The sequence below is a fragment of the Lampetra fluviatilis genome, chromosome 24 (genome assembly GCF_964198595.1).
Source record: "Lampetra fluviatilis chromosome 24, kcLamFluv1.1, whole genome shotgun sequence".
Taxonomy (NCBI): Eukaryota; Metazoa; Chordata; class Hyperoartia; order Petromyzontiformes; family Petromyzontidae; genus Lampetra; species Lampetra fluviatilis.
In genome coordinates, this window is record NC_136298.1 from 4025322 (window position 1) to 4097410 (window position 72089).

The 72089-nt window shown below is 50.0% G+C and overlaps 1 protein-coding gene across 1 annotated transcript; it reads left to right on the forward strand.

Moving 5' to 3' along the window:
• Positions 1-2545: 2545 nt before the first annotated feature.
• TRABD2B (TraB domain containing 2B) lies at positions 2546-40097 on the forward strand. The gene is made up of 8 exons (XM_078867849.1): positions 2546-2639; positions 13256-13522; positions 15578-15913; positions 24125-24265; positions 26018-26204; positions 28996-29086; positions 39173-39370; positions 39777-40097. Exons 1-8 carry the CDS (start codon positions 2547-2549, stop codon positions 39988-39990), a joined length of 1527 nt encoding a protein of 508 aa, XP_078723975.1. The 5' UTR covers position 2546; the 3' UTR covers positions 39991-40097.
• The last annotated feature ends 31992 nt before the right edge of the window (positions 40098-72089 follow it).

The window sequence follows — 72089 nt, forward strand, 5'->3', positions numbered from 1 at the left end:
GAAATAATAACAAGTGTTACTTTTATTCCTCGTCGGGTCTTTCCTGTTTCAGCAGCTCTCTCACTGTATTTTTTTTTACCTGAAGACGAATGTTGGTGTTGCGGGTCGATACGTCGTGATTTTTTTTTATTATTTTTCTATCTACGTGACTTTTCTGAAAGACCCAAAGAGTATGAATTCCTGCAGTCACGAAATCTTTAAGTCAAGAGCAACTTTTATTTCTATGAAGCGTTAAATTCGAACGTGGCGTTGGCACTATTGCATCACGGAATCGATGTTGTGAGCTCAACGCAGCGATTGCTCCAACGGTAAAGAAAGAACGAAAACAAAAAAACTCACATGACATCTTATACAACACGAAGCGTATCAATCGGATAACCCCCCCCACCCACCCCCTTGACCATTTAACCTGCGTACGCTGGGTCTGTCTGGAGGTAAAAGACAAATAAAAGCCCTCTGATGTGGCACATGCATTTAGTTGGGGTGTTGACGTCTCGGTGATGAGACAGCGTGGAAATTTGTGTGCGGAATATGTGGATAGCGTGGGTTACGCGTGTATGTGCGTGCACGTGTGTGTGTGTGTAGGTAGGGAGCGGTAGTGTCAACTCACCCTCAACTGAGTAACTGGTGCGGTGTGTAAACATCGCCACTGGGGCGACAAAGCCGAACGGGCGTGGTGCTGGCCACCCACCCCCTCGTGTACCGTTCCGGCCTTTAGGTGCTCGCTAACACTTGCCCCAACAATCTGTCAAGGCTATACGGGGGATCTTTGTCTTTTGTCTTGTGGGGAGCGCTAGTGTAGTGGCTAGCGCGCTTGTGCTACGCAACTGGCGACCCGGGACCGATTCCCGCTCACGGCCAACACCAGTGACGATCATTGAACCGGTCCTGGGTCTCCCCTAAGTCGACTCAGCCTCCAATGAGTACCTGGTGTGGTGTGTAAACATCACCACTAGGGAGACAAAGGCGGCCGGGCGTGGACAGTTGCCACCCACGCCCTCGTGTGCTGTGCCGGCCTTCATAGGTGCTCGCAAACAGCACTTTTCCCAAAAGCATGTTAAAGGCCATCCGGGTGATCTTCGTCTTTGTTTTGTGTCCGTCATCGCTACCAGCACCTGACCTAGCAGTCTGTTTGCACGCTATACGTGGGGAACCTTTGTCAGTCTGGTCTTTGTGCCCGCGTGTTAGAACCCAGCGGCCCGACTTGAATTCCCAGCCAGGGCTAGTATCGGTGGTGAGTAACATTTACAATTGTCTCCCCTATATTTACTCAGCTGTAAAACTGGTACCTGGAACGATGGTGTGGACATCAGCACTGATGACGGGAGCCCCACCACCCCTGCAACTGTCCGTAAAATCGAGCCTTAATAGGTGCTCGCTAACAGCAATTGGCGCGCCCACAGTTCCTATGGCATTATGGGAGATCTTTGTATGGTGCATGTGTTTGTGAGCACTGCAACAGTATTGTGTACCAAAGGGTGTTTGGATGAGTCTGTTCGTGTGTGTGCGCGTTTGAGTGTGTCTGTGTGTGTGTGTGTCTGCCCATGTGCAGGTATTTTCGGACAAAGGCGGCCGGGCGTGGTGCTGGCCACCCAGCCCCTCGTGTGCCGTGCCGGCCTTCGTAGGTGCTGCTCGCTAACAGCACTTGCCTCAAAAAGGCTGTTAGGGCTATGCGGGGGATATTTGTTTTTGTGTTTGCAGATGTGTTTAGGTCTATGTGTGTGCGTATGGGTGTGCATCTGTTGTGTATATGTATCTGGGTTTGTATGTTGGCAGTAATAGAAAGGCGGTCACTGCACCGCGCGCTTTCATACGCGCTTCTGCGGCCGTCTGGAACGCTCTTCCTTCCGATATTAGAACGCCACTGGAGCGATGCACTTTCAAGTAATTTTCGATTGAAAACTCATTTCTTTAGAACAGATTTGTATACTTAGTCTGTTGTCCTTCCCCCCCCCCCGCACATCCGAAGAGCGCGGTTGGATACGTACGGTGCGAAAGAAGTTCAGCATACGTGCGTATGCAAGGGTATGTATCTGGGTGCGCGCGTGTGTGTGCATGCGTACATGCGTGTCTGGTGTCAATGTGGGTGTCTGTATGTTGCCTTGCGCGCGCGCGTGCCCGTGCGTGCACGTGTGCGCGTGCACGTGTGTCCGTGCGTGCACGTGTGTGCATGGGTTGGGGGCGTGTCTGTGGAGTATGTGACCCAACACACACACACGGCTGTTTAACCAGACCGGCAGCAACTTCACACAGCGCTCACTCGCATCACACGCACGGTCCCCCCACCCCACGATAAACCTCCCCAGTGCGGGCCCCCACCACCACCACCACCGACTCCCCCGATTCCTACATTTTCTCAAAAATGCCACAGCGGGGAATCCAACTGGTGCGAGCAGCAGAATTGAGGCGCGGCGAGCGACAGCAGGAGGCTTCGCGGTGACTTCATAGCATCGTCGTGGTCGTCTTCGTCGCCGGTCAACAACAACAACGACGACAACGTCGTCACCATCACCGTCGTCACAAACGCGGCGAGCTCGTGGGCGAAGATGCGCCACGGGTTTGTCACCGTGGTCGCGGCGCTGTCTGTCCTCGCCGGAGGAAACGGGCACGACGATGTTCGCTGCCCACTGCCAAAGAAAGTAAGCGCCCAACGTTCTCCAGACCCCCCCCTCCTCCTCGATTTAATTTCCTCGTGTTTATCTTGTTTGTTATTCGTGTCGGGCCAGCTGCCTGGTCACCGCATGAGTGTGCCGTTCGTGGTTTTGTGTGTGTGCGGTGTTTTTGTGTGTGTTGTGTGCCGCTGGTTAAAATATAAATAAGTGAATGATACGTGCTGAAAGTTTTGAGCTCTGCGCTGGACGGTTTGGAAGACAGAGATGCAGGAAGATTCACAGAGACTCGTGGAGATACATCGAGACACGCACGGATACATAGACACGTAGAGATACCGTACATAGCGACTCATAGAGATGCACAGAGACTCAGAGATACATAGACATACATAGAAATACGTAGAGACCCGCGAAGACACGCAGATACATCAAAGACAAGCAACAGTAGTGCGATTGTATCCTTGCAACCCGAGCTATGGACCACACAATAAACCCATAGAGACATTGTACATAGAGACTCATGTAGATATATAGGGACAGATAGAGATACATAGACATACATAGAGATACGTAGAGACCCACGAAGACACGCAGATACATCGAAGACAAGCAACAGTAGTGCGATAGTAGCCTTGCAACCCGAGCTATGGACCACACAATAAACCCATAGAGACACTGTGCATAGAGACTCATGTAGATATATAGGGACAGATAGAGATACATAGACATACATAGAGATACGTAGAGACCCACGAAGACACGCAGATACATCGAAGACAAGCCACAGTAGTGCGATTTAAATCATGCAACTCTAAACTAAGGACCATATTAGTAAACCCCCCTGTAGTCTGCGCTCCTTCAAAGGAGGAGGAACAGCAACACGAACTCTCTCTTCTCTCTCTCCCCGCTGAAGCCCTCTCGACGTGGCCAGTGGCGGCAGCAGATCTTGACTTTGCGCATTTAGCCGCTGAACATGTTTGCTGCTGCTGCTGTTGCCACCATCGCCACTGGCGAGTATTGAACAGCTGCTTTTGTTTGGCTGTGTGGAGCCTCTGGCATTTACAACCGAATGTCCAAAGAAGAAGAATACAAAAAATGGGAGAGAGAACAAATGTCACGGTCTGCTGTCATTCAGGCAACTCGCAGTGGAACACTTGTTTTCTTAAACGGCCCGTCCCGTTATTGCGAATTCCCTTCAACTCGTTCTCGGAACGTTTGCCGGCAGTCCCCGACTTACGAACACCGAGCCGCGTTCGTAAGTCGAAGGGTTAGCAAGTCGGAACAGAACAATGAATTGTATTTAAATTCCCATGCGGTCATTGTTATGAATGTTCAACAAAAAGGGAAGCATTGTTCAACTCATGAATAAGATTTATTGTACATTTGCATGTAACACCGTACTTAAATGCTGTATATAGTAAATACAACATAAAATAAAGTAACACAAATAGAAAAACACACTTTATTTTCACTTACCTTGAGTCCTGATGCTGGTTTGCTATTTGGAAGGGGCGCAACGAGTAACCACAATTGCACAGACACACAAACACTCATTAACACTCACTCACACAAACACTCACACACATTAACACTCACTCACACAAGCACTCACGCACACACACAAACACTCACACAGACACTCACTCACACAAACACACACAAACACACATTAACACTCACTCACACAAAAACTCACTCACTCACACACACAAACACTCACACACATTAACACTCACTCACACAAACACTCACGCACACACACAAACACTCACACAGACACTCACTCACACAAACACTCACACAGACACTCACTCACACAAACACTCACACAAACACACATTAACACTCACTCATACAAACACTCACACAAACACTCACGCACACACACAAACACTCACACAGACACTCACTCACACAAACACTCACATAGACACTAACTCACACAAACACTCACGCACACACATAAACACTCACGCACATACACAAACACTCACACACAAACACTCTCACACACACACAAACACTCTCACACACACACACACAAACACTCACACACACACACACTCACTGACTCACACAAACACACACACTCACTGACTCACACAAACACACACACACACACAAACACTCACACACACACACAAACACACATTAACACTCACTCATACAAACACTCACTCACGCACACACAAACACTCACGCACACACACAAACACTCAAACAGACACTCACTCACACAAACACTCACATAGACACTAACTCACACAAACACTCACGCACACACATAAACACTCACGCACATACACAAACACTCACACACAAACACTCTCACACACACACAAACACTATCACACACACACACAAACACTCACACACACACACACTCACTGACTCACACAAACACACACACACACACTCACTGACTCACACAAACACACACACACACACAAACACTCACACACACACACAAACACACATTGACACTCACTCATACAAACACTCACTCACGCACACACACAAACACTCACGCACACACACAAACACTCACACAGACACTCACTCACACAAACACTCACATAGACACTAACTCACACAAACACTCACATAGACACTAACTCACACAAACACTCACGCACACACATAAACACTCACGCACATACACAAACACTCACACACAAACACTCTCACACACACACAAACACTATCACACACACACACACACAAACACTCACACACACACACACTCACTGACTCACACAAACACACACACACACACTCACTGACTCACACAAACACACACACACACAAACACTCACACACACACACAAACACACATTGACACTCACTCATACAAACACTCACTCACGCACACACACAAACACTCACGCACACACACAAACACTCACACAGACACTCACTCACACAAACACTCACATAGACACTAACTCACACAAACACTCACATAGACACTAACTCACACAAACACTCACGCACACACATAAACACTCACGCACATACACAAACACTCACACACAAACACTCTCACACACACACAAACACTATCACACACACACACAAACACTCACACACACACACACTCACTGACTCACACAAACACACACACACACACTCACTGACTCACACAAACACACACACACACAAACACTCACACACACACAAACACACATTGACACTCACTCATACAAACACTCACTCACGCACACACACAAACACTCACGCACACACACAAACACTCACACAGACACTCACTCACACAAACACTCACATAGACACTAACTCACACAAACACTCACGCACACACATAAACACTCACGCACATACACAAACACTCACACACAAACACTCTCACACACACAAACACTCTCACACACACACACAAACACTCACACACACACACACTCACTGACTCACACAAACACACACACACACACTCACTGACTCACACAAACACACACACACACAAACACTCACACACACAAACACTCACTGACTCACACAAACACTCACACACACTCACTGACTCACACAAACACTCACACACAAAACACTCACATACAAACACTCACTGACACACACAAACACTCACTGACTCACACAAACACTCACTGACTCACACAAACACTCACACATACACACAAACACTCACTGACTCACACAAACACTCACTGACACACACAAACACTCACTGACTCACACAAACACTCACACATACACACACACACTCACTGACTCACACAAACACTCACTGACTCACACAAACACTCACACACACAAACACTCACAAACACTCACTCATACACACTCACTCCCAGCACGAAGCTGCCTCATTAACAATTCGCGGAGGATCGCCCAGCTGAACACAACAGTGCACGTGCAGTGTCATCGATTCAGAGAGAGACAGAGCTTCTAGGAGGCACCTTCTTCATGAACAACTTTCACGGTCTTGTCCACACTCTCTCCACAGCAGCTCAGCGCAGCCTGGACACAGCACCAGCCGTCTAACACTGACGGCGCTGACTGAGATAGCCAACTATACGATCTATCGTAGCGCAATATCTAAATATATCTAGCAAATATAAAGATTGGTCGGCAGAACGATGGATTAGAGACAGGCGCGTAGACATACACCTGATCTGGCTCGCCGGTGACGGCATCACATTCATGCCGCTATTCAAGACCCAAGCAGGAGGAGTTCTCCACAACTCTGGCACTCCGCCTGATGAAGCTGGTTGTCATTACTGGCGAAACGTCCTGCTCGCAGTGTAAATGTTGTGGCTTTGCTCTCCGACACACCGGTGTGCTGTACTAGTAACGAATTGGCTACGTTATGTTCACGTGACAAACCTTAGTAATTGGCCGTGTCGGGTGGTGGCGGGTTTAACGGCACATTTATATTTACGCGATCTAAACACAAAAAAAGTCTGTTATGGGGGGGGGGGGGGGGAAATCCCTCAAATGTTCAAGAGGCGCAATGCGAAACGGTGGTCCTCAATCAATAACTTGGCGAAGAGGTCTTTGAAGACCCCTGCCCGAGAGTGATCCGGGCACGTTCGTTCCATCACGTGACCAACGTTGCCAGTTGTTCTGCGTCGGGTGGAGGAGGGTTGTGACGACACGCTGGATCAACCAGAGCTTCCTTCAATTGAATCCCTGAAGAAGTTCCCGGGACGTGGAGTGAAGCGTCCGGCATCGCGCCCAGCAAGGCGACAACAACGACGACAACAACAAAGACAACAACAACAAAGACAACAACAACAATGTTTTCTCTCTTCTCACCTTTACGGTTGTTCTACATTCACCACTACGCTCACCACTACGCTCACCACCACACTCACCACTACGGTGGCTCTACACTCACCACTACACTCACCACTACACTCACCACTACTCACCACTACACTCACCACCACTACACTCACCACTACACTCACCACTAAGATCGCTCTACACTCACCACTACGGTCACTCTACGCTCATCTCATGGGGGCCTGAGCGAGCGCGTCACTTGGCCCGGAGAGGTTTGGGAGCGGTGGCGGCGACGAGGGAAAGACGCTCGCGAGCGAAAGGAGGTTGTAAAGAGGAGGTTGTAAAGAGGAGGTTGTAAAGAGGAGGTTGTAAAGAGGAGGTTGTGGTCGTCGCGGGGTCGTGGTGCGCGCGGGGTCGCCCACCGGGTCCCGTCGTGCGCCAGGGCTGTGCCGTTGCGATGAATCCGGGAGAGCGCCCGACTTGTTGCACAGAACGAGACGCGGGGGGGCAGATTGCCGGACGCTGGCGGGGCTGTTGGCGTCAAGGGGGGTGATGGGGTGGTTCACGATCCTTCGAGCAGCTAAACAAAGCTCTAAACCATTTATTTTTATTTTACCAGCTGAGGCCCACTTGGCTGTGTAGATCTTTTTTAGCAGAGGCGACCTGGTCACAAACGATAGCCCGACGAAGTGGACATTTCTAGCAGCCGCACAATCAAAACGCGTGCTGTTGATTCTAAATGTGGAGGCGGAAAGGCGAAGTTAAAAACAAAACCGGAGGACCCGGAGAAAAATCCACGCGACCACTGGGAGAGACAGAGAGAGAGACACACACAGCAGGCGTCAGAGTTCGTGAGATCGAACCCACGACCTCCTGCATAATGGGCAGAGGTCGCAAACGGGTTTTGATTCCTTACCCGTACCCGCCCGCACCAGGGTCGCAAACGGGTACCCGTACCCTACCCGATACCCGGCTACCCGTACCCGGCCGGGTATCGGGTAGGGTACGGGTATCGGGTACCAGATTGCGACCTCTGGGATGAAGCCATGTTGCAGGCGCGGGTGGGTTGATTCTAGGAACTTGAATTGTGAGAAGAGACAAGACGTTGGGAAATGAGTGACAAACGGTGACTCACCAGTGACTCACGGCCTACCCGTACCCGTACCCGGCCGCACCAGGGTCGCAAACGGGTACCCGTACCAGGCCGGGTACGGGTAGCCGGGTATCGGGTAGGGTACGGGTATCGGGTACCCGGTTGCGACCTCTGATAACGGGCGAGAGAGATAACATCTGGGGCGCCCCAGTTGATGGAGGAGCGCCACCGTAGCTGTGATCGCGAGAGAACTTGCACGTAGCGGGGGGGTGGGGCTTCTCGGGAGAAGAAAGCGATGGAACGAATCAAACGAGAGTCGTGGGACGATTGTGAAGAAGAATCCTCTCAGAGCCAGCCCAGACAAGACCAGGTCAGTTTGAATCGTTTAAACTCCGCGGATAAACTCAGAGCGATGTTTGTTTTTTACTGAAACCAGATCGGCCGGGTTCAGAGTTCATCGTGCTAACCGCTTTCCACATGCACACACAAAGATCCCCCGTATAGCCTGAACAGACTGTTGGGGCAAGTGCTGTTAGCGAGCGCCTATGAAGGCCGGCACGGCACTCGAGGAGGAATGAGTGGCCAAATTGTCACGCCCGACCGCCTTTGTCTCCCCGGTGCCGACGTTTTGCACCTGGTACCCATTTGAGGCTGCGTCGACCTAGCACCCTTGTCTGTCGCGAGCGGTGATCGATCTCGGGGGGAGGGGATGGCCCTAACTACACCCCCCCCCCCCGCACAGGCAACACACAGCGTGATTGTGATTATCTGTGCACGGGACAAACTTCTCTCCACAAGCTCACACCACCCTCGCTCGCTCCGCCTGTGCCTCGCGTCGCATCTCCCGTCTCACTCTCCATTCGCGGCGGCATGTGGATGGGCTATAACTGTAGAACCGCGTAACGCAGACGCGCGCAGATGGTGTTCGTGGCAGGGGGCACCGACTCAACAGGTGTTGTGTGGATGCTTCTACTGCAGGCGTAGGAGGCAGCGGTGGCGGGAGCGGATGTCGGTTACTCCGAGCGTTTCCTTTAGGAAAGTGTAGACGTTTCGCTGCTCGAACCGGCGCGGTGACGGCGATGCGCTCTCTCTTGAAGGGCCCCACAGTCGACTGTGAACGAAACATTCCACGCCGCTTCGCCGAGAGACGCACTACTTACCAACGCGCCGGCGTGCACGAGCCTCGCACGAGTCCGCAGCGGTGGCGTCGATTTGTTCTGAATCAAAGAGACCCGATCGTGGTGACGATGGTTGCGGTGCGCTCGGCGGGAGCGATGGCGATTTAATGGACCTCGTCGATGGCAAAAGAAAATGGAAAAACGATAGCGGTGACGATGACGATGGTGGCAATGACGATGGTGGCAATGACGATGGTGGCAATGACGATGACGATGGTGGCAATGACGATGGTGGCAATGACGATGGTGGCAATGACGATGGTGGCAATGACTATGGTGGCAATGACGATGATGGCAATGACGATGGTGGCAATGACGATGGTGGCAATGACGATGGTGGCAATGACGATGATGGCAATGACGATGGTGGCAATGACGATGGTGGCAATGACGATGGTGGCAATGACGATGGTGGCAATGACGATGACGATGGTGGCAATGACGATGGTGGCAATGACGATGGTGGCAATGACGATGACGATGGTGACGATGGCAACGGCGTGGCTGCTGTTATATTGCAAATTAATCGACAGTGTCAACTAGGTGATTGCACGGTATTTGTTGATGCTGCTGCGTTGGCAGCGGTGCACGAGCAGAACTAAACAACAACAACACCAACAAAAACAACTCGTCAATAGCACTGTGTGGCCTTAAAAATACACACATATATATAATCGGTGATGTATTGGCGAATGGCCCTTCCTCACAGCAGAAGGCCCAATGCCTGAAACACCACAGCCGCTCAGCGGTGGTGACGTACACTGCAGCACGTGGGCTGCCTGTAACCCAGTACTGTGGCGACAGCAGCAGCAGCGAGGGTTGGTGGATCACGCACAGATGTGGTTATGAAACTCCCTTCCACAAGTGGGCGTCGTGGAGGTGCCGTGTCCCGCAGAAGGCGGTGCAGTGAGTGGACTCATTGACGGACGTTTCCATCTGTACGGGAATCGAGCGTTGCCCCCTCGCACTGCGTGGGTTTTCTCTGGGTGCTCTGGTTTTCTCCCGACGTAGATAATAATAACACATACAACTCGTCGAATGCTTGTAAACATCTTACAAGTAAAAAACAAATGCAAGATCCCTCCTGGAATTAAGTCCCGATCATCCGTGTGGCTCTCCTGGGCAAATAAGAAAATTCTGTACAATTGTTATCTTTACATTATATCTTTTTCAATATTGAGCAATGGTCCTTCTTCATAGCAAGAAGGGCCACTGTGCAAAACATTGCCTGTTATACACATGTCAACTTTTAAGGGCCACAGCGTTATTGACAATTGTCATGAGTTTTTCTTGTTGCAATTCCCATCATGATCATCATTTAGTTCCGATGGCCGTGATGTCGGCCATGAATATTGCTAATGATACGGGTCACGGTGACAATGGATTGCGGTGACAATGGATCGCGGTGACAATGGGTCGCGGTGACAATGGGTCGTGGTGACAATGGGTCGTGGTGACAATGGGTGACAATGGGTCGTGGTGACAATGGGTCGTGGTGACAATGGGTGACAATGGGTCGTGGTGACAATGGGTCGTGGTGACAATGGGCGACAATGGGTCACGGTGGCAATGGGTGACAATGGGTCGTGGTGACAATGGGTGGCGGTGACAATGGGTGACAATGGGTGTTCATTGTCACCGCGTTGACAATGAACAGACATCTTGACAGTGGGGTGAGAACCCGTTGAGACGAAATTTAACATCTCGATCACTGGACACCTGAGTAACAAAAGCACGATGAGGCGTGAGGAGGCCTTCATCCAGCAGTGGATAGACCGTGGTGGACTACGTCCATGATGACGATAAGCCGCTGCCGAGACCCAAATCCATGCCTTCGTCACATCCCGATCACACCCCTACGACCCCGCTCCCCGCTGCGTTCTCCCCAAAGTCTACCTCGAGGGCGGTAAGGCAACTTGTTGTTGATGTCAGGGCGAAAATGGTGTACACGTTGTCTGACGTTAAGCAGCGGAGCCCACGTATCGAGCATTAAGGATTCGTTAAGTAAAATGGGCTCGGGCTAAGCGTGTGACGGCGAGGAGGGAATGACGTCAGATGGACAAGCCTGGTGACAGAATGGCAGCCAGGGGGGGGGGGGGGTTGGAGGGGGAATTGCACCCTAGATGATGATCACGGCAAGGGCGGTGTGATGAGATCATCTCCATGTGCTGTGGTGAGATGGCGCAGCAAAATGTAACGGGTCTTGGCATCGTAAGATGCAAGGAACGGTGACGGTGTAGGGAGACGTTCATCCAGCAGTGGATATAGACCGTGGCCGATTGTGTTCATGCTGATGATAAGAAGCTGCTGCTGCTGAGACCCTTATCCGTGCTCCTACCTGTATAACACCCCTCTCTCCCTGTGGCCTCCCCAAATGTCTCCTCGCCGAACCCCCCAAGGGGATCCGAAAAGTTTCTATCAATGTCAACAACAGCGATAGCAATAACAACAATGTCAACAACAATAACAACAGCAAGACAAAAATAACAACAATATCAACAATAACAACAAAAACCACAACAACAACAACAACAACCTTGATTTGAAGCTTTCGTGACTGCAGGAATCCATACTCTTTGGTTCTTTCGGTAAAGTCACGTAGGTAGAAAATGAAATAAAAATAAATCACGACGTTTCTGGCGCAACACAAGCCATCGTCTTCGGGTGAAAATCGCGACAGCCGCAATGTCTGCTGCGAGCAGCACGATGTCTGCTGCCTTGTGAAGAGAAGCTGTCACCAGCAAGAGTTTATAGAAGTTTTTGAGAACAAAGGTAGCCGAAGTAGTGTCAATGGGGTATTATAGTGTAAAGGTAATGAATAGCCTGGAACGTTAAAGGGAACTGAACTTAGATTAGCATGTTGGATTATAGTGCAAAGTGAATGAGCTTCCGTAGCGCATAAGAGATCAGATTGGCGTGTAGGATTAGCATATGTATTTTGATGAGAGTAGCATGTAAAAGTTAATGAAAAAATTAGCAAGTAAATGTCATTCTAGATTTGAAGCTTTCGTGACTGCAAGGATCCATATTCTTTGGTTCATTCGGTAAAGTCACGTAGGTGAAAAATAAAATAAAAATATAAAAATAAAAATATTTAATTTAATTTTTTACCTACGTGACTTTACCGAAAGAACCAAATAATAAGTTAATGTCATTTTGTCTTGAAGCTTTCGTGACTGCAATGATTCATATTCTTAGGTTTTTTCGGTAAAGTCACGTAGAAGGGAAATAATAAAATAATATAAATATAAAACAATAAAAATTATCACGACGTTTCGACTGCATCACAAGCAAAACAAGCACCTGCTGATGATTGCTTGGATTTGCAGTCGAAACGTCGCGAGAATTTTTATTCTTTTAAATTTATATGATTTTATTATTTCACACCTGTGGATTTCACACCTGATGATGATTGCTCGTGTTGCAGTCGAAACGTCGCGAGAATTTGTATTGTTTTCTATCAATATAATTTTTTTATTTCCCTTCTACGTGACTTTACCGAAAGAACAAAAAAATAAGTTCATGTCAGTCGATGTCTAACCAACAACACAACTGTTAATAGCCGCGCCGCGTCCGTCCCATCGTCCCCCCACCGCACCGCGCAGCAGGGCGACCTCAACTCGTTCCTGTGGCGCGTGGAGCGCTCCCCGCCGGCCTTCCTCTTCGGCACCGTGCACGTCCCCTACGAGCGCGTGTGGCCCTTCGTGCCGGGCAACGCGAAGCGCGCGTTCGCGCTGTCGCACAGCGTCTACTTCGAGCTCGACGTGTCGGAGCCGCGGACCATGGAGGCGCTCTCGGCCTGCCAGAGGCTGCCGCACGGCGAGACGCTGCCGGGCGAGGCGCTGCCCGTGGCACTCTACTCGCGGCTCAAGGTACGGGGGGAGGGGGGGGGCACGGCGGTCCCTCCTCCCCCACCCACCACCACCACCCACCCACCCCAGCCGCAAGTTGTTTCCGTTGTTTTGAGTTGTGGATTTGAGATGTTAACAACATCGCCCGGTATACAGGAGGTCGTGGATTCGATCCCGAGCTTCTTTGCGACTGTACATTTGGATTCTAGATTTGAAGCTTTCGTGACTGCAAGGATTCGTACTCTTAGGTTTTTTCGGTAAAGTCACGTAGGTAAAAAATAAAATAAAAATTAATAAAAGTAGAATTAAAATGACGACGTTTCGGAGGCAACACAAGCTTCCGTCTTCAGGTGGAACCGTCACAGCACGATTGCTGTATCAAGTAAAGTAAGTCTTGAAGACGGAAGCTTGTGTTGCCTCCGAAACGTCGTGATTTTTCTTTTACTTTTATTAATTTAAATTTTATTTTTTACCTACGTGACTTTACCGAAAAAACCTAAGAGTTTGTATATTCTCTCTCTCCCCCTGGTCGCGTGGATTTTTCTCCGGGTCCTCCGGCTTTTCCCTCTATATTTAGAATTAACATCACGCGTTCAAAGTATTTGGCTGCTATACATTCCCACGTGATAAGCCCCTTCGCTGAGCTATCCGATGTGACCAGGTCGCTTCTGAAAAATAACGAGCCTCACGTTTCCTCTCTAAGCTATATATATGGGTGCCACGGTGGCGAGATGTTAACTACCTCGCCTGGCATACTGGAGGTCGTGGGTTTGACCCTGACGCATGTATATTTGGATAATTTGTGTTCTCTCTCCCCGTGGTCGCGTCAAATTTTCTCCGGCTCCTCCCGGTTTTTCCTTCCACATTTCGAATTAACATCACGCGTTTAGAGTATTTGGCTGCAATAATTTTCCACGCGATAAGCCACTTCTTTTAGCTATCATCTGTGACCAGGTCGCTTCTGAAGGAAAAAAATTGCTTCGTTTTAAAACTAAATAATCGATTTTGTAGATTTGGGTTTTTATGGACAGTTTTGGATATGTCTTTTATTTTAGATTTTGCAGATCGTTTGGCACGCTGTACTGACTTCAAATGCATTCGAGCTAACGATAGTGATGTCACACAAACGCCACGTGCAGTCAGAATGACAGTAGTGATGGCGTGGGATTGACATCGCCTTCTGTGATGTCAGGTTTTGTGTCAACGGAAACGTTAACTCGTTTCGGGATCTTCCAAAGTTGTGTGTCTATATTTTTTGTTATTAATTGTTGATCCAGCATAATACAATTATATAGATGAGAGGGGAGAGGCGTTGAAGGCAGAAGAGTGAGATGAGAAGGGAGAGGCAGGAGAGTGCGTGGAGGGGAGTAGAGTGAGATGAGAGGGGAGAGGCAGGAGAGTGCGTGGAGGGGAGTAGAGTGAGATGAGAGGGGAGAGGTAGGAGAGAGCGTGGAGGGGAGTAGAGTGAGATGAGAGAGGAGAGGCAGGAGAGTGCGTGGAGGGCAGTAGAGTGAGATGAGTGGGGAGATGTAGGAGAGTGCGTGGAGGGAAGTAGAGTGAGATGAGTGGGAAGATGTAGGAGAGTGCGTGGAGGGGAGTAGAGTGAGATGAGTGAGAAGATTTAGAGAGTGCGTGGAGGGGAGTAGAGTGAGATGAGAGGAGAGAGGTTGGAGAGTTCGTGGAGGGGAGTAGAGTGAGCTGAGAGGGGAGAGGCAGGAGAGTGTGTGGAGAGAAGTGGAGTGAGATGAGAGGGGAGAGATAGGCAGTGATGAGTCTGTGAAGGATCGTGAAGATGGTGAGCTGCATCTTGTATGTATGCTGAACTTCTTCCGTACCGTGCGTAGCCAACCGAGTTCATCGGCGGTGTGGGGGAAGGACACCACACTAAACACACAAAGCAGTTCTAAAGAAATCGGCTTTCAATCTTGACGTTCATTCGTGGGAATGAAGCGCTGCGCGCGAATTGCCCAACGGATACCCTAAACCCTCCCTCCTCCTGTTACACCTCTTCCCCACCCTCCTCATCGCCACCACCACCACCGTCGACCGCTCTCTCGTCCCTCCCGACGCGCGCAGCATCACCTGGAGTACGTGCGCGGCATGATGCCCGTGTGGTTGGGCTCCAAGCCGGCACCGGCGTCTCGGTTCGACGACTCAGGCGGCGGCATCCCGAGCGGCGCCGCGTCGGCCGAGCTGCTGTTCCGTGCTCTGGCGGGCGACTGGGAGCGCAAGCGTCCCGTGTGGCTGCTGCTGCTGGCGGCGTCGCTCACGGAGGGCGACGTGCGCGGCCGCCGGGTGCCCTCCCTGGACGCGCACCTGGCGCGACTCGCGCGGCGGCAGCGCAAGAGGAGCGGCGCCGTGGAGCGCGTCCACGAGCAGTGCGCTCCGCTCAACGCCATCAACGGCACGCAGGTGAAGACGCGGCCGGGGCTTGGGGGAAAGCCCCCAGCTTTAATGGGGGAGGTTGTTTTTTAAAAAATATATATATAAACACGTGTGAATGAAAATTATGATAATCGTTTTAATAAATCGACGCTAGCCCCGATCGCGGGCGGGAGGGGACAAACAACAATCGTAATGTCACGTGGGCAAAATCAATAAAAATGAATTGCACGTGAGACGGCAGCGGTTGAAATCGAGAGTGGGGTTGTTGTTGTGAAAAGTGGTGGTGGCGGTGTAGTTAGGGTGACACTTTGGAGGACTGGCAGGAGAGGTTAGGAGGAAGGGGTTTGGATAGGGGTGGTGATTGGTGTTGGGATAATGATAAGGGTTGGAGTTGTGATAGGGGTAGTGATAGTGGTAGTGATAGGAGTAAAGTAGTGATAGGGATTGGGCTAGGCCTGGTCGTAGCTGGAGGTGGGGGCAGGGAATAGCAGTAGAAGCATGATGGACTATGGGAAAAGACTTGGGTTGTTTTATTTTATTTTCTACCTACGTGACTTTACCGAAAGAACCAAAGAGTATGGATCCCTGCAGTCACGAAAGCTTAAAAAAAAAAACTCTTTATCGTCAACCTACGTACGTTTAACTTTTCTTGGCGCCGTACGTAGCAAACCACGCTAATCGTTGCTGTGGGGCGAAGGACAACAAACTAAACGACAAAAAGAAGTTCTAAAGGAATGGGTTTTGTCAATCTAGATGACGATTTAAAAGTGCGCAGCTACCAGTGGCTTCCTAATCCCGAAAGGAAGAGAGCGTTCCAGACGGCCGCAGAAGCGCGTCTGAAAGCGACGCGCGATGCGGTGACCGCCATCTTTGCTCGGTGGTTAGAAAATAAGTGATGTTTGAAAAACTTTTTTTAAACACGCTTTTATGAAATGTACTAGTAATGGAAGAACTCCACGACTCCAGGAAGTGGCTCCGAAGCTTGCCATGACGTAAGGGACCGTGGCCAATTACAGCCAACGTCAGTTGACCGTGGACAATTAGACCCAAGCCGAAACATAACATATAAAAAATAATGTCTAAAAATATATTTTTATGATAGAATATAGTATTGTCATCAGTATGACATAAATATACTAAGTTTGCAGTCGATGCCACATTGGGAAGTGGGTTTAAATTGAGTTACAAGATTTGAGGATACAACAAACACAACAACAACAACAAACAACAACATCAGACAGAGTGAGTTAAATGAAAGCGTGTAGAAAGGGCCTCTGCTGTGAGGATGGCCGGCGTTTGCGTGATGGTTGATGCTCATCTCAACCGCGATCAGCGAACTTACAGTGTTGTAACATTGTAACACGTGGCCTTTTGCCACCGATATAATCCATAATATAGGATTTTTGGGGGGGGGTTAGATGGTGTAAATATAAATGCGTCGTTAAACCTGATGAAGCTAGTTGTAATTACGGGCGAAACGTCGTGCTCAGATTGTAAATGTTGTGGATTTGCTCTCCAACACACCGGTGTGCTGTACTAGTATACTACACTATACACTACGCTACTATACACTAAACAACTATACACTACACTATACACTAGTGCTGTACTCGTAACGAATTGGCTACGTTCTGTTAACGTGACAAACCTTACTAATTGGCTGTGTCGGGTGGTGGCGGGTTTAACGACACATTTATTTATTCATGCGCGACCTCTACTATGGGTGTTGTGACACGTCGTTTGCGAGCCGTTTCAAAGTGGCGGTTGGCCTCGTGTGACCGCGTTGAGGGTGAAGCCAAGTGCTGGACCGTGTCTGGCCCCCGTGGGCCCGGTCAGGGGGAGTAGTGGGGAGGGGGGATTGAGGGCGCGTTTCCAATCGAGCTGTGAGATTGTTGTCCGCTTGTCGCGACACGGGCGCGCAGCGACGCACGTTGACCAAACACAAACACAAATCACAAGCAGCCTCGCCCTAAGTGGTCGCAGCCCGCTCGGAAGCCATGCCAATTGGGAGGCAGAGGGCATTTGTGGCTTGGCATGTGCTTTGAATTTTGGGGGGTGGGGGGTGGCGGCGCACACGTGTCTTCCTCCTCGCCGCTCTCTCCTCCTCTCTCTCTCTCTCATCTCCCGTGCCCCGCTCACCTCATTCCCTCCCCCTGTGCCTTGTACGCGGTGTCTCACTTTGTACTTGAGTTAAGGGTTCTTTCCGGGTATTCTATATTTGCCCCGGCAAGCAAAGCGCCCGTTAAAAAAAAATGTGTTCGGTCGAAATATCGGCAGCTTCGTGCGCGGGACCCATCTGTCAAATAACAATCTCGAGGTTCGGTGAGGATTCAAATGTTCAATAGGATCACAGGAAGTGGTGCCCACTGAATGTTTCCCGTGCGTGTGTACGGAGGGAATGGTGGGCGCTGTTGTTTGCACCCTGTGCTACAATGCCATTTGTCTGAGTTTGATTCTGGGCCATGGTTACACTTTATCGCCAAGTCGCGTTTGTACCTTTCCATGACTCGCCGAGGTTGTCTCAAACTGTGGGAATGTGAAAATTAGCACTCGGAAGACAAAGACGGCTGGGAGTAGCGCTGGCCCCACCACCCCCAGGTGTGCCATGCCGCCCTAATAGGTGCTCGCGAACAGCATTTGCCCCGACAGTCTGTACGGCTAAACAGACATATTTTTGTGCGTGCAGAAATTGTAATCTTAATTACAATATACATGTACTTAGCTCGTAGATGAGTCTCAAGACGCATCTTTAGGATGATCCTGCGTAGGATGTTTAGCCACTATGAGGTGCAACAATGACATCAATTTGCGTGCAGGCGCTACACGGATTATTACACTGCATGATCGTGAGCGGTGGCTCGGGGAGGTCTTTATCCAGTAATGGATTGAGCAGTCGATCGTATGAGCATTATGATGCTTGTTTACCCACGAAAGCCTTGCCGAGTATCAACTGTTTTCAGGAGGGTCCTGCTCAGTGTTCAGAGGAATGAGCGACGATTGCTTCCCAAATAAGTATTTTACTTTTCAAATGCGAACCTTCATCTCGCAATTGATTGTGGGCCACAACCCTCAAACCGCATCCGCACACGAACCGTGGCAAGTAGCAGCAGATGCCGACAGCTGACGATGCACAGATGGGAGACGGGAACCTCCACCGGTCAGCGGGCAATTGCGGTCACGCGGGACAGCCCCGTGGAACCACGTGACGACCCAATGCGCGATTCACAAGCACGAAGGGGGCATGAACCACGATACCTCGCTGATCTTGGCAGGGAGCATCAACCACCACGCGAAGTCCGGTCTTCCTCACGGCGGCTTCTGACTTGCCATCGGACAGAGGCGGTCACTGCATCGCGCGCTTTTAGATGCGCCTTCTGCGGCCGTCTGGAACGTTCTTTCGATATTAAAAAGCTACCGGAGCTTTGCAATTTAAAATCTGGATTTAAAACTAATTTCTTTAGAATTAATTTGTGTATGTGGTTTGTTGTCCTTCCCCTACACCTCTGAATTAGCGCTGTTGGCTGCGTACGGTGCGAAATAAGTTCAACGTACGGACAAAATCACCACAGCAGCAGCATGCAGTGATGCAGCCATTCCACTACTGCGATGATCTGGCTCCACCACCGCAATGGAAAGTGGCAGCTGTCGCGGTCCCTGGTCCAGCAGTGGTCCACGTCGGTCCTCCGGGAGATCGTCCGCGGTGGCTGCGATGCGAACGCACTTTTGTCGGGACAATAATAACAATGTTTTATGATACCTTTTGTTTCGGACATTAATTCATGTTTCGTGAGATTTTATTTTTAAACCAAGTTAACGTAAACCTACTCTGATGAAACTACCCTACTAACCGTAAGATCTAAATGTCGTCCCCAACCTAAAAAAAAACCGTTAAATAGCTGAGTTTAAAAACATGTGTTTACATTCCGGTAATATGTATAATGTTTAACACGTAGGCTTTCGCGACCAATATCATCCATAATAGAGGTGTTTTAGGTTGGATCGCGTAAATATATAAATGTGTCGTGAAAGCCTACTACGTGTTAAACTGGATACCCATTTTCTTGGTTCTTTCGGTAAAGTCACGTAGAAGGGAAATAATAAAATAATAAAAATAAAACATAATAAAATAATTCTCACGACGTTTCGGCCACAACGCAAGCAGCCGTCCTCAGGTGAAGAACAGGTCTGTCGGAAAGACAGAGTCAGAGATTCAGACTCTGTCTTTCCGACAGACCTGTTCTTCACCTGAGGACGGCTGCTTGCGTTGTGGCCGAAACGTCGTGATAATTATTTTATCATGTTTTCTTTTTATTATTTTATTATTTCCCTTCTACGTGACTTTACCGAAAGAACCAAGAAGATGAATCCCTGCAGTCACGAAAGCTTTAAATCGAAATAGATACCCATTGTAATTGAAATGCATCATTACCCCCCCCCGCCCGCTATGGCCTTCGCACGTGAGGATCTCACAGGTGAGCGACATCACGTTTATCCCTCTATGTAAGGAACGGAGCGGGAGGATTTCTCCGCAATTCTGGCTGTCGCCTGATGAAGCTGGTTGTGATTAGTGGCGAAACCTCGTACTCGGATTGTAAATGTTGTGGATTTGCTCTCCAACACACCGGTGTTGCTGTACTACTATCGAATCGGCATCTTCTGTTTGCGTGACAAGCCTTGCAAGTTGGCTGTGTCGGGTGGTTTTGGTGGCGGCTTTACCGACGACGCATTTATATTTACGCGATCGAACACCCCCCCCCCACCCCCCCAACTGAAATTGTGGACATGATGGTAAAGCGGCAGTGGCTTGGGTAACGCGAGCCAGACGCGCGGGGCGGTGCGCGCGCGCGCGAGGATCACAGAGACCCATCGCATTCCTGCGTGGGCCCCCCCTGCCCCCCCCCCCCCCACGTGTTACTCGTGCGCGCGCGTGCGCCGCGCCGTGCGCGCGCCACGTGGCGCCGATCACGGCGGACGCGAGAGGGGCCCTTCCCCTCCGCGCGCCGTGCCGGATGATTAAAGGCACCTTTTTTTTTCGTGCGCGCGTGACATGTGCTGGACAATTTGTTCCGTCGAGTGGACGCGGGTGCTTAAACTAACAACGGCGATAACATGTTTTGAGTTTCCGCATACGAGGAATTGAACCCAGACGTGCTTGTAACGGGGTCGGTGTCTGAGTTGTTGTGTGGGGAGCGGTGGCGCAGTGGTTAGCGCGCTGCGCTACGAACCCGGACACTCGAGTTTAGTTCCCGCCCAGGGGCCCAACACCAGTGAAGGTTATCTGAAACGGCCCAGGGCCTCCCCGAGGTCGACTCAGCCTTAAATGAGCAGTACCTGGTGCTCATTTAAAGCTGCGTTGAAAGCTTGCACACACAAGCTTTCACAGGATGCATGTCACATTCTCATCGAGCATCTTGCCATAACAGTGATCCGGGGCTCGTGGATCACTGCAGAGATTATTGAGCGAGTGAAACTCTCAACTTTTAGGCCTTCGAGGTGGCTACATTGTAGATGGCTGCACAGCAAGTAGGTTGCCTAGCTACCTGTATAGCAGATGACTGAGTGGTGGCCCCTCGTGTTGCGTTGGTGATCTCCTGGCACTCGGGTGCGGTGTGTAAACATCGGGGAGACAGAGGCGGCCGGGGTTTGATTCTGACCACCCACGCCCTCGTGTGCCGTGTCGGCCTTCAAAGGTGCTGCTACTCGCTAACAGCACTTGCCCCAACAGTACGTTGAGGCTATTCGGGGGACATTTGTCTTTGTTATGAGTTGCAAATATTGGTAAGGAATTTGGGTGCGCAACGGGTGGCATCGTGGTTACCCCAATGCCTTGTGAACACGGCCATCTGAGTTTGATTCCCGGTCTCGGTTCACACCAGCGAAGAGTGATATCCGGATCCGGTCCTGGGCGCTCCCCTGCTATTGACAAACGTGGTGAAGTATGGTCTAACAACCCCCGTGACCGACACATCTTGATGAGGTCTTTATCCAGCAGTGGATTGGCAAAGGCCTGCAATTTGTTATTGTCAATAATAGCAAACGTGTGTTTTTTATAAGGTCGAGTCTCATGACGTCTCTTTGCCTATGCCCCTGTATGTGTGCGTGTTGAACTTCTTTCGCACCGTACGTAGGCGACCGCGCGAATCAGAGGTGCGGGGGAAAGAAATTCGTTTTCAATCGAGATAATTTAGAAGTGCATAGCTCCAGTGGCTTCCTAACATCGGTGGCTTCCTACCAAGAGCGTTCCAGACGGCCGCAGAATCGCTTCTGAAAGCGCCACGCGATGCGGTGACCACCGTCTTTGTTCGACGGCCAGAAGCCAGAAGCCACCGCTGTCGCTGCGAGGATGCACGGAGTTCGCGTGATGGTGGTTTATGCTCCTTGACGAGATCAGTGAGGGATTGAGGTTCATTTGTGGCGAGCAACTTTGTGTGTAACGTCCGCTGTCCCTATGTAGTTGCACCCAGCTTTAACTTCCAGTGGCGGGGCGTGTGGGGGGTGGGGGGGGTGCAATTGTTACCTTTAATAAATTAGGTAAAGGCGCAGACCTGCAACTGCTCACGCCACTGGACGCTCTGGAGGGTACGTGTCCTACTCTTAACCATCACCCATACCCCGCAATCAGAATAGTTTGATTCATATACTGGAGGAATTCGATGAGCTATGAAGCTCTTTTTCACAGATGTCCAGTGGGGACATCTGCGCCTCCTTCACAAGCCATTGTGTGCCTGGTGTACTCATGTCCCCGTATCATCTCCACGTGCCCGTATTGTCAGATCTCTCTATCCTCATGTCCCCGGGATTTCCGTCTTCCCGTGTCCACGTATCCTAAAATCCCCATGTGTGTAGTAGTATGTGGCCCATGTACCTATTGTCATCGTTATTAGTTAACATCTCGCCACCGTGGCAAGATGTTAACTACCTCGCCTGGTATTCAGGCCGTGGGTTCGATCCCGACCCTGACGCCTGCTGTATATTTGAAGTTTGCGTGTCTCTCTCCCCGTGGTCGCGTGGATTTTTCTCCGGGTCCTCCGGTTTCTCCCTCCACATTTAGAATGAACATCACGCGTATTTGACTGCTATCAATTCCCACGTGATAAGCCACTTCGTAGAGCTGCCATGTGTGACCAGGTGGCTTCTGAAAAAGAGCTATACATGTCAGTGGGCCTTACCTGATAAAATAAAATTAAAATGTATAGTTTAGTCATCATCATCATGTTTTGGTCACCATCCACTGCTTTAATTTACAACGCCAAATCCGTTTCCTTGTCCCCAAGTCAGGGACGGCACTGGGCGTGAGCAGAATAAAGCAAACATCTTTGGCTTCCAGGAAGCTCAATGGGGCCCCTAGATTCAGCGAAAAAATACGGGTGGGGGGGGGAGGGGGCGGAGGAGGTCACTGGATCTCCCGTTGCAAGTTGTAGCCATCTGCTCTCTGGGAGACGTCTCGCCATTCTTCCCTTACACAGCAGTCGACTAATTCTGAGCGAAACGAAGTCACCCGCTGTTGCCCGGCGCTATCAGCTTCGGAGTCGCCGTGAAACGAGGCCCGGTGGGCTGCCACTGCCCTGCGTGCGCGCGAGCCTCCGTGTCCCCATGGCATTGCACCCCCCCCCCCCCCGTGCAAGGAATTATATAGGTGCCCCAACCTACCCCCCCCCCCCCCACCTCCTCTCTGCACAGTCTGACACCTGAGCACCCAGACCACGGTGCAGTTGGTTGCATACCAGTGGCGTAGAGTGAAGGGCCCTGGTGCTAGGAATAAAAACAAATGTGAAAACTTTTTTTTCATTTCACCAGGTAAGGCCTTCTGAGCTATATGGCTCTTTTTCAGAAGCGACCTGGCTCACACAAATCATAGCTCAACCAAGTGGCTTATCGTCACGTGGAAATGTATAGCAGCAGCCAAATACTGAATGTGGAGGGGAAAACTAAAGGATCCGGAGAAAAATCCACGCGTCACACGGGGAGAGAGACATACAAACTCCAAATATACAGCAGCAGGCGTCAGGGTCGGGTTCGAGCCCACGACCTGCTGTATATCAGGCGAGCTTATTAACATCTCGCCACCTTGGCGCACTAATTAAATGGGTCCCACCCCCCGTCCACCAGCCCCGCCCGCCCCACGTCTGCAGTCTGCCTCTTGCAAACCCCACGTGCCCCATGGGGCCCCATGGGGCCCAGGGTGCAGTTGCACCACCTGCACCCGAAAGCTGCCGTCCCGTCGCGCTGTCACCGCAGGTGGTGGCGGCGCTGGAGGAGACGCTGACGCGCCTCGAGCGCCTCCGCGCCGGCACTGCCCCCGAGCGCTCGACGCCCACCGAGGAGCTCATCCTGCAGTACAACTGCGGGGATCTCGCGTCGCTCATCCTGAGGCCGGAGGTGAGCTGCAGCGCGCGCGCGCCTCGCTGAACCGCACTCGTCCCGACACTCTGATGAAGGCTGCACGGGAGGTCGTTGCCTTTTGTCGAGTCTTCGCGGGGCAGCGGCGGTGCAGCGGTCAGCTGAGCTGCGCGAAGGAACCCGGCCAGCCGAGTTCGATTCCCGCTCACGGCCAACGTCGGCGATGAATATTCGAACTGGTCGTGGGCCTTCCCTGGGTTGACACGGCCTCAAACGTGTACCTGGTGTGTAAACTGCAGCACTGGGTTGATAGCCACTCTGCCCCGACCTCGTGTGCCATGCCGGCTTTCACGCGTGCTCGTGTAGATACAACAGGATGCTGATTTGGTTTTCTAGGCGGAAACCAGACATGGCTCTGTGCTGCTCAACGTCACCACGTGCGTTCATACCCTGTCGACTGCTGCTGATCTTACAAAGGAGTTAGAGGTCATTGCTCTAACTCCTTCGTCACAGAGAGGCTGAGGCCTTACCACCGGTCCCCACGGCTGCATTATACATGCCACTGGGTGTGTAATGTCACCAAAAACATCCACCCTCGTAGCTGTCAATTAATAATGTGCAGCGGATGTAGGATTTTCTCGACCGGGGCGGTAAGGGCTCATGATCAGCTCTGGTTTAACCGCTTGGCCGGCTTTATCATCGTCTGCGGAAGCGCCGTGCTCAAGGTGCCTTGCTTGCCGCTCCACACGAAGCCCCCTGGCATCTTAAAGAACCACCACGGTTACCTCCGTCTTGCCGACGCTTGCAAAGCCACGGGCCCCCGATGCAAACATCTCCGCTGGCTCCAATTATTCAGGCCATGCCCCACCTCCGGTACGGTCCATCCTGGGCTTAACCGGACTGTACTGTGCGAGGAGCTCATAGTTCCTTGAAGAAAACATTCGAACATAGCTGCGTCAGCGGGTTCCTCTGGCAGGCAAGGATGTGTCGGCGAGGTAATGATAGGATAAGAATTTGAGCATTTTAAGCTCTTAAAACAAAGCTGCGATCTTAAAAGCATGCACCCCCAACTACCTCAAAAGAAGCTGATCCTTATACGCCGCAGGTACCATTCATCTCCGTGTCCACTCGGCTCTCAGGCCTCCTACACCACGGTGACCCATCGATTCTCGCAGCCAGCGCTGACACCTGTTTAGCCCTCGCCGTGAGGCCAAGAAGGAAGCTGTTTCGGGAATGCGGTCGCGGGGAAACGCGGGCTACACGATCCAGCCGACGCATCCTCCCTCGCCTGCCGACGGAGCTCACTGGTGGGACTCTGTTGTGTGGATTACGTTTGGGCTTCACAACAGAGTCTGGGCCTGGTTAAACACAGGACGGATCCGCCAGCATTAGTTTCTCAAGCTGACGCAGGTGTTGCCTTAAGGAGACGCACATGTATCCTCGGCTCCTTGCACAGACCGCAAAGACAAAGATCCCCCGTATAGCCTTATCAGACCGTTAGGGAAAGTGCTATTAGCGAGCACCTATGAAAGCCGGCACGGCACACGAGGGGGTGAGTGGCCAGCACCACGCCCGGCCGCCTTTGTCTCTCCAGTGGCGACGTTTTTTTCACACCACACCACGTACTATGTTAAGGCTGAGTCGACCTAGGGGAGGCCCAGGGCCCAGGCCACGAGCGCGAATCGGACTCGGGTCGGCAGGTTCACCGCACGCGCACACACACGCGCGCGTGCGTGACGCGCACACACACACCACGTGCAACGTCGACCGGCGCGCTTTAAACATTCCCAGGGGCCCGGGCAAGGCTGGCAGAAGGCCGTCGGCACGGAGGGCATGGCCGGGCAGGCCCTCATGTGGGAGCTGGAGAAGTATTTCCGCAGGGAGCTCGTCGACAAGCGGAACGCGCGCATGGCCCGGCGCGTCCACTCGCTGCTCGTCCGCCATCCCGACAGGAGCTTCTTTTTCGCGTTCGGAGCAGGTGCTGGATACGCGCGTGTGTGTCACGCACGCACACACACACACCCAGCATACAGCGCCACATACAGACGCCAGATACACACAAAGACAAAGCAATATAGTTTTTTTTCTGGGTTAGATCGCGTGAATATATAAATGTGTCGTTCAACCCGCCACCACCCGACACAGCCAACTAGTAAGGGTTGTCACGTAAACAGAACGTGGCCAATCCGTCACTAGTACAGCAACACCGGTGTGTTGGAGAGCAAATCCACAAGATTTACAATCTGAGTATGAAGCAAACAGCCCACATATAGACACCAGATACACACACACACACCTGCACACTCTCACACCCAGCATACAGCCCACATACAGACACCAGATACACACACACACACCTACACACTCTCACACCCAGCATACAGCCCACATATAGACACCAGATACACACACACCTACACACTCTCACACCCAGCATACAGCCCACATACAGACACCAGATACACACACACCTACACACTCTCACACCCATTCACACATCCAGCATACAGTCCACATACAAAGACAAAGATCCCACGTATAGCCTTAACACACTGTTGGGGCAAGTGCTGTTAGCGAGCACCTATGAGGGTTGGGACGGCACACGAGGGCCAGCACCACGCCCGACCGCCTTTGTCTCCCTAGTGGCGAAGTTTACACACCACACGAGCTACTCATTTGTGGCTGAGTCGACCTAGGGGAGGCCCATGACCGGTTCAGATAATCGTCACTGGCGTTGGCCGTGACCGGGAATGGAACTCGGGTGGCCGGGTTCGTGGTGCGGTGAGCTCACCGCTACACCACCGCTCCCCACACACCCAAATACACCCTCATACGTACAGACACCCAAATATATACACGCACACTCAGGTCACAGACACACGCACACGCATTCTAGATTTGAAGCTTTCGTGACTGCAAGGATTCATATTCTTAGGCAACACAAAAAATAAAAGTAAAATAAAAAAGCTTGTGTTGCCTCCGAAACGTCGTGATTTTTATTTTATTTTTTATTTAACTTTTATTAATTTTAATTTTTTACCTACGTGACTTTACCGAAAAAACCTAAGAATACGCACACGCATCTCCACATCAAAACACGCACCCACATTAAGTCACACGCATGCACCGAAGCCCATACACGCACGTACTCTGTCTGCAGGACTACAGGACCGCAAAGCTATCGGGCCGCAAGGCTACAGGACAACTGGGTTATAGGACCACGGGGCAATAGGATTGCGGGGCTATAGGACCGCTGGGCTATTGGACCATTGGGCTATAGGACCGCTGGGCAACGTGATGGGCAGGGGAAGTCAGTGCAGCAAAATCCACTGTTGCTCCGAACTTCTTTGCGTCCAGATCTCTGCTTCCCACCTTCACCCCACCACGCACTGAAGTATGGTCAAACAACCCCCACTAGCAGCTCTGCTTGGGGAGGCCGTCATCCAGCAGTGGATTGACACAAGGGCTGTACATATACACGTGTAAATCAGCTCGAGCCTCCCGTAAACCACGTGACTTCTGTGTGGCCACCCCAACTCTGAATCCCTCCCCTCTCCCCTCCCCCTTTGAAAACGGACGCCGCTCCGTGCAGCTCACTTCTTCTGTTTGCTCCTTCCTCCCCTCTTCCCTCTCATCATCATCATCACCACCCTCTCATCATCATCATCACCACCCTCTCATCATCATCATCACCACCCTCTCATCATCATCATCACCACCCTCTCATCATCATCATCACCACCCTCTCATCATCATCATCACCACCCTCTCATCATCATCATCATCACCCTCTCATCATCATCATCACCACCCTCTCATCATCATCATCACCACCCTCTCATCATCATCATCACCACCCTCTCATCATCATCATCACCACCCTCTCATCATCCACGACATATTCTTAGGTTTTTTCGGTAAAGTCACGTACGTAAAACATCAAAATTAATGAAAATAAAATAAAACAAAAATCACGACGTTTCGGAGGCAACACAAGTCTCCGTCATCAGGTGGGACCGTCACAGCCGGATTAGCTGCATCAAGTGAGGCACTGATTCAAGATCCACGACATCTTGGCCCGGTAATTCATTCTACCCCTTCTCCTCCTCCTCCTCCTCCTCCCACCTCGCACTCCTCCTCCTCCTTGCTCACCGCTGCTCATCTTGAGAGCCGTGCCCCTTTCGTTGTCCGTCTCGGGGACTTCCGTCCCGGCCTCCCTTACCCCTCCCTCCCATTTTGACCCCCCCCCCCCCCCCCGACGTCGACACCCTATCACGTGGTGCGTAACCACGGGAAAGGCAACCGGGGTGTCATTCCCGGGGCTTGCACGACATCAGTGCATCAGGTATCAACGGCCTGCTCTTGCGGATGGCGTCACGGGATCGTTCACGGTTAATATTCGCCCGCAGTATTAATCAGGGAGAGACGCTGGATTCAAACCGCGAACCTCTTGACGCGACAAGCAGCGAACGCGCTACCGCCGGGCCGCACTGCCGCCCCAAAACGATGATGATGATGATCGTCGTACATTTCAGCGATGCTGATGATACTGCTGCTGATGCTGTTGGATGATAACGATGGTAACGATGATAATGATGATACATTTGTAAGTCATTCCATTGCCGATCCCTGGGCACTCTAGCCAACGAGCTGTTCCATATCGAGGGATTATCCGGGCCGAATATTTCCACCGAAAGAAGGGACGCGTCCGCTGTCGACGACGCGATGCCCACGTGCTGATGCGATGGCGACGGCGTGTTGGCACGCAGGACACTTTCTGGGCAACGGCTCGGTGATCGACGGTCTACGGCACCAGGGGCTCCGCATCCATCACGTGCCCCCCGATGGAAACATCGACAGGTGAGCGCGCGTTTTGCACGCAGTGGCCCCGTTGGCCCAGTGAAGGCCCAAAACACAGTTGCCCAGCGCAGGCCTAAAGGCCCAAAAGGTTAACCCTTTCCCGAGCGTATATGTCATCAGTTTTCTTCGGAAGAAGAAATAAAATGACCTTATCTGTACCGAGGCTCCCACAAGGCCATGCGGGAGGGCGCGTGGCACAGTTTGGCTCCAGCTATTGCAGAGTGCGGTCGTGTCGCTACGGTTCTCTGTGGCGAGTGACAATATCTTTAGCAACAACAGCGGTGCTATGCCTCGCTAAATAAAATTAATGCTGAACTCGCTCGCGCGCGTCCTGAGATTCAGCGGTGAACGGGACCCCCCCCCACCCTGCAACTTGCAGTTGTCTCGAAACGGGAAAGGGGTTAAGTGGCCGGCGACAAACAAGCAGCACTTATCGAAGTTGTAAACTCTAAGAGTTGACGCGGCTATTGCATGGAGGGAGGGGAATCGATTATCGGCGCTCGGAAGAAAAAGAGACACTGGGGGAGGGAAGAGGCTCTGATGAACCTTGCAGCGGAAAGACGAATCGGATGCACAAAGGTTGTGTCCAGTTTGGTGTTCTTCCGCCCACACGGTTGGCTACGTACAGTGTGAAAGAAGTTTAACATGCAAAACAACAACATACGTATGTTTGACAATGCGTATGCTGTCGAAGATGTTTCGGACCGCCGGGAAACGAAGGAGGAAATGAGAATGAAGGAGCGAAAAGAAGCGATGAAGGAGGATCGACGCCACGGAATTAAAACGTGTGTAGGAGAGGCTTGAAGCAGAGTGAAAGAGCGAAGGGTGGGATGGATTTGCCTGTTGGGGGGGAGGTTCCAGGAGGTGGTGATGGGGCGTAGTGTATGTCATGTATGTTGAACTTCTTTCGCACCATATGCAGCCAACAAACGACGCAAAAATCAGTTTAACAAACTCACCAGTCGTGGACAAAGCGTGCGGCCACCAACGGTGCAGCAGCAGCAACAGCAGATTCTGGGAGGCGAGGGGGCAGCAGCTCCTGAGTCATCAAGCACGGCGGCTTTCCGCTGCGGGGGAAAGATGTAAACATGACTGCGACTGGGACTGCGGTACAGAGGCACCGGGGCCGCGCAATCAAATCGATCGATGGACCTTCAATCTTGATTTTAAGCTTTCGTGACTGCAGGCATCCATACTCTTTGGTTCTTTCGGTAAAGTCACGTGGGTAGAAAAATGTAATGAATCGTGCTCCTCCCTTAAAACAACCCAAGTCTCTTCCCGTAGCCTATCATGCTTCTACTGCTACTCCCTGCCCCCACCTCCAACTAGGACCAGGCCTAGCCCAATCTCTATCACTACTCTACCCCTATCACTACCCCTATCACTACCCCTATCACTACCCCTTTCACTACTCTACCCCTATCACTACTCCTATCACTACCCCAACCCCTATCAATACCCCTATCACTACCCCTATCACTACCCCCTACCGACGTGACTTTACCGAAAGAACCAAAGAGGATGGGCCTTCTATTTGACGTGGCAATGTCGCCTCTCGATTACGGTGGACATCGGTGAGCGTTACAGTCGGACGGGAACGGAGCAGCGTAGAACATGGGGGATGTGAAAAGAAACGCGTCACGACCGCAGGGGCTAACGCCGATCATATTTTACTTGGCTGCTATCAATATCCATGCGACAAGCCACTTGATCGAGCTATCATTTGAGGCCAGGTGACTTCTGAAAATAAGCTAATAGCCCGGTAGGCTTTGCCTGGTAAGATACAAAAAATAGTTTACTTCTATTTGTATGTATATTTTTAAGTGATTTGTTTATCTTTCCTGTACTTTGTTTCTGTATTGTTTGTTGTTGTACCGTTCTGACCCCGTGCGCCTGTTGGACATCTGTGAACAAGAGGTTTTATAGCTCATCGGATTCCTCCTGCAGTATAAATAATCATTCCGATTCTCTTCCAGGGCAAAGTAAATTGCAACCGCGCGCGAAATAAAGTGCATCCGCGCGCAACGAATATCACAAGAAAAGGGGAAGTAGTATATACATAAATAACAAGTAAAGCAACGCTGTCTTTTCATATTTTAGATTTCATCGGAAGGCGACCGTGAATAGACGTGCCTTGCACACACAGCGGGGGGCAGGCAATGCGCAACAGGTGGTGAACACACCGCGGGGGTGGAGAGAGACGTAACGTTCATGGGCAGAGATCGACACAGCCGTGAAACAGCTGCGACTGGGTACAAGGCGCGTGCAGGCGTGGGGCGACGTCGCTGCCAAAATGCCGGTAGGGAGGGGGTAGAGAAGGTGGCGGACAGATGCTGGCGCGGTTGCGTAAGATCAACGCAGCTGCAGCGGGAACGGGGAGCGGTTGCAGCAGGGCGGGGAAGAGGCCATCATCTTACGCGTTGCGTGAAGAGGGGTTGGTGGGGGGACTGCTAGGGAAGAGTCTGGAGTCATGGAGAGGAATACGTGAACTGAGCATGCCGGTTGAAGGTGTTTGCAAAAAAGGTTTCCTCGAATAAGATTAATTAAAAATATATATATATATCGAGAGCAGGAAAGTGCCGTAGCGATCAAACTCTTACTGATCATAAATGCTTTATTGGGAGGGTTAGATCGCGTAACTATAAATGTGTCGTGAAATCCGCCACCAGCCGACACAGCCAATTAGTTAGATTTGTGACGCAAACTGAACGTGCCAATTGGTGACTGCTCCAACACACCCCGGTAACACACATTTGCAATGTGAGTACTGTCACGTTTCGCTGGCAATTACGCGATATGGGATTATCGCCCGATGAAGCTGGATGTAATTACGAGTGAAACGTCGTATTCAAATTGTAAATGTTGTGGGTTCACTCTCCAACACACCGGTGAGCTGAACTGGTAACGAATTGGCGCGTTTTGTTTATGCGACAAACCTTACCAACTGCCTGTGTATGGTAGTGGCGGGTTTCACGACGCATTCATATGCACGCGATCGAACCCAAAGAACACCTTCGTTATTAATAATATCGGTCGCCAAAGCCCACCGCGTGTTAAAATACTACCGGCAGGCTGACAATTAGGGAAACTCCGTGCAATGCATTTGCTTTGCGGACTGGGGCAAGCGGACTGCGCTTGGAGGCTTGTGCGTGTGGCTGGAAGGAGACATGTCAGCGTGGGTTGTTGGGCTGAGAACGCGGGTCTGGCAGCGTGGCGTGAATTCTGTCACCGACCTCGTGTCCGTTGTTGTTCTTCACTCACGCGACTCGCTAGCACCACGGACAGCGGTGGAGACGGTTGCGGGACAACCGCGCATCACCATTCCCCCCCCCACCCCCCGCACCGGCGGTTAGCACGGTTGGGCTACGTACGGTGCGAAAGAAGTTCAACGCACGTACTTCATTTAGAGCGGAGAAACTCGGGAGTGTGCAGGTGATGTGGGCGTTGTTAGCTGGGGGGGGGGGGGGGCTTGACTCGGGAGGCATTGGTAGCCCTTGGCAGCTCTGGGCAAGCATTAGGCACCGAGGCTGAACACCGGGCTAGTGACACGGGCTTCCCTTCATAGCGAAAGTTGACCGCAGTGGCGAGGAGAAGGTGCCGCCCATGTCCCCTCCGTGTGCCGCTGCATCACAGTTGCCAGAGCGGGGGTCGGCGACCTGCGGCTCTGGAGCCACGTGCGGCTCTGCAGGGACTGCGGTTTAAAAACTCCTTTAAAAAAGTTTTTTTTTTTAAACAACGGTTTTATTTTAAAGTGCACTAAAAAGTAAATAACTCGATTGGACAACGGGAAGAGGACGACATCTTGATTAAAAGAGACACACGCGGTGCCTGCTTTTTGTGCGAGTCGATTCCACAGTTGAGGGACCCCGGCGTTTTTCAGTTACACAAACATATATAATTAATATGCCGTCCATGAAAACAATGTAATTGCTTGAAAGGAGGCAATTAATTGATACGGATTTTAATACAGGCATGCATTGTTACCAGATCTGAGTACGTGTGCAAAATGTGGAATTGATTGGGCATCGGGAAGTGGACGAAATTTTTATTACAATATTTGACCACGACAAACAGAGGAATCAAGTTAAGTCAAACCGTTGAAAAAATAGATAATTGGCCCTTTTTATTATTTTGGTTTCCGACCTCTGACTATGGAAGTCCAGTTCACCATGGAAGTCCAGTTCACCGTGCAAATCCAGTTTACCATGGAAGTTCAGTTTAATCTTGATTCATATGTTGTTTTGTTCTGACTTTATGTAAACGAAAAGACACAAATTCACCCGTTTTCTCATTGAAAATATGTCAATTTCAAACTATCACTGTCCTGGTCACAAAAGCAAAATTTGTGTGGAACAATAGCCATTTTCTATACTTTTTAGGCATAATCAATTACAAAATAACACTTACTTTCCAGGAGCAACAATTGTGTTACATAGTGTTATTTTTCCAGAAATGCCACACTGAGGCCTGAGAATCGTTTCCAGGAGCGTCCTGCCGTACTGAGTTTTAATTTTAAGATGATTTGGCGCCAATGAGTGTTCATATTTATCCTATGAGTGGGAGGAACCCGGAGCGTCCTAAGAAAACCCACGCAGGCGAGGGAGCAACGCTATATCCCCGTACGGATGAAAACAGGGGCGGGGGGGGAGATTAGTCCACACTCGCCGTGCTGCCTTTATCCTGTGGCAAGCCAGGCGGGGGGGGGGGGGGTATGTGGCGGCACCTCTTCCACGCGCCACGGGTTGGGAGTTTTGACAACATCTGTGTTGCGTGTGCGTGTGCGCGTGCGTGGTCCACCAACCCATCGCTGCTGCCTCCGCGATGCCGGGACGCGAACTCGCGGCACGTGCCGCCTCCTGTAAACGAGCTCGCTGGGTGATCTTTCGCTTCCCGTTTTCTTCTTTTTTTCGGTGGTCGTGGTGGTGGTGGGGGGTGTCGGAACCGCGATTTGTTTTGATTTCACAGGCGGCAATCAAAAACAGCGTCCCTCTCTCTCTACCCCCTTTGTTGGGGAGGGAGGTGGCGGAGGGGGCTGTGGGGGAGGGAGGCGGTGGGGGGGGGCTGTGGGGGAGGGGGGCGGTGGGGGGGGGCTCTGGAGGAGGGGGGGGCTGCAGAGCCGCGGCACAATGAGCGCTTCGCGGCGAGAAATGAAAAAAAAAACGTGCGCGGGATGTTTTAATTTACTTTACACTGCGGGGCTGGGGGGGGTGTCCCCTTTTGAAAGGTTGGTAGGAGGGGGGGGGTAAAGTCACGACGTTACTGGGGGGGGGGGGGGGGTGCGGAGGTCGTTGGTGATCTATCTCGGCGTTGAGTCGAGTTGGGTTTGTAAATTGTAGTTGTTGAATCCGTGATGGGGGCGAGCTGCGTGGCGCAGCTCTGGGAGTGCTCGCTCGCCCCGCTGCTGGGCGGGAGGACCTCCTCCTCGCCACGTCGCGCTGCGTCCCCGTCGCTTCTGCCAAACTCGCGGGGGGCCAGTGCTGTTAGCGAGCAGCGCCTATGAGGGTCGGCACGGCAAGCGGGTGGGTGGGTGGGTGGCCAGCTACCACGCCCGACCGCCTTTGTCTCCCGAGTGGCGATGTTTACACACCACACCAGCTACTCGTTTGAGGCTGAGTCCATTTAGGGGAGGCCCAGGACCGGTTCAAATAATGTAATTCATTGCAGGTGTTGGCAGCGAGCGGGAATCGAACTCGGGTGGCAGGGATCGCAGTGTAGCGCGTTAACCGCTGCGCCACGGCTCTCCACGTCACCACCAGCACCAGCACCACTACTACCACTACCACCACCACTACCACCACTACTACCACTACCATCACCACTACTACCACCACCACCACTACCACTACTACACCCACTACCACAACCACTAACCACCACCACCACTACCACCACCACTACCACCACCACTACCACCACCACCACTACCAATCCCACCACCACTAGCACCACCACCACCACCACCAGCACCACCACTCCCACCACCACCAATCCCACCACCACCACCACCACCACTCCCACCATCACCAATCCCACCACCACCACCACCACCACTCCCACCATCACCAATCCCACCACCACCAGCGCCACCACTCCCACCACCACCAATCCCACCACCACCACCACTCCCACCATCACCACTACCACCACCACCACTCGAACTGGCGCGAAGGCATTGGGCTGGAGCGTTTGACAGCTGATGAATGTGGTCACCACTCTGCCGTTATTAAACCCTGAAACAACAAAGGCAGTATCTTCACGACCTTTCACCCAACCCCATCCCCCACCCAATCCATCCGTGGATGTGTGCTTTCTGCACCCCCACTTCTGCCCCCCCCCCCACAGCAGCCACCTTCCTATCCCCCCGCTCGCAAATTCCTACTCTGACTGAGTTCCTGATTGAGTTCCTACTCACACTGAGTTCCTACTCAGACTCAGCTATGCGCTTCTAAGTCTACATTGAAAGTCATTTCGTTAGAACTGCTTTTTTAGTGTTTAGTTTGTTGTCTTTCTCACGCACCTCCGATCAGCACGGCTGGCTACGTACGGTGCAAAAGAAGTTCAACACACGTACGTACATCCACTGGATAATCATAGCCCCGGGCGTTAACCACCGCGAAAAATGATGTGAGCCACAGCTGGGAATGAAACTCGGGTGGCCGAGTTCGTAACTCGCCCGCTCCCACCGTGCAACCGCTGTCAAATGCACGCACACACACAAAGACAAAATACAAAGATCCCCCGTGTAGCCTTAACAGACTGTTGGGACAAGTGCTGTTAGCGAGCACCTATGCAGGCCGGCACGGCACACGAAGGGGGTGGGTGGCCAACACCACGCCCGGCCGCCTTTTGTCTCCCCAGTGGCGATGTTTACACATCGCACCAGGTACTCATTTGAGGCTGAGTCGACCTAGGGGAGGCCCAGGACCGTTTCAAATAATCGTAACTGGCGTTGGCCGTGAGCGGGAATCGAACTCCGGTCGCCGGGTTTCTTCGCGCAGAGCGCTAACCGCTGCACCACCGCTCCCCGCAACACACACGGACACACTCTTCTCTCAGAAACTCAACGCCCACTCCACCACCCTACCCCAGTGAGATCCTCTGCAAATAGACTTGTCCCAAATTGGAATGATGGGTCCCATTGCTGAACGCAGGCCGGTCGAGTGCTGAGCTGCCGTTGCCTAGCAAAGTGGCTCTCAAACGGCTTTTGTACAACGGCGCCCGCGGCTGTAGACGCGACCTTTTTTGTGTACTCCGAACACACCATTTGCTGCTGTTACGGCGGCGAGATGTTGACTACCTCGCCCGCTATACGTGAGGTCATGGGTTCGATCCCGACCCTGACGCCCGGTGTATATTTGGAGTTAGCGTGTTCTCGCTCTCTCCCCCGTGGTCTCGTGGATTTTTGTCCGGGTCCTCGGGTTTCTCCCTCCACATTTAGAATGAACATCACGCGTATTTGACTGCTATCAATTCCCACGTGATAAGCCACTTTGTAGAGCTGTCATGTGTGACCAGGTGGCTTCTGAAAAAGAGCGAAACAGCTCAGTGAGCCTTACCTGGTAACATAACAAAATAGTTTCGTTTCATCATGGGACCGTTGTTTTTTTGCCAGTATCAAAGTATGAAAAATAAGAATACATTTTACCCTTTCAGCGCAATTAAACAGGTGTTGAAATGTTCACACACCAAATTGATGCCTTTTGCAAGGAATAAAGTCCGCATTCACCACCCATACTTGTGGTGAACATGCAAACAAACATGCTCTGGTAATAAATGCATTGTCTTTGAAACTGATTGGCCTACACCAGGTACAGCCTTCTTTATAGCGCCTAGTCTCAACGTATCAGACCAGAGAACGCCAAAACGCGGACAGTACAAAGACAATGCAGACAAAGACAGAGCACGTGTCGATACGTGCACTGTCTATTTGGCGTTTGAACATCTCAACACCTGCTTTATTGGCTGAAAGGGTAAAAACCCGATTTTATTTTCCACAGTTTAGTTTCGTTACGTTGGTAGTGGTGCACGAGCACGGGTCACGAAACAAACTCAACGCGGTCGTCAGGAACCCCGTGGGCTTAAAACAAAACATTGGTGAAAAACAATATTTTCAACGCGCACACTTTTATTTGCACTCTAAAGCGGAAAATAAATTATGTTGACCGCCAGATTTAATCACATTTGATGTGATGATTAAAAGCGGGTGGCGTCCTTTCGATGTGTTTCATTTTCTTCGTTCAAGTCACAGGCAGTGCGATTGTGGTCATGCAGCCAAAACTATGGAGCCGTGGAGTCAAACCCACTGTTGGTCTTTGCTCCTTCAACGAAGGAGGAGGAACAGCGGACACGAACTCTTCTCTCTCGCTCTCTGGTGAAGCCCTCTCATCGTGGCCAACAACAGCAGCAGCAGCAGACCTCCACATCTGGCATCGTGCTCCCGAATGTATCGTCATGGGGAAAGCACGGAATCGCTTCTGAATCGTGAAATAGCTGCGGTGTGATGCCCTCTGGTGGGAAAGCGATGAATTGTTTATATCTAAAGACGATGAATTGTTTATATCTAAAGACGATGAATTGTTTATATCTATAGACGGCTGGCATGCAGTGTGCCGGGGTGCGATATCAACTCTCAACACCTCTGTCGGATATCTCAGTTGATGCCTCGCTCTCCAAATGTACTGTTTTATTTTCCGGTCATGGTATATGGTTGTGTGTTTTTTTTATTTGATTGAAAATAAACCGTGACGTTTAGTGTATTAGACGCACACTGTAGTCTCGAGGCGAATTTTCAAGAGGGCCTTGATTTTGGATACCTCTGTGTGCCCATGCGTATCTGGCACCTTGTATTTGTGTGTCTGCTTGTCTATCTGGCTATGGTTATGTCCACTTGATTTCCTTCCTGGGTCATTGCCTAGCTGTCAGTATATTTAACACGTAAGCCTTTCGCGACCAATATTATCCATGAAGGAGGTGTTTTTGGGTAAGATCGCGTAAATAGAAATGTGTCGTTAAACCCGCCGCCACCCGACACAGCCAATTAGTAAGGTTTGTCACGTAAACAGAACGTGGCCAATTCGTCACTAGTACAGCACACCGGTGTGTTGGAGAGTAAACCCACGACATTTACAATTTGAATACGACGTTTTGCCAGTAATGCAACCAGCTTCATCAGGCGGACAGCCAGAGTTGTGGAGAACTTCTCCTGTTTCAGTCTTAAATAGCGGGATAAATGTGATGTCGTCACTTGTGAAGCAATCACGTGTATGTCTTCGCGCCTGTGTCTAATCAATGTGTTATTAACTTTTTTTAATTTTAATTTCTATATATATGTCTTTGATCAGGTAAGGCCCATTGAGCTACGTAGCTCTTTTACAGAAGCGACCTGGCCACAAATGATAGCTAAACTAAGTGGCTTATCATCACTTGGAAATGTATAGCAGCACATGCTCTAAACGCGTGCTGCTTCTAAATATGGAGGAAAAAACTGGAGGATCCGGAGAAAAATCCACGCGACCAAGGGGAGATAAACACGCAAACCCCAAATATACAGCAGCAGGCGTCAGGGCCGGGATCAAACTCACGACCTCCTGTATGCCAGGCGAGGTAGTTAACATCTCGCCACCGTGGCCCCCTGATCTCCCTGTATGCCTGTCTCCCTGTGTAGGGCGGTCTGGGATTGTTGCTGTTGTTGTTGTTTTGCAGCCTTGCCCAAGCTTGCACTTGGTGTTGACAAATCATCAGGAATCTATGTACTTGTGGAATTTGTACTTCCAGACTTTATTTATATGTATTTAATTTATAGCGACTTGATTCACCTTTCCCCTTTCTTCATCTTGCATCGTTTTTTTTGTATTGTATGTTGATGCAACTCGCCGGGCCGCTCCCCCTACTGGACATCTGTGCAAAACAGCTTCATAGCTCATCGGATTTCTCTACAGTCTCAATAAATATTCTGAATCTGATGTTAATTACACTGCCAGTCTGCCTCTCTGTCTGTGTTCTTCTCTACCTGCCCGCTCAACTCTCTGCGTGTGTTTGTCTGCCTCTATAAATCTCGCTCCCTCCGTGCGTCCGTCCGTCACGCAGTCTCAACTTCACTCTGGTGACTCCAGTCCCCGACGGAGCCGGAGATCCCAGGAAAACGCAGCCCAGGACCACGGACCCAATGTCCAGCCAGCGCCACATGGGAGAGGCGCTCGCTAACTGGGCTGACGTCAGAGCCGGAGAACGGGCCTCCAGCAAGCACAGGCAGTTCAGCGACCTGTGGGTGAAACTCCAGGGCAGGTACGTATTTAGATGTACGTTGAGCTTTTTTCTAGCCACACATAGCCAACCGTGCTAATCGGAGGTGCCGGGGAAGCACAGCAAACTTAACAACAAAACTAAGCTCTAAAGAAAAGGTGAATCGAGTTCTAAAGAACTTCGTTTTGAATCTTCTAAAGAACTTCGTTTTAAAACTAGATTATTTAAAAGTGCACAGCTGCAGCGGCTTCCTATTATCGGAAGAGCGTTCCAGACGGCCGCAGAAACCCGTCTGCACTTGCGCGCGACGCGGTGACCGTCTTTGTTCGACCGCGAGCAGCCCAAAGCCGTCAGGACAACCGCCCGGCACGGTGCCGGGAAGCGCTGCGTGATGTCGTCGTCACACCCCCCCCCCTGCCACTCCACACCCACGACTCGTCCCGTTTAGCGACGGCGCCACGACGCCATCGGCTGCCCAGCGACGGGCGGCGAACGCCACGGCGGAGGAGGTGAAGGAGGAGGATCAATCAACGCAGCCGCCACCGCCGACGAGGAGGAAGATCTCATTGCCCTCTACCGCGACGATGACGACATCGTCGGGTCTGAGCCGAGGGCCTCCGCGGCTGCTGTGGCCGGCGCTGCTGCTGTGGTTGCTCCATTGAGATGATTTAGATTACATTGCCCCCCCCCCCACTGTAAATGCCCACGTATGAAAGTACAATAGGTGTAACGCCCTTCTGGCAATACCACGGGTGTATCTCTTGCTGGTTTTTTGTCCCTTTGCCCGGCTCTCTGACAGTGACACGCTGATCTTCTCATTGGCACAACCCCCAGTTGCTGGAGCCGTCTCACATTGACATGCTGATCTCTCACAAATTCCTTCTCTAGCCCCGCCCACTTACCCTTGGGTTGGGCCCACCAAAATCCTCTCTAACCTCTTGTGGAAGCAGCAGCAGCTCTTTCTCTTACGCCAGCAGTTCTCCTGCTGTGTTTGTCTCACCTGATGACGGTTGCTTGTGTTGCGATCGAAACGTCGTGGTCTATTCATTTTCTATCTACGTGACTTTACCGAAAGAACCAAGGATTATAGGTGTTGAGATGTTAAAACGCCAAACAGAATCATTTTTCAAAGAATCCTGTCGGGATTAACCACACGTACCTGTGGTGAAGATGCAAACAAAAACATGCTCTGATAGTGTTTGGCATTGCCTTTGAAACTGATTGGTCCACAACAGAAACAGTTTTCTTTTGAGCCTAGTCTCAAAATGTTTGACCAGAACGCTAAAAGGCGAACAGCACAAAGACAATGTAATATCAGCAGTGGTGGGGCCGGGATTTTCAGGTAGGGGGGGCAACCCCTCCAGCAATGAAAAATGATAGAGGAGTTGTTAGTCTGTAATGACTTGTCCCTTGCTTTTTATTCGACGCGTGTGCGGCGATGGCGCAGCCATCGATCGAGGGTCGAATTCGAACCGCGTTGTGTGATCGGCATCGCGCTCGCTGAAGGTGAATGCCTTCAGGGAAGTCGTGTACTGGATACGCAACTGCGCACAATTCTGAGTCACTTATAACTGTTTTGCCGTTACTTATTGCCAAGTATGGACTCAGACTATTGTCCTATCATCTCATAGAGTTCCTGGCATGTAATAATATGTTACACAGTGGGAGTCGCAAAATGCCGATGTATTACTAATAAACTCCAAAGATCCGATCGAAATTAGGGATTTCGATCGGATCATTGGGGGATCATGTGCCCCCCCCCCCCAATTGCTCCGCCACTGAATATCAGGACATTTATATCTTGGGGTGAGCAGCTACAATATGGGAACTTAACACAACAATAGGTTTTACTCTTTCTGCCAATACAACCGGCGTTAAGATGTTTAAAAACCAAACAGAATCAATTTTCAAGGGATCCTGTCTGCAAATATAACAATAGGGTAAAACCTATTGTGATATAACAATAGGGTAAAACCTATTGTTATATTTTGCTACTGGCAAGACATGTCGCAAATTGTAGCTGCTCACACAGAGCTATACATGCCCTGATAGAGCATTGTCTTTGTGCTGTTCGTCTTTTAGTGTTCTCCGGTCGAATACTTTGAGACTTGGCTCAAAATGAAAGCTGTCTCTGGTGTGGACCAATCAGTTTGAAAGACGATGCATCATTTAATCAGAGGATGTTTTTGTTTGCATGTTCACCACAAGTGCGTGTGGCTAATGCTGACAGTATTGTTTGAAAAGGGATTCTGTTTGATGTTTGAACGTCTTACCACACCTGTTTTATTGCCAGAAATGGTAAAACCTCTTCTTATAAATGTCCACGTGATGATCAGACACTTTGCGGAGCTTTCGTTTGTGGCCAGGCCGCTCATGAACAATAAGTTAATAGCTCGGTGGGCTTTACCTGGTAATATGAAAACAGGTTAGTTGTATTTGTATCATTGTAAGTGATGTGTTTACCTTTCCTCTACTTTGCACTCCTCTCGGTGTTTTGTTTGTATTTGTTGCTGTCGCAACGTCGTGATCACCCCGCGCCCCTACCCGACATCTGTGAGACGAAATAGCTTCATAGCTAGATTTGAAGCTTTCGTGACTGCAAGGATTCATACTCTTAGGTTTTTTCGGTAAAGTCACGTAGGTAAAAATAAGTAAATAAGAAAATACAAATAATATAAATAATAATATAAATAAAATGATAAGTCACGACGTTTCGGAGGCAACACAAGTCTCCGTCATCAGGTGGGGCCGTCACAGCTAAATTTACTGTATCAAGTGATACACTATCATTATTTTTATTTTTTATTAATTTTTATTAAAAAACATTTTTCCTACGTGACTTTACCGAAAAATCCGAAGTGTATCGCTTCATAGCTCATCGGATTCCTCCGGGTGGAAACAAATTTTCCGATTCTCGTCGCTCGTGACAGGCTCATCGGCGGCACCACCGGACGGTCCATTGGCCGACCGACGAACGCACTCGCGTGAGCGTTCGAGGCAGGGGGGGGGGGCAGTCGGAAAGAGGAGCGGTTGTGGGAGTTTCACAGAGTCGTACGTTTGCTGCTCGCCGCTCGCTGTTGTTGTCAACGGTGCTATTACTGTGCGGCTCTGGTTTGTGTTGTTCGGGCGGAGGTGTTCGACGTTTCGCTCCGTCCACGGTGGGGGGGACGGGACTTCTCCGTCGACTGGAACCCAGCTCAATTTAACACGTAGGCTTTCGCGAACAATATTATTCATAATATAGGTTTTTGCGTCAGATCGCGTTATTTATAGATGTGTCGTAACCCTCCACCACCCGACACGGCCAAACAGTAAAAAATGTGTCACGTGACACATGTTTTACTGTTTGGCCGAGGACTACGACACATTTATAAATAACGCGATCTGACCCAAAACCCTATATTATGGAACCCAGCTGCTGGGGTTCAAAAACAGCCTCAAGAACTTTCCACCTTCTCGTCAGGCTGCGACTGCGTTGGTGTTTGTACGAAGCGATTGCGATACACCGTTTCTGAAGAAGCTCCAGCCACGTGGGAACGAAACGTCGGACATCGTACCAAACAAGCCCGGAAACACATCGGGGGGAAATGACGGTGGTGATGCCGATGACCCGAATCGTCCGGACGAATGGGCCCGATCCTATCGGATGTTGCGGGTTGAGCCTGGACAACGCTTGGATGGGTGACCACTGGGCACGTGCCTGGAGTTTGATCGAAGGGCTTACGCAAGTGTCACGTTGTGAACAGCAGAGGGCAGTTGCAGCAGAGACCCCGTGCCAATCACAGAGTGGCGAGTCACTCATCTACCAGTGGATTCACAAAACTGGTTGGACATATGAAGGGGGAATGGAAAAAAGGGTAGAATTGTAGCCCTGCAATTGGTTACTCACGCGACTGCTGGCGTTAGGGCCTCCACCAGAGGTCGCAAACGGGTTTTGATTCCTTACCCGTACCCGGCCGCACCAGGGTCGCAAACGGGTACCCGTACCCGGCCGTACCCGTACCCTACCCGTACCCGGCCGGGTACGGGTATGGTACGGGTATCGGGTACCCGATTGCGACCTCTGGGATGAAGCCATGTTGCAGGCGCGGGTGGGTTGATTCTAGGAACTTGAATTGTGAGAAGAGACAAGACGTTGGGAAATGAGTGACCAACGGTTACTCACCAGTGACTCACGGCCCACCCGTACCCGTACCCGGCCGCACCAGGGTCGCAAAACGGGTATGGGTAGCTGGGTATCGGGTAGGGTACGGGTATCGGGTACCCGGTTGCGACCTCTGGCCTCCACTAGAGGGAGCTCGTAGAGAGGGTTTGTGGCCTACTCCACGCTGCTCCACATGTGTTGGAGAGAGGTGAGAGTACCCACACTTTAGCCCACCGCGATCAGCGCACTGTGGTGAAGCCATCGATACTGCTGGGTGGACAGAGCTGGGAGGCAGGGGGATTTAAGAAACTAGCCCCATTGTTAAGAAACTTGGCCTATTGTGATGTAAGAAACTTGACCCATTGTTAAGAACCCATTGTTAAGAAACGTGGCCTTTGTGATGTAAGAAACTTTTCTCATTGTTAAGAAACTTGCTCCATTGTTACGAAACTTGGCCTATTGTGATGTAAGAAACTTGACCCATTGTTAAGAACCCAGTGTTAAGAACCCATTGTTACGAAACTTGGCCTATTGTGATGGAAGAAACTTTTCCCATTGTTAAGAAACTTGTCCTATTGTGATGTAAGAAACTAGCCCCATTGTTCCAACTGTCACGCGGGGAGATCGAACCGGCGACCTCCAGATTGCGAGTCCAGTGGCGCTAACCACTTCACCTCCGTGGAAGCATCCCTCTGTACATGTACATTATAATAATATATATTTTAAAACAATATTCTGCAAATGTTTCTCACTTCATTTCTGGCGGGCGTGGTGGCTGGCTCTCGCCTGTGATCCACGGTGGCTAGGAGATGTTAACTACTTCGCCCGGTATACAGGAGGTCGTGGGTTCGATCCCGACCCTGACGCCTGCTGCTGTACATTTGTAGTTTGTGTGTCCCTCTCCCCGTGGTAGCGTGAATTTCACTCCGGGTCCTCCGGGTTTTCCCTCCACATTTATAATCGACACGCGTTTATAGTATTTGGCTGCTGTAAATTTCCACGTGATAAGCCACTTCGCTGAGTTATCATTCGTGGCCAGGTCGCTTCTGAAAAGGAGCTACATAGCTCAGTGGGCCTTCCTTACCGGGTAAAATAAAAGATAAATGTTCGATCCAGCTTCTTTTGGGGTTAGAGTTGGTGGATTGCGAGTGGCAAAGAGCCGCATAGCGAGACTCGCAGCTTGTCCGACTGATAGGCGGTCGGTATGTGGCAGTAGAACAAGTAGGTTCTGAACTATTTCAGAATCAGCGACTTTTCAACTGCAGCACACCGCGGGAATGGGAGTCAATGATGTAATGGATGGAAACAAAAAAAAAGGAATTTGTGGAGAGGGAAGAGAGAAGAGAAATAATAAATAGGAGGTAGAAGATGGAAATGGGATGGAGGAACGGGAGGACAGGGGCCAGAAAAGTTGAGTAAACTGAACGATAAAAATTAACTTTTTTTTCCAACAGGTAAGGCCCACTGAGCTGTATCGCTTTTTTTCAGAAGCGACCTGGCCACAAATTATATCTCAACGAGGTGGCTTATCACGTGGAAATGTATAGCAGCCAAATACTCTAAACGCGTGTTTTCTAAATGTGGATGGATAAACCGGAGTACCCGGAGAAAAATCCACGCGACCACGGGGAGAACACGCAATCTCAAAATATACAGGCATCAGGGTCGGGATCACATGAACAACCTCCTGCATACCAGGCGAGGTAGTTAACATCTCGCCACCACGGCGCCCTTTCAACACTTTAACGGCGGTGGCCAATATTTCGAAATGTCAACAACCACCGTAACCTTCCGCACAAAGTGGTACCATAATTTGATGTCGATTCTCAATGCGGAGGGAAAAAAACGGAGGACCAGGAGAAAAATCAACGTGACTACGAGGAGAGTGGCACGCAGACTCCACATGTACAGGCATCAGGGTCGGGATCGTACCCACGACCTCCTGAATACCAGACGAAGTAGTAAACATCTCGCCACCGAGAATCGGGTGGCAGAGGCCCTCGACACTGCTACTTGCTACACGGAGCAGCGTGTGTTTTCACAAGGGGCAGATGGGAGGGAGGATGGATTTAGAGTGGGGTTGGCCACACATAGAAGTCACGTGATTTCCGTGAGTCTTAAGCTAGTTTAGATCTGTAGTCAATAACGACAATTACAGAGATGCTGAACGAACAAAAATAAAAAAATATTTTTCGATTTAAAGCTTTCGTGACTGCAGGAAGTCATTTTCTTGGTTCTTTCTGTAAAGTCACGTAGAAGGAAAATAATACAATAATGAAAATAAAACATAATAAAATACAATTCTCACGACGTTTCGGCCACAACGCAAGCAGCCGTCCTCAGGTGAAGAACAGGTCTGTCGGAAAGACAGCGTCATTCAGACGCGTCATTCAGACGCTGTCTTTCCGACAGACATGTTCTTCACCTGAGGACGGCTGCTTGCGTTGTGGCCGAAACGTCGTGAGAATTGTATGTTATTATGTTTTATTTTTATTATTTTATTATTTCCCTTCTACGTGACTTTACCAAAAGAACCAAGAAGAAAATAAAAAAGATTGAACATCGGTCGTGAGTCCACTGCAGTGAGGATATGCCGCCGAAGGGCTTCATGAGTCGTGACGAGTGGGAAGCTGGCAGCAGCCCTCACGCCCACTCTGTTGTGAAGTGAGAAATCACGACGAAATGCCACGTGGAAGTTTGTAGCAGCCAAACACTATAAACGCGTGATGTTGATTCGATATGAGGAGGTGAAAATGGAGGAGCAGGGGAACAATCCAAAGGACCACTGGGAGAGAGATACGCAAACTCCAAATATACAGCAGCAGGCGTCAGGTTCGGGATTGAACCCACGACCTCCTGCACACCAGGCGAGGTAGTTAACATCTCGCCACCGTGGCACCCCCTGTATGTATGATTTACTTATTTCGCCGCCGTGCGAAGCCCAACGTGCTCATCGGTAGGTGCTGGAAGGAACCATGGACAAGTGTTAGAGCGGCGGGGGGGGGGGGGGGTTTGTGTCCGTACGTCCACATAGTATGCACGCGTATGTCCGTCGCGCTCTGGAACTCACACACGTGATGAAGGAAACAAAACCACGCACGCATTTGTGTCAAAGTTCCGCGAATATTCGTACGCGAATGAATAGATGGCGTTGCCTTGTTAATTAAAGATGAGCGCCGCGCTGCTGAAACAGGCAAAAGTCCTGTTGATTGGTGAATGCTCGTGTCAGCCCTCCCAACAACACCCCCTTGCGATGAGACTCAATTGGTACGGTCCCATTTCCAGCCCTCCCGAACCCGTGAGTGAGGATGTTTTTACTTGACGTTGACGATGGCCAAGTCCGGTAACAAGGATGTTATAGAGGCATTATAATAACAACAACGACCCTCTCGAGCAGAGAGAACGGCTCGCGAGGCGCGAAGAGGCACAGCAGACAAAGCGGCCTGGCAGTGAACATGCGTCAAATCTACCCCCCCACCACCACCACCAAGTTCTGCGATCCCCTGTGAATATTCTAGATTTGAAGCTTTCGTGACTGCAAGGATTCATATTCTTAGGTTTTTTCGGTAAAGTCACGTAGGTAAAAAATTAAAATTAATAAAAGTAAAATAGAATTAAAATTCAATAAAAATCACGACGTTTCGGAGGCAACACAAGCTTCCGTCTTCAGGTGGAACCGTCACAGCCCGACAGCTGTATCAAGTAAATGAGAGATGACAAGAGATACCACTCCGTATATATAATGTAATCTCTCATTTACTTGATACAGCTGTCGGGCTGTGACGGATCCACCTGAAGACGGAAGCTTGTGTTGCCTCCGAAACGTCGTGATTTTTATTTAATTTTTATTTAATTTTACTTTTATTAATTTTAATTTTTTACCTACGTGACTTTACCGAAAAAACCTAAGAATATGAACCCCTGTGAATATGTTTTGGTTTTGTTTCATTATACGCAAGCCGCTACCTATTGGGAGGAACGAGGGACGCGCCCGAGAGAGACAGAGAGAGAGAGAGAGAGAGACGTCCATCGCGGAGATGGAGCGTTAGAAATGTGGATGTTGTGCCGGAGCAATACGGATCGGTTTTTTTTTGGGACCGCGAGGGATGTTCCCGTCGTGGGGAGACTTTCGTCCAGCAGCGGATTGAGCATGGCGGATGATGAAGTGCTTGCGTGTTTTTTTCAAGGACAAAAACAAATCGAAATAAAGAATTGGCCAATGTTGTCAGTGCAGAAACTTCATTTGAATCGAATTCAAAATCTCCTACTTGCTGTACTGCTTCCTACAAACTGCCACGTTAGCCCTGCAGGCGGACGCCTCAGGCACGCCGCATCTCTGTGTGATCCATCAACACACCCCTTGAATGTCTTGACTATGGGAGTGCATCGCATTTGTAACAGATGCATCGTTGTGTGAGTGTGGTGTGTGGATGTTTGTGGAGCGGTAGCGTAGCGGTTAGCGCGCTGCGGTAAGAACATGGAGACTCGAGCTCGATTCCTGATCACGGTCCAACACCAGGGACGATTATCTGAACCAGACCTGGGCCTCCTCTAGGTCGACTCAGACTTAAACGAGTAAAACGGTGTGTAAACATCGCCACCGGGGAGACAAAGGCGGCCGAGCGTGGTTCCGGTCACCCACGCCACCCCCTCGTGTGCCGTGCCCTCCTTCATAGGTGCTCGCAAACAACACTTGCCCGAACGGTCCGTTGATGTCTATACGGGGGATCTTTGTCTTACTTTATGCATGTATCTGATGTTTTATTTCGATTTAAAGCTTTCGTGACTGCAGGGATTCATCTTCTTGGTTCTTTCGGTAAAGTCACGTGGAAGGGAAATAAAATAATAATAGAAATAAAACATAATAAAATACAATTCTCACGACGTTTTGGCCACAACGCAAGCAGCCGTCCTCAGACATGTTCTTCACCTGAGGACGGCTGCTTGCGTTGTGGCCGAAACGTCGTAAGAATTGTATTTTATTATTTTATTATTTCCCTTCTACGTGACTACTACAAGAACCAAGAAGACATGTATCTGATGTTTTACATTGGAGGCGCTGTATATTTTTTTTAACGACGCAGACGCACGGACGCACACACGCGCACGTTCAGAAAGAAATAAAAATAGTTGATCGCAAAGGCAGAACCACTAAAAGAGCGTCTTGAACATGTGAAAGGTGAGCTTCTCACACGTCTGTGGTGACTGCACGTAGACCACGTTCTGGGTGGTTTTTAAACTCCCACCCACCCCCCGCCACCACCACCTCTCCTCAAAAAAAAAAACCCACACAAACAATCCAATAAAATCTGCGGAAATTAGCGAACTGTCAGGCAAATGTTTAGGATACTTCCCTGTCGTAAGATTCGTTTGTTTGAAGTTGTCTTAGACCCGTTATTGCTGCTGGCATTCTCTAAAATACGGCGTGAGCTTTGAGCCGTGCCTTGCCAATAACCCCTCTGTTTGAAGGCAAAGTCAACGTGCCAGTAACGTTTGTTTTAATGCTTTCCATCTGCGCGCGCGTGTGTGTGTGTGTGTGGGTTGGTTACGTTCTTGTATTATTGCCCTTGTAAGATAAAGTTAGACTCCAATTGAGGGGCAGGTTACTTGTTAGCTCCATAAAAGGAAAGTTAAACGTCAGAGTGTCACACATCGAAATGGGGCTTTCTTTGCGACCGAGTGTTTGTGAATGTGTCTTTCCGTCTACAGTGGGTTGTTTAAGATGATGCATCATCATCAGCAGCAGCGGCAAACAGCAGCGCATCAGCAGTGGTTGCATCAACGATTTAGCGGCAGCATTAGCAACAACAGCAGTAACATCATCATCAACAACAGCAGCAGCTGCAGTATCATCATCAACTTTTCATGACGATCGGCAGAGATAGTATCGTTAGCAACTTCATCATCGTCATCATCAGGAGCAGCAGTTTCATCGATATCATCATCAGCAGCAGTTTAATCAACTTAATAACCAGAAGCGGTATCAAAGCAGTAAGCTACATCAGTTGCATCATCAATAGTATCATCGTCACCATCATCAGCAATTGAATCACCATCAGTAAACTGAACACCACGCGGACTGGGAATACACAACGCTTGCTTTGTTATTGTTCTAGGGATAGACTGGATGCCGACATAGGAATGTGGAATTTCCACGATGGGCAAACAGGGGAGAGGGGCGAGGAGATACGTGTGGACTTCCAGAGGAAAGTTTGGAGCAAGTTGCGGTCTGTGTCGCCAGGTGGCACTCTAAGCACGAATGCAGCAGCACATTGCAATCTTTTTTTTGGGTCATTAAACCAGGTGAAGCCCACCAAGCTGTATAGCTTATTTTTTCAGAAGCAACCCGGCCACAAATTATATCTCAACGAAGTGGCTTATCACGTGGACATGTATAGCAGCCGAACACTCTAAACACGTGATGTTGATTCTAAATGTGAAGGGATTAAACTGCAGGACCCGGAGAAAAATCCACACGACCACGGGTAGACAGAGAAAGAGAGAGAGACGCAAACTCCAAATGTACAAGAGGCATCAGGGTCGGAATCGAACCCACGACCTCCTTGTATACCGGGCGAGGTAGTTGACGTCTCGCCGCCGTGGTGCCCCATCTGTGCCAGCCATACACGCGTTGTCTGGGTCTATGTCTCAGTGAAGAGAGAGGGAGGTCAATGCCCACAGCCATCTTGCAGCTCACCAGCATTTGGTGGAGGCAAACCTGACCGCTGATGATACACGGAATGTCGAAACCGGTTCAGGATGTTGGCTTTTGCTAAACCACAGCTGCTGTGCAGAAGAAAACCACTCCCAGAAGGCCGTCTTGGCCGACGGGATGTGTCATTATTGATTGATTTTGACGAAGCTAAATGGTGATTTTATGTTTTTCTGGAGCTTCTTCGGGAACGGAATACAGAATCTCCCGGCACGTGGAGCGAAACGTCGGACAATGAACGACACGCGGTACAACCCGAAAACATCTCGGAGACTCGGCAGGCAGACGCATCTCCGTTGCCGGCCCCCAGCCAGTTCATGAAATTCCATATTCACGTGTCGGTACCAGTACATCCAATTGGCAAGAAGACGTCGTCAAAGCGTCACAACAAATGTAATCGATCCGTAACGATTGCTCATGCCGAACAGTTGTGTCGTCATTAAACTAATCGCAATTGATTGTATCGGTCCGTTGCAAGAAGAAATTATAGTGGAATCCGATGTGTAACTATCGTGAATTGTTACAGCGTTAGCGTGAATGTGACTTGGGTTCAAGTTGCACAGACAACACATTTTAACCCGCGGCACACACAACGGTGAGGGCAGTCAAGACGGAGAGAGAAAGCCCGCACTCTGGTCGGAGCCAGGGTGTGTGGGCTGGAGTTCCGCCATGCGCGGCTGACCCACGCCGTGCCGGCCTTCAAGGAGCAGTGCGCGCTGGAGGAGGCCGTGTGCTCGGTGGCAGAAGACGGGGAGCTCTGCATGCTGATATGAGCTACCCGTCGGAGGCCGTTGGACTGCGAGAAGGGCTGGGTGCAGATGCAACACTAGTCGTAGTATTTTTTTTTTCAAATATTACATAGAAAACAGGGGGACATAGACATAAAGTAGGGAGAGAGGGGGTAGAGAGAAAGGGGGGGGGTAGAGAGAGGGGGTAAAGAGAGAGAGGGAAGGGGTAAGAAGGAGGAGAGCAGAGCGTGAAGTCTTTTGTGCAATATTTCATTTAAAAAAAGGGGGTGGGGGGGCACATAAAGCAAAGCATTGAAAAAAACAAAATGATAAACGAAGCAAAGTGCCGACTACACCGAGCATCTTCTTGTTTCCTCTGATCGTAAAAAAAAAAGAGAGAGCAGGGCACGGCTCAAGATGAGCAGCGGGAAGACGGAAGGAGAAGGGCCGGTGCAGGAAGTAGGGAGGGCTGGGGGGGTGGGAGAAGCAATGGCCGGGGATGATGGGGGTGGTTTTCTCGTTAAGGAGCATAAACCACCGCCACGTGAACTGCAGCCGTCCTCACAGCAGCGGCTTGTGGCTGGCCATCGGACAAACACGGCGGTCACCGCACCGCGCTCTTTCAAGATGCGCTTCTGCCGCAGTGTGGAACGCTCTTCCTCCAAATACCATGAAGCGTATTGGGGCTATGCACTTTTACATCGTCTAGATTGAGAATTCATTACTTCAGAACTGTTTTTTTGTGTTTAATTTGTCGTCTTTCTCCCGCACCTCAGATTAGCACGGTTGGCTACATACGGTGCGAAAGAAGTTCAACATACAAACATGAGAGGGGGGGAGGGGGAAGATACGGAGACGACAGAAGGAAGCAGCGAGCAGCAGTGAGCCGCGCGGAGCGGCGTCTCTTTTCAGAGGGGGCGGCGCTGAGAGCAGGGGGGGGGGCGGTGTCAGAGTTGCTGCGGCCACACGTAAGTCACGTGGCTTACAGCTTGAGCTGGTTGAGATCGAGCGATGGAGGTCTACGGACGAGAGCGGAGGGATGCAGAGTTGGGGGTGGCCACGCAGAAGCTGATTCGAAATAAAGCGCTTGGGTTCGTTTTGTCCGGATCGTCATCGCTGTCGGCCATGGTCAATCTACTGCTGCATGAAGGTCCCCCGTCGCTGCTGCCATCCCGCACCCAATAGTGGGTGGCTGGGTGGGGGGAGACAGCCACACAGTTCACAACAGGGATCTGGCAGAAGGAAGGAAGCAATGGCAAGCCCTTGCACGTAAATAGCAATAATACCATGAGCACCCACGTACACATGTACAGGCAATATAAAAGCACACGCAGTCCACATTGAACATGCTGGTGTGTGCATTACGTTGTTGGCTGCCCTGAGCCGTTGGTGGAAATTCCACATTGCTATGCTGGGGGACGATAAAAGGGGGCCAGTCCCGACAAAAAAATTGCAACTTGACTTCCCACAAAATGTACCTTGGAGGGATGATGATGATGATCGACATTACGTAAAATAATTATCCTTCTGGAAAGAGACCAATTGGCCGCACACAGCTACGCTGCGAAGATGTCTCCAAGCTTTTCCGAGACCAAGGTGCTCTGCAAACCTTCTGGCTACCATCAAAGGTTTGAACACGAAGCCATCCAGATATACAAACACAGACATCACTTCAACCGTGATGATGGGTACAAACTGAGTAATCATTGTAAATATGTCATTAACCATGTGAAAAAGATTTAACTACACATACTTGTACCATCTTATTGGACAGGCACTAGTCTACTTTACCGAGTGTTGACATCCCCAGCGTTTACCAGCGCTGCTTACTTTTATGTTAATTATCAGCTAACACCGGCCACAACCCCGAGTCGATGTGCACCATTGTTCTCTTTTAGCCCCCCCCCCCCGTTCCATCCCCTGGCTACCACATTCAGATAAGCCCCTCCCCCCCTACTTGTATTTAAGAGCCTGCCTCTTGGAATTTTGCCTCACTTGATACACTAAATCTAGCTGTGACAGTCCCACCTGATGACGGAGACTTGTGTTGCCTCCGAGACGTCGTGATTTATTATTTTATTTATATGAATTTTGTTATTTATTATTTATTTTTTACCTACGTGGCTTCACCGAAGAAACCTAAGAGTATGAATCCTTGCAGTCACGAAATCTAGAAGATGTCTCCAAGCAAGACCGCAAGTCCTTCGCCATCGCCAGCGACACCTGGGAAGAAGCTCCCCAGGACCGCCCTTCACTGGCAGCTCACCAACGAGAAGCAAACAGAGCGAAGAGGCAGGAACACATGGACACCGATAAACCAATACCCCCGCCATTCGCCACGAAGGGGCGGTGACGTCGCCACAGCGCCTGTGCCAGGCCAGGTGCACTTTGAGGCCACGTGAAGCGTCGAAGGCTCGCTGGCAGGAGGAGGTCACGGAACAGATCCAGCAGGTGCTATGAGTTGGCTGACTAAGATGCCTGGTAGATGCACCAGCTGTACCCCCCCCCCTGCTGTGCCAACTTACTGCGTTTTATCCGCCCGGTGCTCCCCTCGTTGTTGTGAGCTTCGCTCCTGTGCCCTCCCGTTGTTGCTGGCGGGCGACTGCCTCCAACAGCGCAGTAGCGTCAGGACACCACCACAACAACACCGACAAGGTCCTGGCCGGCCTGCACCTGTGCCAAACACTGCGGCCGCTCACGGATTGGAACTTCACAGCCACAGCGGGTGCTGAGCTCAGGCATGGAGACATCCGTGGTCTCCCGAGACCGCGATGGTGAACGACGACGAGGAACGACCGAGATGACTGATCTGAGCGCAAAAAACAAACGCCTGTGATGCGGCACTTTTTTGGGGAGCGTGGGCAAGGAGTAGGTGGATCACTTCGAGACTTGCGGAAGGTCGTCGGGTTGGTAGGTGGCGGCAAGAACAACAAAAATGGGTTTGACCGTTTCTGGCAATAAAATAGGAGGTGTTCAGATGTTCAAACACGAAAATAGAAACCTCGTGCGAGGAATTAAGTTCGCATTGACCGCGAGTAATTGTGGTGACCATACGAACAAACACGCTCTGATGATATTTGGGCATTGTCTTTGAAAGGGATCGTCCTACACGAGAGGGCAGCCTTCTTTAGGGCCTTGTCTCACCAGTGTCAGACGCCAAAAGGCGAACAGTACAAGTACAGTGCTACTGTCAGACAGTACAAATATAGTGCTACTGTCAGACAGTACAAATACAGTGCTACTGTCAGACAGTACAAATATAGTGCTACTGTCAGACAGTACAAATACAGTGCTACTGTCAGACAGTACAAATATAGTGCTACTGTCAGACAGTACAACAACAATGCCACTGTCAGACAGTACAAATACCGTGCCACTGTCAGACAGTACAAAGCCAGTGCCAATATTTATAGCTCGGGTGAGCAGCTACAAAATGGGACCTTTTGCCAGTGTCAAAGTATGACAAAAAAAAATAGTTCTAGATTTGAAGCTTGAAGCATGTGATTGAATTGATGTATTATTATTTTATTTCTATTATTATTTTTTACCGACGTGACTTTACCGAAAAAACCTAAGAGAATAAAAAAATAGGTTTTACCCTTTCTGGCAGAAGCAGCAAGCGGGCTTTGTGAGTGCCTCCGTGCGGATCTTGGAGCGTTACTTCCTCGAATGCGAGGCGAGTTTTCTCCGGGCATTCTGGATTCTGTCCACGCAAAGCAAACCCAGTAAACATTGAACGTTGGACCAACGTTGAGCCAACGTTTGTTTACTACACTGTAAAAAATAAATCCGTAAATTTACAGTAACGTTGCTGGCAGAACGTTGCCAGGAAATTTTACCGTAATTATACGGAAGATGAAATCGCATTTTTTACAGAGATATTAACATACATTTACAGAAATTACTGTATTTTCACATAATACCATCCGTGTTTTTTTACAGTAGTTTATCCGTTAAAACACAGCTGTATTCAGTAAAAAAGAAATATATCACTTGACTGTAAAAAAAAAATAGATTTGTAAATGAACAGTGACTTTTCTGGCAGAAATTTGCCAGTAAAGTTTCTGTAATTTTACCGAATTTTTTTTGAGAATTGTGTTATCTTACTGTAAATGATATCTATTTTAAAGACACTATATATAAAAATGTCAATTATAAACAACAAATAAAACGAAAAATTATATTTAGTTTAAATGGAAATATGTTTCACCCTATACCTATCAGTTAAAACCCTTCTGACGAAGGAAGTGGTCAAACATTGCGAGGTAGCAGGTGCCTCCTGAAATGAGTGCATTTAAACTCAACAACCACTTTTGTATTTGACTCGGTAAAGGCCCAGAGATACGCAGCTATTTCTCAGAAGCGACCTGGCCCATCACAAATGACAGCTCAACGAAGTGGCTCACCATGTGCAAGTTTAGAGCAGCCAAACACTGTGGAGGGAAAAACCGGAGGACCTGGAGGAAAATCCACGCGACCACGGGGATAGAGACTTCAAATATACAGCAGCAGCAGACATCAGGGTCGCGATAGAACCCACGAACCTCCTTCATACCAGGCGATGCAGTTAACATCGGTGAATAATTCCTGGATTAATCAAAGACGTTCTTCAATGTAAATTGATATGATTTCATAACCACCGACATAGCTCAATGTCCGGGGTTGGTGGCGCGGAAAACATCCAGCAGTCGGCACACCACATCCAGTATGCACCTCGCTGCTCTGGCTCTGGGCGACTAGGCACGTGCATACTCCACAATCCACCAGCGATACGAAACACAAATCCGACTGTCGCCTGATGAAGCTGGTTGTAATTACTGGCGAAACGTCGTACTCAGTTTGTAAATGTTGTGGCTTGGCTCTCCAACACACCGGTTAGTGCTGTACTAGTATATTACACTATACACTACACTATACACTATTATACATTACACTACTATACAATACACTATACACTACACTACTATACAATACACTATACACTACACTACTATACACTACAATACACTACACTATACACTACTATACAATACACTATTAACTACACTACTATACACTACACTATACACTACACTATACACTACACTATACACTATTATACAATACACTATACAATACACTATACACTACTATACACTACACTATACACTACACTATACACTACTATACAATACACTACTATACACTACACTATACACTACACTACTATACACTACACTATACACTGCACTACTATACACTACACTATACACTAGTGCTGTACTAGTGACGAATTGGCCACGTTCTGTTTACGTGACGACCCTTACTAGTTGGCTGTGTCGGGTGGTGGCGGGTTTTCACGACACATTTATACATTTACGCGATCGAACCACCCAGAAAAACTCTATTATGGACACGAAACACGTCGAGGGAGATGTTTCCCCAAAAGGATCCTCGATTGGACCGATCCCTTGTTCGAGTATCTGTTTGTGCGGAGCTGTTTGCCTTTGAACTGAAAATGCACGAGTTGCATTCTCAGCACGTGGTGGGGGTGAGGGGTCCAATTAAGACAGAATCCGACACCACCACCACACCACCACGTGTGCCATATAATTGAAAGGAACAGATTTCACACTCGCGCACACGTACGCACACACACACGTACGCTGCGTATTTTTTTTTTACTGCGCATACAATACCCAGATAATTTGACGGCAACATCAAAGCAGCTCTCATCAGTAAGATAATATTGCACGGAATAGCCGTAATGGACGCATTGCAGGACTGCAGGTAGAGTTCACCTCCAAGGGTTATCTCGGGTGTCTAAGGCAGGGTCTCGTGCGAAACGAGTGATTTGACACTCCTAAAATATATAAATATGTGTGTGTGTACGATATGAGGACACGGCGACAGGGAACCGTGCCTCTGTCTCTCTCGTTCAACGTTTTAGGGACAGGCCTCTGTGTCTCTCTCTCTCTCTGTCTTTGTATCTCTCTTTGTATCTGTCTCTGTGTGTCTCTCTCGCTGTCTCTCTCTCTCTATTTGTCTCTCAACGAGGATGACGTGACCCTCCTGCACGCGTTACTCATCGTCAGCAGTCGACGCCACATGTACATGCACGGTCCACTGCTGGATGATTCACGCCAGGTGGGTCGCGAGAGATGATTGGCCATACTTCACCACGCCGCTCGGTCAGTGCGGAGTGATTCATTATCCGGAGCACACGCGTGCAAGCGTAACAGTGCAGAACAATGGATAGTGCGTGACCGCACGCCACATATGCCCTGAAACCCCCCTATAGCAACCTGTCTGTGCATGGTGATTACCACCCAGTACACATGCGACGTTGGGCTGACGTCGCGCCAACGTTGGATGATGACCAGACAATAACTATCCTGACAATATCGAGGCTTAGCTTCTGAGATATGACGAGCGCAGTGCGATTCTGATATAATCACAGTGCCCTGAAAAACCTGCATCTCCCATATAGCGCAGTTGGCTACGTGCGGTGCGAAAGCAGTTCAACATATGTACCTCCTAAACTTCGTCTATTGTGTCGATACAGGTCCATGACGTGGACCCGAGACCTCTTGTTTTTGAGTTGTGCGCCCATGTGAGACTAGGCTCTAGGGAAAGCTGTCTCGGGTGTGGACCAATCAACATCAAGGAGAGTGCATACATTATCAGAGTTATGTTTTTTGTTTGATTACGACTACAGGTATTGTGGTCTATGCAAACATGACTCCTTGTAAAAAAGGTGTCAGTTTCTTTGCCAGATAACAGGGTAAAAAAACCAATTATCAAAGATAAAGATCCCGCCCCGTATAGCCTTGACAGACCTTGTTTGGGGCAAGTGCTGTAAACACACACACACACACACGCGCACGCACGCAATGAGTGTAATTCATGCGCACGGTGATTAGCCTCAGCGCGATGAAGAACCAACTAGGGGTTTGGACGACAATCCACCCGCCGCTCCACGATTCCCAATTCTCGCGAATCGTACAGATCGAGTGCAATCCGGGTAATGTTGTCGTAGGCTCAACCGATGCAGCAGCAGAACAAACAAATACATCGACTCGAGGCAAATCACCTGGACAATGCTTCAAGGATGTCGGGAGAGACATCTCGAGATGCATCGGGGGCGCCGTGGCTGCAAATTCCATCAACGCACTGCCCGCGAGTTCGATGCGGACTTACCAGATTGTCACGTGACGGTTGTACTTAGACGTCTGATGACGTTCACGAAATGCATCTTTTAAAGCCCTCCTACCCCCACGTCCCACCAGTAAACATCGAACGTTGGATCAACGTTGGGTTAACGTTTCCAGCCACATCCGAACGTTGAGGCGGCATTGGCCCAGCAGCGTTGCATGTTTTGCCGTGGATCAGCTGTGGATCAGCTGGACTAAAGTTAGTCGTGGGGGGGGGGGGGGAGAACTGCTTCTGAATAATTTGAGTTGGTGCAATGATTGGTCACCAGGCCTGACTCCATCAACTCTCTGTACCTGAAAATCCAATTTTAATCACATTCGACTGAAACCCGCATTAGAACCTTCAATCTTATATTTATGAAACAAATTCACCACTTTCGTCAATAACATTGCCTTTTTCGGGCAATGGCCTGTCTTGTCTTCATATCGCATCAAAAAGAGTCATCGTCTCAAACGTCGACTATTTACGTATATTTGTTTTACTTTTTAACGGCCACACGTGATATTGACGAATGTGTTGAGCCCCATTGTTGTTGTGCAGTGCCAGCAGCAGCAGTAGCAGCAGCAGCGTTGCCCAATAATCCCCATCATGTTTTAAGTTTCCGCCTCAATGTCTCTTTGACAGCCATAATCTATCGCCTGAGCAATCACCGGGGCACCCGTCTATTAAACCAATGGATTTATACTGCAATGTGGTGACAAATTTCCAATATGATCGTCTCAAGGCCTGCAAACGCAAAGGGCAGCGGTGTGAGATGACGTCAGCAAAACATGGCGCTCGCGCTGAATAAAATGGCGGAGGGGGCACGCGTTCGACGAGAAGAAGCATGTTTCCCGAGTGAAGCCCACGGAGGTAAGGAGGTCTTTTTGAAGGGCAACACAGCTCAGCTTCAAACGATCACGGCTCTCGGGATTCCGGGGAAGCGAGTCACCTGTCACAGGTAAGAGGAATGGCACCAAACTCGTGAGTTTTATAGTTTGGTAATGGCGCCCAACTCAGGAGGGCAGTGTTCTTCATTGCAAGGCCCCGTGGGCCACTGGCGGCCCCTGACGTGGCCTTCAGTGCGGCCTCCTGACGAGCGTGCCGCCCGACAATACGCAACGAGTGAAAACACCCGCGTCATCGTCGTCGTGCTGCTGTCAAAACCCCAGCGGTGTCAACTGTGTGGTGGCCCTCACACTGAGGATGTCTTATCAGCGAAAGTGGCGCCCCTCTAAATATGATTGAAGAACACTGCGCTCGGGTGTTGTGTTTTCTGTGTGTTGTGTTCTCTTTGTGTGTTGTGTTATCTGTGTGTTCTATGTGTGTTGTGTGTTCTCTGTGTGTGTGTTGTGTTTTCTCTCTGTATGTGTTGTGTTTTGTGTGTTCTATGTGTGTTGTGTGCTCTGTGTGTGTGTTGTTTTCTCTGTATGTATGTGTTGTATTCTCTGTGTGTTCTATGTGTGTGCTGTGTTCTCTCTCTCTTTGTGTGTGAGAGATTATTTTGGCTGTTTACTGCCGTTGCACGGTGGTGCTCGTCACCTCCGATGAGCGTGGTCGGCAACGTACGGTGTGAAAGAAGTTCAACGTACATGCAAGGTGGACGAGGAGACGCGTCATCGTTGATGGTGGTGGTGTTGTTGTGGTTTTGAGACGTTGGGTTTTATTTCGGGGGCGATTGAGGCCGTCGGTAACGATCTGAGTTTAAGGCAACTGTTGCGAGTGGTAGTTGTACGTCTTTATACGATTGATTCCTTGCGAGGTGTGGTGTGTTGTGCGTCCGTGTGTGCGGCTTTTCCCTGCTGTTTGTATGTGTGGCGGTGTGTGTATGTTTGGTGTATGTATGTTGAACTTCTTTCGCACCGTACGTGGGCAAACCGTGCTAATCGGAGATGCGGTTGAAGGACAACAAACCAAACACAAAACAAGTTTTAAACAAATCAGTTTTCAATCTAGATGTAATAATGCACAGCTACAATATGTAGCAATCAGCGCGCTGCGAACCCGGCCATCCGAGTTCCATTCCCGCTCATGGCCACCACCGGTGACGATCATCTGAACAGGTCCTGGGCCTCCCCTAGGTCGAGTCAGCCTCAAATGGGTACCTGGTGCGATGTGTAAACATCGCTACTAGGGAGACGAAGGCGGTCGGGCGTGGTGCTGGCCACCCACCCACTTGTTTACGGTGCCGGCTTTCGTAGGTGCTATTCAAATGCGTGTGACTTGTGCACCTCGTATTCCTGTAATGTGCTATGAAGAAGGATCGTTGCTCGAAACGTCTCATATTCCCCCCCTGTCTGTTAAGGTCACTGTGTTGCTATTCACGAATGTGTGGGTGGGTTTGTTGTTGTTCGTTGTCAAGGCAGCAGCAGCAGCATCACCAGATCGTCTAGACCAGCGTCCTTCATTGCAAGGCCCGCGGCCACTGGGCGGCCCTGGTGGCCAATTTAGTGCGGCCCCCGACAATACACGAAGAGTGACAACACCACCCACATCACCATCATCACCATCATCGTCGTCGTGCTGATGTCAAACCCTCAATGGTTTCAAACGTGTGGCGGCCCTCACACAATGATGATGTCTTATCGGCGACAGTGCCACCCCACTCCGACCCCCGCCCTCTGAAAATTGGTGAAGAACACCGGGTTATAGCCAGCAGTGAGTGGAGTCCTCGTCCTCTGGACGGGGTGACGTGACATTGACACTACACCGGGCCCTTGCCAAAGCACGCTCCACAAAGTCACGTTCGGGGAACGACGGTGTCGATTTGGTGTTGAAACGGTGGCAGAGGTATGTCGAATTTTGAACTTCTTTCGCACCGTACGTAGCCAGTCGTGCTCATCCCGAGGGAAAGCTGTGGCAAGGCCCACCGAGCTCTGCAGCTATTTTTCGGAAGCGACCTGGCCACAAATGACAGCTCAGCGAAGTGGCTTATCACGTAGAAATGTGTAGCAGCCAAACACAACGCATATTGATTGTAAATGTGGAGGGGGAAACCGAGAGGACCCGGAGAAAAATCCACGCGACTACGGGGAGAGAGACACCGCAAACTACGAATATGCAGCCGGCGTCAGTGTTGGGATCGAACCCACGACTTCCTGCATACCGGCCGAGGGAGATTACGTCTCGCCACCGTGTTGTTGAGTGATTTGTATCTTTGTATTATTATTATTATCATGAAGCACGGCTAATAATTAATTCGATGTGCTTTTAAAATTATGCTGACTGGGTAATGTATTTGTTGTTTGTGAAATGATGTACGGTTTGGTTTGTTTGTTTCATATACGACGACGTCATCATCATCATCATCTCCGTATCTCATTGAATACTTTGCATTACAAGTAACGTCGCGTAGGCGATGATGAGCGTTATCTGTGGTAAAGATTAGAACGTCTCGTGGCAGGTTTATGTTGAGTGAACTTGCAGCTGGAACACTTTTGAGTGATATTTATTCGTACTGGATTTACAGCAAAGCACAACAACAATGGAAATGTGAAATGCAATTGCGTCGTTGTGGACAAATTCTACTTGCGATCATTGTCACGTTGTAAAATACGACGTGAGTTCGCACGGCCAAATATTCCATCCGCCAAACTTCGATGGCTTTAACCTCCAAAAGGCAAAGGTCACCCGTATAGCATTCAGAGACTGTTGGGGCAAGTGCTGTTGGCGAACACGGTACACGAGGGGGTGGGTGGCCAGCACCACGCCCGGCCGCCTCCCCATGCTTTAACCTCCAAAAAGACAAAGATCCCCGTACAGCCTGAACAGACTGTTTGGGCAAGTGCTGTTAGCGAGCACCTCTGAAGGCCGGTACGGCACACAAGGGGGTGGGGGGGAGGTTACCTAGGAGCACACACAGCACCAGGTACTCATTTGAGGCTGAGTCGACCTAGGGGAGGCCCATAACCGGTTCAGATAATCGTCGCTGGTGCCAGAGACGCGCCGCCGTTCCCCATCGATCTTTGACCTCCGTCACCCATCACTGCCACCGGCACCACCACCAAACCCATCACCATCACCACCATCACCCCTTCTGTCCCCACTTACCATTGCCCTGCCCTTACGTGTCCGTCCGCTGACTAAATCTCCCCGGCTTTGCTCGAGCACCGGCGTCGCAGTCCCATCACTCCCCGTCTGTCGGTCCCCACCCACCCCGTGGCGGGCCTCGTCCTCGGCAATTACACGTAAATTGCCGGGCGAATTAAACGGATCGACCCCTGCCTTCCTTCGACATATTTACCGGCGATTGGATCGTCGAGACAAATATTTACCCGCGGCCTGCGCCGCCGTCCGCACGCCCGTGCCTGTTCCACGCGCGCGCGCGTGTGTTGTGTGTGTGTGTTGTGTGTGTGTTGTGTGGTATGTGGTGTGTGTGTGTGGTGTGTGTGTGTGTGGTGTGTGTGTGTGTTGTGTGTATTGGGTGTGTGTGTGTGGTGTGTGTTGTGTGGTATGCGTGCTAAGTGCATTGTGTGGTGTGTGTGTCGTGTGTGTTGTGTGTATTGGGTGTGTGTGCGGTGTGTGTGTGTGGTATGTGTGTGTGTGGTCTGTGTGTGTGTGTGATCTGTGTGTGTGGTCTGTGTGTGTGTGGGGTGTGTTGTGTGGTATGCGTGCTAAGTGCGTTGTGTGGTGTGTGTGTGTCGAGTGTGTGTGTATTGGGTGTGTGTGTGTGGTGTGTGTGGTGTGCGTGTTGTGTGTGTGTGTATGGTGTGTGTCGTGTGTGTGGTGTGCGTGTCATGTGTGTGTTGTGTGTATTGGGTGTGTGTGTGCGTGTTGTGTGTGTATGCGTGTTGTGTGTGTGTGGTGTGTGTGGTTTGTGCGTGGTGTGTGTGTCGCGCCCTCATCCAGCTATTGATTTGGACGCTTTTATGCTACGATAAAAAACATTCTTCCAAAAGCGGCTTAGGCTGTTGGAGACACTGTGAAACCAGTGGAACTAGTGGATCAGCGGAACCAGCGGAGCCAGTGGCACCATGGGAACCAGTGGAACCAGTGGTATAATGTCAGCTGGTAGAACCCGATCAGCTGTGACGCTCTCTCGCCACGCATTGCGGTCCCAAGCTGAGTTCGGTAACGGTGGAAAATTAAATTGGCGGTCACAACGGCAGATACATGAAACGGTCACACGCAAACTCAATCACACAAATAATAATAATATAGCTACAAAATAGCAGCAACAGTTACATATTACACAAACCAAGGATACATTAGTTTAACACGTCGGCTTTCGCGACCAATATTATCCGTAATAAACGGAGTTTCTGGGGAGTTAAATCGCATAGTGTAAATGTGTGTGCTGAAGTAGTAACTAATTGCCACGTTTTGTTACCGTGACAAACCTTACTAATTGGCTATGTCGGGTGGTGTGGTTTAACGACACATTTATATTCACGCGATCTAACCCAAAAAAAGTAAAAAATATTACGGACTAGAATAAATTCCTTTTGCAAGTTCACATGTATTAATGGCACTGTTTTAAAAAGGCGACGTTTCGGGCATTGGCTCTTCTTCACGTCACAGCCGCGACAGGCGGCCTGCAATTGAGTGCGGATTGAGCCGTCGCCCGATAGATCCGCGGATCCGGTCATTAGAATCGTGACCTTGATTCGTGAGAATTGGGAATCGTGGAGCGGCGGGTGGATTGTCGTCCAAACCCCTAATTGGTTTCCTTCGCGCTGAGGCTAATCACCGTGCACATTCATTACACTCATTGTGTGCACACGTGTGTGTGTGCGTGTGTGTATGTGTGCGTGTGTGTATGTGTGCGTGTGTGTATGTGCGTGTGTGTGTGTATATAATGGGAGGCTGATCGACGCCCGGGTGCGATCAAGGGATGGCTCCCTATTGGTCAACCACGTTATGTATGCCGATGATTTGGTAATAGCTGCTCATTCAGAAGAGGAGTTGGAGACGCTGCTGCTGAGACTGGAGCGTGCCACTAAGAGGTGGGGCCTTACCATCAGCCCCACCAAAACTAAGCACCTGCCTGGGTATTTTGTACCATCGGACACTCCACCCCCACAACTCCCAATTGGTGATGGGGCAGTTGTGGAGAGAGTGGAGAGTTTCCCATACCTGGGCAGTGTGCTTATGACCGGCTCCAGTTTATCAGCAGAGGTCTCACTCCGAATCAGTCGAGCGGCAATATCTTTTCATCGGTTGCGTAACGCTGTGTGGAAGCTACCTGGTCTGTCGCTCCGCACGAAGCTTCAGGTCTTCTCGGCCACGGTCATTCCCTCCCTTCTCTACGCTTGCGAAACGTGGACCCCCCTAGTGGAGCATCTTCGCCGGTTGGAAACATTTAGGCTGGCCTGCCTACGATCCATCCTGGGTTTAACCAGGCTGGATTGTGTGAGGAGCTCACAAGTCCTTGAAAGATCTGGGCAAAGTCCCATCAGTGAGCTCCTCCGGCAGGCAAGGCTGCGTTGGCTGGGTCATGTAGCCCGCATGCCCAGCCACCGCATGCCTAAACAGCTTTTGTTCGGCCGGATCGAGGGGGCTAAACGGGCGCGGCACGGGCTAGAGAAGAGATGGAGTGATGTGGTACAGGAGGACGTGGAGCTGAGTGGACTTGCCGATGACTGGTACCAGCGGTGTCAAGATCGGCCTCTGTGGAGGAGGCTCGTGAAGGACGCTACTGGGCAGTTGGAGGCAGTCGCCCTCCAACAACAACGGAGGGCGGAGGAGCGACGCTCACAACAACGAGCGGAGCGCCGGGTGGCTAAAGCACAGCTAGTTGGTACAGTAGGGGGCACAGGTGGTGCATCAGCCAGTCATCTCGGTCATCTCGGTCAGTCGACCCGTGGCACCTGCTGGGTCTGCCCCGTGACCTCCTGCCAGCGGGCGTTCGACACTTCACGTGGCCTCAAGGTGCACATGGCCTGGCACAAGCGTCGTGGTGACCTCACCGCCACTTAGTGGCGAATGACGGTTGTTGTTGTTGTTGTGTGTGTGTATGTGTGCGGGGATCGATAGCGTCGCGGTTAGCGCGCTGCGCTACTAACCCGGCCATCCGAGTTCGATTCCCGCTCACGGCTCACACCGGTGACGATTAGCTGAACCGGTTGTGAGCCTCCCCTAGGTCGACTCAGCCTCAAATGAGTACCTGACAAAGGCGGCCGGGCGTGGTGCTGGCCACTGCACCCCATCGTGTGCCGTTCCGGCCTTCATAGGTGCTGCTCGCTAACAGCACTTGCCCCAACAGTCTGTTACAGACGATGCGAGGGAGGGGGTCTTTGTGTTTACAGCGCTTGCCACAAAAAGGTCTGTCGAGACGACACGGGGGGTGTTTGACTTTGTTTACACCGAGTTACGCCCGCACACCGCAGCATGTTTGACCACTTAACAGTCGATTTCTCGCTTGATTGCCTCATTGATTGGTCAGCTAATTATTATTTGACGCGGCGCTTATGCATGCGCGAGACGCGAACGCCTTTTAACGCGCGCGCACACACACAAGCCGATGCATTCATACCACTGACACACTCACGCAGAGATACAATGACAAAGTTTCCTCCCCCCCCCCCCTAAATAGCCTTGAGCAAGCTGTCGGGGCAAGGGCGAGCACCTATGACAGCCGGCACGGCGCCACGACGGGGTCGGTTGGCCAACACCACGCCCGGCCGCCTTTGTCTCCCAAGTGCTGATGGAGGTTTTTTGTTTGTTTGTTTGTTTGTTTCGTCCCCCCCTCCCCTACACCACACCAGGTGATCCTAACTAAGGCGGAGTTGGATGTGAGCCCTGAGCGGGAATCGAAATCCGTGTCGCCTGGCTCATAGCGCCGCAGTGCGCGAAACCGCTGCGCCACCGCTCCCCTGACGCAGAGACGCATGGACACATACGCATGCGTATGTATGTGGTTGAATTTCTTTCGCACCGTACGTATCCAACCGTGCTAGGTTGATTCCCGATCGGTACGGCACTTATATATACAGCAGCAGCATGTTGCTAAAGAAGCGAAGATCGGGGGTGGGGGGGTTTTTTTCGAGCAATTTTTCACCCCACAGTTGCCATATTCCAAATTGGCTCAAAGGCACACCCTAATGAGATGAAATATCGCTAAAGCAATCGACCTAAACACAGAGTGAACAAAAACACATTCAAAATCGCTGAAATTTATAAAGCAACGAAGCGATTAAAGCGAAACTCCGGGTCGTGACAACATTCCTGACCCGGCACCTTATTGGAGCTATCAAGCAAAAAGAGCTTGGTAGCTCATCGGATTTCTCTAGGATCAATAAAGATTCAGAGATTCTGAAAAACGCGCTGCACTTCGATGACAGAAATTCCTTAGAAAGCCAAATACTGATTGACGGGGGGAAAAAATAAAAAAAACTCTACAAAGGAGTTGGCGGAGAAAATAGCAAGAGCTTGACATTCTAACCCTGCCACGGACAAAGTCCACCCGCACGGGCAGGGCCCCGTAATCGAGCTTACACGCGCCTCGGCTAACAACAACAAGGGGTCAGGCAACCGTTTAAAGAATAAGAAGAAGAGCCATATATAGCTTTTATAGTTTGTTTTTTTCTTTGATCCAAAATAGTTCGAGAGCCGCAACACACACACAACAACAACCGCCATTCGCCACTAAGTGGCGGTGACGTCCCCACGTCGCCTGTGCCAGGCTTAGTGCACGTTGAGGCCATGTCAAGTGTCGAACGCCCGCTGGCGGGAGGTCACGGGGCAGACCCAGCAGGTGCCACGGGTCGACTGACTGAGACGACTGGCCGAGGCACCACATGTGCCTCCTACTGTGCTAACTTGCTGTGTTTTAGCCGCCCGGCGCTCCGCATAACTCACTTATACACAGACACATTGGCAGGTATACAGCAAGATGACAAAAAACATTCTGACTCTAGATTTGAAGCTTTCGTGACTACAAGGATTCATATTCTTATTTTTTTAGGTTTAAGAATAACATTCTGACTCAAATAAATACAATAGGTGATTGAACTGCGTTTATTCAGTTTTTTTGCCACCCTGAGTTATTATTTAACGATATAGTTTGACTGTTGTACATTTTGTTGACACCAGGACATTCCATGGTGACCCATTCCCTACCATCTATATATATAAAATCGCAAATCTGTCTGTCTGTGTGTGTGTCTGTGTGTCGCCGGACCATACGCAGTTTCATTGGACGGCGGTTGCCCCTGGCAACGGGTAGCGACGCATTCGCTGCCGGGTGGACGCCATTTTTAATTCCCGTTAAAAATATGCGCACGCATTTGTGGTATAAACTCGATATACCCAGCGTTGCCCGGGGGGAAAATACATTTAAAATCTTATGAAAACTTTCAAACATTACATACCAATGAAAAAACAACTGTGTAATTACTTTTAAACCCCACGCGCCAAGAATCGATTCTCTGAATCGCGCAAAGGAATCGAAGGTTGTAGATTCCTTTAGATTCGGACGATTCCCGTTCAAGTTCAAGTTCATTTATTAGGTATAGCCCTGTGAGCCATTCAGCTCTTGAATCGGGTGCAACCGCAACAAACAAAAAACAAAAACATGAACAAAAAAACATCTTAAAGTGAATATGTGACTAAGTTTACTATAAGTTTACTATAAGTTGCTTATAGAGTTGATATAAACTGCTACGAACGGGAAATATCCGGCGTTGACCGGGGCAAAAATTTAATTAAAAACTCCTGAAAAAATAAAAAAATCAAATAACAATGAAAATGAAACTCTATCATTCAAAATGTAAACCCCCAACATGCCAGGAATCGATTCTTTGAATCGCATTAAGGACTAATCGAAGGTTGTAAATTACTTTAGGATCGCGCTTCCTGTTTAATATAAGTTGCTTATAGAGTTTATATAAACTGCTACGAATGGGAAATATCCGGCGTTGACTGGGGCAAAAATATAATGGTGAGGGCGGTTGTGAGTGGCGATTGTGAGTGGTGATTAGTGAGTGGTGAGGGGAGGTTGCGTGGTGAGGGTGAGTGGTGAGGGTGAGTGTTGAGGGTGAGTGGTGAGTGGTGATTGGTGAGGGTGTGATTGGTGAGGATGAGTGGTGAGGGAGAGTGGTGAGGGAGAGTGGTGAGGGTGAATGGTGAGGGTGAGTGGTGAGTGGTGAGGGTGAGTGTTGAGGGTGAGTGGTGAGTGGTGATTGGTGAGCGTGTCATTGGTGAGGATGAGTGGTGAGGGAGAGTGGTGAGGGAGAGTGGTGAGGGTGAGTGGTGAGGGTGAGTGGTGAGGGGTCATTGGTGAGGGTGTGATTGGTGAGGATGAGTGGTGAGGGAGAGTGGTGAGGGAGAGTGGTGAGGGTGAATGGTGAGGGTGAGTGGTGAGGGTGAGTGTTGAGGGTGAGTGGTGAGTGGTGATTGGTGAGGGTGTGATTGGTGAGGATGAGTGGTGAGGGAGAGTGGTGAGGGAGAGTGGTGAGGGTGAATGGTGAGGGTGAGTGGTGAGGGTGAGTGTTGAGGGTGAGTGGTGAGTGGTGATTGGTGAGCGTGTCATTGGTGAGGATGAGTGGTGAGGGAGAGTGGTGAGGGAGAGTGGTGAGGGTGAATGGTGAGGCTGAGTGGTGAGGGTGAGTGTTGAGGGTGAGTGGTGAGTGGTGATTGGTGAGGGTGTGATTGGTGAGGATGAGTGGTGAGGGAGAGTGGTGAGGGAGAGTGGTGAGGGTGAATGGTGAGGGTGAGTGGTGAGGGTGAGTGTTGAGGGTTAGTGGTGAGCGCGTGTATGTGTACCTATGGACGGGGGGCGCGTGTGTGGGGCGAGCGGTAGTGTAGTGGTTAGTGCGCTGCGCTATGAACTCGGCGAGCCGAGTTCGATTCCCACTTACTACCACCACCTGTGACGATCATTTGAACCGGTCCTGGGCCTCCCCTAGGTCGACTCAGCCTCAAACGAGTAACCGTGGTGTGAACATCGCCACTGGGGAGACAAAGACGGCCGGGCGTCGAGAATCCAAGTCCCGGGCGAAGCCGGGTAGTAAAGCTAGTATTTAATCTATAATCGTTACGTTAAATTACGTTTTAGATAAAAAAAAATATTAACGGCTGCCCGCAAGGGGGAAACCAAAGAGCTGCATGCGACTCCGCGCAGCCGCAGGTTTGCCGACTAACAACAGCACGTGGCACAGGGACTGTGACGTGAAGAGGTTGCTGCCACGTGCTCGCCACGTGCTCTCGTTAGATTGCGTTGGAAGCTGCTCATTTTACGAGGGTCGCACAGAAAGCAACGCACCCCCACTTTGTATTTGTTTTCTCGGCCTAACATGTATTGCTGAAAATGTGAACGCTACCCATATATTCATGAGCAGATGTATTGCTTACATGCTCAATACTTTTCCACTATAATTCCCTTCAACCTCCAATGGCTTTACGCCATCGAGAGTCTAGAGCGTTGTATTCCTTTCCAGTGCAGCATTACTTTCTGGGTGACCCTCGGTGTGTGTATATGTGTAGTGTTCTTCACGAAGGCACACACTTGACTTGGAGGCAACACCAACAGGGTAACTACATAACGTACACACGTTAACTAGACCCCAACAGGGTAACTACATAACCGGGTCAGTCAGTCACATTCCGACTGACCCACGATGCCGAGCGGAGACCGAAGATCGGAGAGACGTAGCACCGAGGGTTGATTCCAGAGAACAGCCCCGATCGGGGCTCAGGACTTGGCCTTTATCGGCCGCGGCGTGGCCGGGCAGCCTGGTAAGGTGCCACCTCCGCCGGCTGGGCAATCTAGGCGAGGCCGCGGGCTCTGCACGGGACTAGGCCTCGCCACGGCAATGTAAAGTACTATTTTATTGCTTCTTTCGCTAAGAACTCACGTAGATTGTTTACTGTTATGAAACAAATGAGTTAGCAAAGGTTACAATAATAATGTTTGTGTGCAGACAACGAATATTTCAATATTATGTTGCTAAATATTTACTTATTTAGGTGTGTTTTTATGAAGCTGCGCCAGTGTACTGGCAGTCTATGCTGTGGCCTGCTGCCTGCTGATTAATTAACGTCAATGCATTGGCACTCTTATCTACACTGCTAATTTTGCTTTTGGGCATTATGAGAGTATTCCAGTCGATAATATGTTGCCTGCTTCTTTACCTCACTCAGTGTACTGCCACCCTTTCATGTAGACTGTATCCTGCTTTTTCAGCTGCAGACCGTATTGCCAGCTTATTGTCGACTGTAGCAATGCTTATGCCATTGAGTCAGCGTACTGGCAGTCTGTAATCTAGATTGTAGCCTGCTTCTAAACTGACCTGTGCGTACTGCTGCTATATAATGTTGACTTATTTCAGCTTATTTCTTCAATGCATTTCTATAGTTTCGATTGCTCACGTCACGCTATTTACTGATACGTAGTACTGCGATGCTGATTACTATGTTATACTGCTAAATACGTTGGACTTTCTTCGGTACAGCCGATTACATTTCGTCTATCGTTTAGTTACATTGGTGGGAACATCAACCATTTAAATTTTGCCGTACCGTACCTTTTCTTTACACCAAAGCGGGGAGCATGCAGGGAGGTTCAATGCCCCAAATATTGTTGATGTCGCTGTTCTTTGTTCTTACGGTGGGTGAGGAACATTGTGAGAGAGACATTGTTCTTCCATACCAAGAAAACACCATCGCACGATTTCCTGAGACAAACAGGGCATACGATGCCCTACAATAACACATTTGACTGTCGCAAGGCCAAAATCGGTACCGCGTCAAGATTCCTACCATTACAAAGCTGCAGGATAAATACATCCTCACAAAACTGTCTGCTTAGAAAAAAACGTATATTCCTTTGTGATCATGGAGAGAGGAGGAAACCACGTATTATAGTGTGCCAACCTCTTTCACCAGTGTGTTGTCGATGAGTATGCCAACATTGAGAGTGAGCTCATCTCTGGGACGCCATCAATGCCGCGGGAGATGCAAACGCTCAGAATGTGGGCAGATTAGTTATTTTGCCTTCATCCTTCACAGCTCGACCAAGATACATGAATGAGAAGACTCGGGATGTCATGACACACATCAGCCAATATGGCAGGCCCCATCTCTTTATCACCTTCACTTGCAATCCCAAATGAAAGGACATCCAGGTTTACCTTTATACAAACCAAAAGCCACCAGACAGACATGACATCAGTCCATGTGTGTGTGTCAGTCGCTGTGTGTGTGTTAGTCGATGTGTGTGTGTTAGTCGATGTGTGTGCATGGCTCCATGTGAGTGTGTAAATCACTCTGTGTGTGTCTATGTGTGTCAGTCGATGTGTGTGTACGTCGATGTGTATGTGTGTGTGAGTCCATACGTGTGTGTGTTAGTCGATGTGTGTGTGTGTAAGTCAATGTGTATGTGCGTCGATATATGTGTGTAACTCCATGTGTGTGTACCTAAAGTCCATGTCTGTGTGTGTGAGTCCATATGTGTATGTGTGTGTAGGCCAATATGTGTGTGAGTATAAGTATGTGTGTGTGTGTGAGTCGATGTGTGTGTGTACGTCGATTTGTGTGTGTAAGTCCATGTGTGTGTATCTAACGTGGATGTCTGGGTGTGAGTCCACATGTGTGTGTGTAAGTCGATGCGCTTGTGTGTGTGGTTCGATGTCTGTGTGTGTCTTTTTCGCCCGGGCAACGCCGGGTACTTCCCGCTAGTATGTTATAAAAGGGGCTCTAAAAAAAAAAGTGAATATTAAAACACTAATTTTTAACTTGCATAGTAAAGTAATTGTGTTTTTTCATTTGTTACATAGCCAGATAATACGACAAATCGCTAACCTTAAACACCCAAAGTTGAAGGCGGTATAGTACTATAGTAATAGAGCAAGTGCAGAATCACTGAACCGGAATTGATAGCTTGAAAGCATTTAGCGCGGGGCCCTTGAAAGTGCGGGGCCCATAGCATATGCTACTTTTGCTACTAGCATAATCCGGCACTGACTATGGTGTGTAATCCCAATTGAGTAATTTGCTTGGAGTCCTTGAGCGTTGGGATGTTTTATGAATGTAACACACGGGTGTTTTTGATCTCTCATCTCGTGC

What these genes read in the sequence shown, in the direction of transcription:
- TRABD2B (XM_078867849.1), top strand. Translation starts at nt 2,547, where the DNA reads ATGCGCCACGGGTTTGTCACCGTGGTCGCGGCGCTGTCTGTCCTCGCC. An exon ending in ACGCCATCAACGGCACGCAG is followed by an intron (nt 15,914 to 24,124) that starts GTGAAGACGCGG and finishes CTGTCACCGCAG; the next exon opens with GTGGTGGCGGCGCTGGAGGA. An exon ending in CGCTCATCCTGAGGCCGGAG is followed by an intron (nt 24,266 to 26,017) that starts GTGAGCTGCAGC and finishes AAACATTCCCAG; the next exon opens with GGGCCCGGGCAAGGCTGGCA.